The sequence below is a fragment of the Brassica rapa genome, chromosome A08 (assembly GCF_000309985.2).
Source record: "Brassica rapa cultivar Chiifu-401-42 chromosome A08, CAAS_Brap_v3.01, whole genome shotgun sequence".
In the NCBI taxonomy this organism is placed as follows: Eukaryota; Viridiplantae; Streptophyta; class Magnoliopsida; order Brassicales; family Brassicaceae; genus Brassica; species Brassica rapa.
Window position 1 is genome coordinate 5624960 of NC_024802.2, and position 69645 is coordinate 5694604.

Sequence of the window (69645 nt, forward strand, 5' to 3'; positions counted from 1 at the left end):
AGTGAATATATGGAACTTACCAACATAATTTCTGGTTTTATTTCTAAATTTGAAATTTATATATGGAAGTTAAATAAATTGTACCTACATAATATATAAACAATATTTTGAGATACTGTTAAGAACAACAAAAAATATTTTTAAAAGAGAAACTATAATATATTGTACTTACAAACTAATTTTGTAGTAAATATTTTTATTTGAAACATAAAGGATATTTCTTTCTACCACTTTATAAAATGTATTTTGAAAATTAATCAATTTAAATGGTTATTATCACTAAAAATAATTAAAATATTTATATGATTTTAATTTTCGTTCATCAATCAAAAATAAATTTAAGTTAATTAATTTTCGAAAATAAATTTTATCCTGATTTTGAAAAGATTTTCTTAGAATTTTCTTAAACAATATTTATTTGTATTTTAAATAAAAAATAAAGATATTAAAAGATATGATGATTAAGTTATGTAAAATTTGATAAATTTTCTAGAGGATGGTCCAAATAAAAAAATCACACATGAACAAAGTCATGACTTCTGTTTTAATATACTTCCTCTGTTCCTAAAAGATCCATGTTATAGTTTTCTCACACTTATTAAAAAAATATATAAAATTGTATCATCCAATATTTTTTTTTTCTTAATTAACTATTTCCAATAACTTTTAACCAATGAGATTTTATTAAACACAATTGTATATTTTGAAAAGTACAATTTTTTATTAATTAATGTATTGAAAATGTAAAAAATGTATTTTTTTGAAACAATTTTTTTTCTAAAACATGGATCTTTTAGGAACAGATAGAGTATAAGATAGAGGAATGCGGGGTTAGAGATGCCCTTAAACTTAAACCGGATAAAACCAATCTAAAACCATCCATACCCGTAAACCCGAACACCAAGGATAAAACCAATCTAAAACCATCCATACCCGTAAACCCGAACACCAAGCCGGTTATTTTTCTCCTTGGGCTAATTAATATCCGGCCTGCGAAATCATGTCTAAATATATTCTTCGGACCATCTGAGAGGGTTGAACAGAGAGCGAGATTGTGAAGAAGAAGAAGAAGATGAAGCTAACGTGGAACAAGAACCCTAAGAAACGATCTCGTGTAGCTTTACCGAACATCCTCGATGTTCCTTTCGAGAAGGAAGCTCCAGAGACCAAATCTCAGCGCCTAGAAGATGATTTAGAGGTCGGAGAAAATGATGGGAGACTCGATCTCGAAGCGAAGAAGCTCGCAGATTCGTTTAGAGCACAAGGAGACAAGCTCGCTGAGGTATGTTTCGATATGTCTTCTTGATTAACATCACTTGTTTTGTTCTGAAGCAAGAACATGCTGATATCGTTATCTCTATTGTGAATGTTTTTGCTAATGAAGGAAGGAAGATACGAGGAGGCTCTAGGGAAATGGGAAGCTGCTCTTAATATCGTGCCTCAAAATGCTGTCATTCATGAACAAAAAGCTCAAGTCTTTCTTGAGATTGGTGATCCATGGAAAGCACTCATGGCTGCTACACGTAATGCCTCCAAGCCCTTTATATAGACTTACTGTTGGCCAAGAACCCTTGTAACAGACTTAACAGTTTGCTATGATTTTCATTCTTCACAGGATCTACTGAGTTAGATCCATCGTGGGCTGAGGTACTTTAAGACTCTCTAGTCTTATATCATATATTGTTTCTTTATAAGTACGAAAATAACGCAAAAGAAAGCTACTTGTAACTAGTGGTGGATCTGCTATGCTCGTTCTATTGATTCTGTATAAGATTTGATTATATGGATGTTGGAAGCTTTGTTGAAGAAATCAGATCACTTATTTGTATGGTTGAACTCCTTTTGGTTAGGCGTGGACTACTCTTGGAAGAGCACAACTCAATTTTGGAGAGCCTGACAGTGCTATCAGCAGTTTTGAAACCGCATTATCCATCAATGTGAGTTCCACAGAAAAATTGAGATTAAGTTCAAATGTTTTTCACTCTCTTTAAGTCACACATAGAGATCTTGAGGACATGATATTACTCATGCATTGTTACCTATTTCAACAGGCGGAATCCAAAGAGGCAAAAGAGGATTTACAAGCTGCAAAACAACTAATAAAGAAGAGAGAACAGCTTCAGACATCAGGACAGGACACTGACGCTAAACGTTTTGTGGTCGGCGACAAGAAAATAGAGCCAAACTAATGAACCAGGGACTTGTACTTTAGGCATAGAGTAGAACTTGTACAGTGTAATAAGAACAACAAATAGAAGATTGTTCTTCGTCAAGGCAAAGACTTAAAAGCCATTTGTCTGAAGAACTTCTGAATCTTTCCAGTATAAGTACTTTTGAAGGTGGTCCTGAAAAAAAAACACACATTCCTTGGAACCATTTACTTTGGCAGCTTCGTCTTGTAAAAAACTCCCATATCTATCTTTCAGACAGCCTCATCATGATACTTCAAGCTCACAAACGCACACGGATTCTCTCCCACAGCTGCTTCCCTAACCACCGGGTATGTGTACACATGTTCTTTCCTCTGCATATGATCACGTCCTTTGATCTGTCCTTGACTTCCAGCCAGAAGATATTGTAAATAGTTCTTAAAATACGAAGAAAATTAGTTCATTACAAAGTTGAGCAGATTGCAGATTCAGCACATCACAAGACACTTTTGATTAAAGGATTTAATCTGGAAATTACCAAAACGAACACAAATTTGTAGAGACAAATCAATATTAGGAAGTCATGAAAGTTAGGAAGATGGACTAATCTTTTTAGAGACAATGAACTATATATACAGCCAAAAAGAAATAATACACTTTAGAAAACAGTGTCAAGAGAGAAGAGACTTTCTCCGGCGTACGGCCGGCGCGTGAGCGTCCGTGCCGTCGCCGGAAGCACTCCTGCTTCAGCAATTTAGTTTTCCTCCGTCTTGTTTCCGAAGTGCCATCAACGGACGCCTTGTCGGAGCTCTGATACCGTAATTGACCTTCTCGGTGGTCGGATTTTGGAGTGAAGACGCCCTCGTTTGGAGAGCCTCGGGGGAGGCGGATTTCTTGTCGGTTCGGGTTCTGTTTCTCCGGGCGATGGAGGCTTCTCTAGATTCATCGACGCCGGTCGGTTCGCGGGGGGTGGAGGCTATCTCAGATCCACCGTCGCCGCTCTAGCTTCCGGAAAGGGAGGCTTCTTCAGCTCCTTCTTTGCCGGCTTATGAATGACGGAGTGAGGAGGCTCTCAAAGATCCTCGCCGCCGTGTTAAAACCCTAAATTTGGGGTGAGGTTACTGGGTTAGAGGTATTTAAAGTTTGGTGGGTGTCGTGTAGTTCGAGTTTGAGTTTGTGGGTCGTTGAGGAAGAGAATTCTGGCGACGGTGAGGATAGTTAAGCCAAGATAGCGGTGGTTCGCGGCGCGCCTATCTAGGGTTTCTGGTGGTTCAGAGCCGGAGGAGACCTCGTTAGAACGACGATCTCTCCGGCGTGAAGACAGAGCGGCCGTGAAGTGTTATGGTGACGCGGAGGCTCTGCAGTATCGGAGCTCCGGTGAAAAGTGGTTGTCGGTGGCTGGTTTCGGCGGTTGTGCGAAGAGGCGGAGATCGAGTTGAGACGGACGACGCGTGGCGTGCAGACTCTCCAGATGTTTACACGTGTCCGGCCTGTCTCCTTGGTGGACCTCTAGGGCAAACCGTCCGTTTGTGTGTATTTGGGGCTTTGGGCCGTTTATTTCAATTTGGGCCGCGGCCTTTGTTGTAAGTTGCCTCTCGTGCTAGTGAGCTTTTTGTTTGTGGGCTTCGGCCATGGGTTTGGCCCTTTTAATCAATAAAAACAATTTGGGAAAAAAAAAAAAAAGAACTATATATACAGCCATGGTTGTTTCTATTACAATCCTTCACTTAATGGATTGTAAAGTCTCTCCTTATTCTTTCAAAATGTCAGCTCCGTTTAGAAGAATATTTAGTAAAATTTTGTTACACAGATATGCAAATAATCATAAAATCATATAAGTAGAAACTTCATTTAATAAATATTCATATTAAAAGTATACTACATATCTATGTTAATATCATTTTAATTTAATTATATATTATATATGATAGGTAAGATTAATTGTTTTGATTTATCTATCCTAAAATGATTGCGAATAAACAAGAACGGTCGTTTGATTTATATGCAGACGTCAATTTATTACATAATAGTAACTGATTTCTTAATTATTTAATATATAATTATTATTTTATTATTTCATAATATACAGAAAACATAAAATAAGTAATAATATAAAAAATAAAATATTTATTCTGCTCAAGGCGCGGATCTTAACATAAGTATGTATCTTTTAAATAATTTTAAATCTTAAACATTTTCTAAATCTCTGGCCAAAACAAAATAACGAAATGAGAATAAACTAAATAATCAATATTTATATCGAGCAAAAACCAAAATGAAAAAAAATGACACAAAAATGAGAAAAAATATTGAAGATAGATAGGATTGGCACGTGAACGTCAACTTCTCATAACCATAATTAAATTTTAAATTGTTAAATAATGATATAAAACTGAGATGTCTGAGATTCTTCGGCCTAAACGTTAGGTTCTTATGCGATAAATAATTTTTTGACATAAGATATTTTTAAAAATGGGATGAGCTCATCAGTAAACAAATTATGTAATTAACAAAAATAATTGTTTAAGGGCCAAAAATATTTATTCGATCAAGAATATAAATTTTATTTTTCTATACGATATTTCTTAAATAATTTTCATATAAATTCACCTCTGCGCAAGGCTCATCTCTTATCCTAGTCAATACTATTAAAAGGGAAGGAGTCTAAAAAAATTTACCTATAAAAGTTGTTTGAACCCTTTCATTTAACTCATTATTTTTTGGTCTTACCTTAAATTTATACTAACAATATGTTACCATAAATTTCTCTAACAATAATTTAGTCAATTTTTTTATTTATTTAAATCTCACTCCTAAATCCTAATCATTACTATTACTATATTTATCATTTTGATTTTTAATCGTAAAAGCATTGTAACTAATGTTTTATATTATCACTTTTATCATATAATATATGATTTAAAGAAAGATAAATTACAAGACATATATGTGTACATTCTAACTTCCTCTTTCGTTTATAATAAAGTAATCATATCACATATAACCTTTCCCACTAAAATCTCATATCATATACTAAACTTTCAACCATCTATAGTTTGATAATATTTTCATATTTAAAAATGATTTTTCTGAATATTCATGTTACCTTCACAAAAATGAAGAAATTCATTGGTTCTATTAAAGCTAACCTGACTTCACGATATCAGTATTGATTATTCAAGATTTTGAAAATTATTTGTTTAGATATTATACTTTTATATACTTTTCACTTAAAACGAATCAATACTATTAAAAAGGAAAGAATTTTAAGAAAACTAATATAAAAAAGTTGTTGGAGTTATGTATAACTATTTATTATTTTTCTGATAATACATTAATCATTCTAAACATACAATTTTAAATATTTTTAACAGATCTTAATATTATTTCTTATGTTACCTTTACTCAGAAAAATATTTTATCAACCATGTTTTTGTACAATAACGTTAAAAATCTATATCAAAAGGTTGTTGGATCTGATATGGACGTAATGGGTCCACATCTGTTCGGGTATTTAAGATCCTAAAAGAATTTGAAATATATGAAAAATCTTAAAAATATCCGAAACACGAAAAGTATTTGAAACTCCAATCAAATACCAAAAAAAATCAAATACCTAAAAATTTAAAATCTTATTCAAAATCTGACACGATGAACTGAAAAATACCCAAAATTTTATCCAGATACCCAATTTTTTTTTTAATTTGAAAAATTTACCGGAAATCAAAACTCTAATCGTAAACCAAAAACTTAAAAACAATATCCATAATAACATATTCAGAATATCCAAATATACCTAATAAACACATATTTATGATCGGGTCTAGGGTAGGAACCGGACTCAAACAAAGACATGCAGGTCAAAAAAAACCCGATAGGTTATCTTCTCTTGACCTGAACTAAACCTATAATTTTGGATCGGTTCGGTTTGTTTTTTTATCCAGATATAATTCTCATGTCGACAAGAAACTTACGTAAAAGTGTACATATAAAATCTCAAATAAACTAATTTGTAGATTATATAGCTGTTAAAAATTATGTTTTTCGATATAATAAAACTTTATATTATAATATAATCTAATAATCCCGCGTTTTCCAAGCGCAGGTTAAAATCTAGTATATGTTATATAAGAGCATCCACATTGGTGAACCCCCCCTTTGGGGTTCATACCAATTTTTTAATATATTTATGGTGGGACCATGAATTGTGATGAACTCCTTGATATTGTACTTCTGCATTAGTGAACCCGAAGAAGGGGTTCATAGGAATTAAAATAATAATTTTTTTAAAAAAAATTTAGTTTTGATTTTTTTTTAATACATGAATAAAATATAATAATTTATAATTTTTTATAAAATTTTATTCATTACATTGATAATTGATGAACATAGAAAGATTATTCATTACTAAATTTTTGCCATACATTTTCAACTAAATCAGCTTTCAACTTATCATGTTTCCCTGAATCCCGAACTTCATTGCGCATGCCTAGCATATTATGTGAATGCAAACTTTCTCTCCTTTTGACCTTCGAACCTCTGCTTGACTCTCCTGACTCGAACTCAGATGTATCAGTAAGACTGTATCCGTCTCGTTCGTCCTCTACTATCATATTGTGCAATATGACACAAGTTCTCATAATTTTCCCTATCTTTTCCTTGTCCCATAGTAGAGCAGGGTTTTTAACTATTGCAAACCTCGATTGCAATACCCCGAAAGCACGTTCGACATCTTTTCTGGTGGATTCTTGACGTTGAGCAAATAGCTCAGCTTTAGGACCTTGATGAAGTGGGATGGATTGGATAAATGTTGACCAATTCGGATAAATTCCGTCAGTAAGGTAGTACGCCATACGGTAAGTGTGGTTGTTGACCTTGAATTTAACTTTAGGTGCTCGACCTTGCAATATGTCATCAAAAACTGGTGACCGATCAAGAACATTGATATCGTTGAGGGTACCTGGTAATCCGAAAAATGCGTGCCATATCCAAAGATCTTATGATGCCACAGCCTCTAAGACAATTGTTGGTTTTCCTGAACCACGGGTGTATTGGCCTCTCCAAGCCGTTGGACAGTTTTTCCACTGCCAATGCATACAATCAATGCTGCCTATCATCCCGGGAAACCCGCGCTTCTCGCCAATGTCGAGTAATCGTTGAAGATCTTCCGGTGTTGGTGTTCTTAGATACTCATCTCCAAACAATTGTACTATCCCATTAGTGAAATGTTCTAAACATAAAAGTGCAGTACTTTCACCAAGTCGAAGATATTCGTCATACGTATCTCCAGATTGACCATATGCGAGCATACATATAGCTGCAGTACATTTTTGAAGTGGTGATAGGCCGTACCTGCCGTGAGCATTTCTTCTTTGCTGAAAGTATGGAACTTCAGTAGTAAGGCAATCAACAATGCGGAGGAACAAGGGTTTGTTCATTCGAAAACGCCGCCTAAACATCACCGGCGGGTAAGTGGGATTTTCGTGGAAATAGTCGTTCCATAGTTGAATGTGTCCTTGTTCCCGATCTCTTTCAATATAAGCTCTTTTTTTGGGCTTGTTGGTTTGAACATCTACTAGGGAGTCGATGATATTATCAAATTCTTCGTCAAACATATCTTCAAAGGCTTCATCAACGCCATCTGACTCTGAGGATGTCATAACTGGAAAAAACGAATAGATAAAATTTATTTATTTTTGAAAAAAAACTATTAGAAACATAAATCTGCAATATATGTGGAACATTAATTTTTTTTTTTAAATATCTCTTGGAATATCATATTTTCGTTTTTAATTATAACATATAGTGGAAGTTTAATGCTACCCGATCATACTTGTATCCAATGCTACCCGATCATACTTGTCATAATGTATTCTATTTAGTGAAACTTGTCAAACTAAAGACTATAGATAACTTATCACACTTGTGAAACTTGTCAAACTTGTCAAACTTGTGAAACTTGTCAAACTAAAGACTATAGATAACAAAACTAAAACTTTGAGATTTTACTTGGTCACTCGATGTTGTAGTCGGCCAGTGAGTGGTTGGCTGGTTTGACAGAACAAGAGTGAGGCAGCTGGTTTGAGAGAACAAGAGTAAGGCGGATGGTTTGAGAGAACAAGATGGAGGGGTATCGACTGAGAGAACTATGATTTGTAGTTACAGAGAAGAGAACTATGCTTTGGCATTTGAGAGAAGAGAACATAAACACATGTTAGAGAGAAGAGAACATATATGAGAGACATGAAACACTTGTCCTTTTTATAACAAACTTTTACAAGTCCCGTGAAGTGTAGAGACAAACAAAATACTACACTTCATATTACAATCCGTGACACCAAGAACTACTCTAGTGTGTAGTACAAACACTGACCTGCTGCGACCCAAAAGATACATGTAGTACTACAACTACATGAACAACCCGTGACCTGCTGTGAACCAAAATATAGATGAAGTACTACTACTACTACAATACCCGTGACACCTACAAAACCCATCAACGTCAGACTTTATCTCCCATATGCCCGTGACAACACCCTCTTCTGATCCTTTCACCTGCAAAATAACACAGAAGAATATAAGTTCCAGTCAACAAAAGCATTTGTAAAAATATCAAAGCAAGTAAAGAAGCAAACAAACAGTTCAAGAAATTTTCAAGTAAACAACCTAAAGCATCTCAGAAACAAGTTTGTCCTTCAAAGCGACCTCAGCTTCACTTAGAGTAGCTATGTTCTTAGAGAGGAAACGATCAAGTATTTTCTGTTTCGAAATATTCTGTTTCTTCTCTAGAATGCTGTCCAGGCGATCAAATGCAGCTTCATTGCCATGCTTCTTGCGTTTGGCTGCTTTGAAAGCCTTAACGCCAGGAGGCCGAGCCTCATCGGAGTCAGGCACCGTCTCCGCAGCTTCCTTCATTTTCTCCTTTCCACCATCACTTGATATAGAGTTCGATCTCCACTTCTGATCATACCTCAGCTCCCTCCACGCGTGTTCAAGTGCAAACTTCGCCTGGTGGTCGTTAAAGAAGATGTCATGAGCTGACTTCATGACATCGTTCTCGTTCTGCCCACTAGATTGCTCCTTCAATGCTGCCTCATAGCTTCCCACAAATTTACACACTTGTTCATTCACCCTTCCCCACCTCTGCTTACACTGACTCCACTCTCTAGGTGGAAAGCCACCGAGCTGAGCGCTTGCGTTAAAGTAATCCTCTATTCTTCTCTAAAACGACCCTAGTTTCTGCTGGTTACTAACTATGGGATCTTTGCTTGTGTTTAACCAGGCACTGATGAGGACAATGTCTTCTTGAGTCGTCCACTTTCTCCTTTCAGCAGCCGGTTTAGGAACCTCAGACGACCCTACTTCTACGGTTTGACTGGACTGGGAAGATAATAGGTTCACAAAACCGGGAGAACTTAGTGAAAACGTATCCATTTTGGTTTGGGGTTGTGTTTTGTTTTTTGTTTGAAGTTTTAAAAAGGATTTAGTATTTTTTAAAGAACTACTTGCGTTTGAGTTACGGGTGGTTTCCTAAATATCAAACATTCATTACACATAATTAGACAACAACTTGTTCACAGACATTCATTACACATCAAATCAATTTTAAAAAACTCTAACAGGTTTAAGACACAGCAATTTAAGCGCATTCATCACAGCAACCAACCAGAGTAAGCAAACTAGTACTAGATATTTAATGAAGAACTACTACACTCCCTACTCTAGATATTTAATGAACAAGTTAAGTCTCAGTTCAACCAGAGGAAGCAAGTAACCACACGGAAACAGTTCCTACCCGAGTTCCTAGTTAAGTCTCAGTTCCTACTCTACACGGAAACAGTTCCTACTCGAGTTCCTAGTTAAGTTCTACTTCAGTTTAGTTTGAAAGTTTACCTGTTCTGTTTCAGTCGAAACAGACCTTCTCCAGAGCAGCCGCCTGGACTGTGAGGTTATAGACGTCACCGGTGAGCTTATCAAGCAGCAATGTGAGCCTCTTAACCTGTGCCTACATAAGTGATCAAGAAAACTTGTAACTCACTTATAAAAACGTAACTTTAAAAAGATTAAATTCCTAATATATACTGAAAAAAAGTCTTGACAAACCTCAAGACTCTCAATCTGTTTACTGAGTATGGGCACACATTTGATCATCTCATCAGCCTCCTCCACACGCTCACGCAGGCGTACCATCTCCTCCTGGACACCTATAACCCAAGGCTGACGGTAATGCAACCCATCAGCCTTGGTTAAACCACAGAAACATCAGTTAGACAACATATTTAACTATAAAATTTAGACAGCTGAGATTAATGAAGGGAATGCGAATGATGTGGGTTACCTCGTAGTTTATGCAGCTGAAGAAGCGCTTGCCGGGACGAGTGTCGTACTCCTCCTTGACCCGAACCTCGTCGATGATTCTACCACCACACGAACAGCTTGTCGGCATCCCATATGACGAATCGGCAACGTTGTAGAGGTGGTCGATGTACTCCTGCTTCCTCTTAATATCTCTTCTCTCATCTGAGGGATCCATCTGAAACAGAGAAATGAAATTGATTAAGCGAATCGATTGAGTCAAAACTAGTCAAAACCGTAAATCGAACCCAGTACAAGATCAAAACCCACTTATCGAAACCCCCAAATTCGATTTTGAACCCTAACTCGATAAACCCTTTTCGATTTCCAATCCGCGAGAATCGAACCATAAAACGATAAATCGAACCCCTAGACGAGGTAATACAACAATAAATCAAAACCCATCTCGATTTCGAACCCTAAATCGTTAAAAAAAAAAATTGAGATTTCCCCTAAGTCGATTTCGAAAGCCAAAACGACATCAATATAAACGAGATTCCAGTCGAGACCCACCTCTGTTAGTAGAGGAGACAATTACTCGTCGAATCGATGGAGAAAAGTCGAGAAATAGGGACAGAGATCGTCGTCGCACGCGATTTCGCCGGGACGAAGAAACCCTAGAATTTTCGAGACAAATGAGAGAAATGAATCTCTCTCCCCTTTCCACCGTGTGACGTCGACGCCGCGTCTCCAATCACTTGGCGACACGTGGTGTGAACCCGTATCGGACGGGGTCACTCGTAAGGGGCGGGTCGCGAGAATTAACCCATTAAATCTTTATTTTTAATGGTTTGGCCCTATGAAACTGAGCCCATGAACCTGTCTAAAACCTCTAATGGGGCTGCTCTAAGTAACCAATTTTAAAATAAAAACACGTTCACAACTTGTGAAGAAAAGAGATAGTGTTATCTCAAGCCATAATGGTTGAAGATACATGAATGTGGTGTTGATGCTTATAATTTCTATCTAAAACCATAATCCTAAACAAAGGGGGTTTAAGGAAAACCTATTCTTAATTCTATTGCTAATTGGTTAAAAATAACCGAACCGACTCTTAGTGGGTTTAGAATGCCAAATTATTAATTTCAATAGGTTTACATAAATAATAAAACCAAATACACTTAACATAGACCATAATGGTCGTGGCTAATTTTTTTACGTCAATCATAATCAGGATTGCTTGTCCTTCCATTTTTTGGGCTGATAAATGCCTCTTCCGACCAACTCCTTATTGGGCTTGTTCCACTTCAAATCTGATGTGAGCAAGTTGCTCCTCAAGCCAATTTGGTTTATGAAAATTGTCTTGTTGCTCCATTTCCAGCGCTGGATATTCATCTTCAATTTCCAAACCATTTCTCGAACATTCCGGCTAGACCACCCTATTTCTCGATCATGTCTACTTAACCACTTCATTTTCTGTTTATCCAGGTTTGTCCAGCCCATTTCCTGATCAAGACTGTTTCTCAATGGTATTCCATGGTTTTCCAAAGTTAGTCTATGCTTGATTAAGGCTGCATTAAGGTCCATAACCTTTTCTTGGTCTAGTACCTCACGATTCATGCCAATAAGCTCTCCAATAGTCCCATTAGGTCGTGACATGATCCATTGCTTATCTTCTTCCTGCATTGAATTCATGTCTTTAAGTATGAAGCTGATCAGGATTGCATCATTCTCTATCCTTTTAAAAGGATTTGTCTTCAAATCCGAGCCTTGTAAGATAATAGAACCATGATCACTCAAAACCAAACTCCTTGCTCTTTTTATCACGAGTTGGTTCCTGTTTTTTCACACAACACATTTCTTCTCTTGGATTGAATACAAAGTGTCGCAAGTCCTTCATGTGCCTTAGAAGTAGCTCATTGCAAGCAACACTTAAAGCAAGCAGTTTCTCCCTTTTACTTGGATCGGATCAAGTTTCTTCTGAATGAGCTTCTCGTCATTTATTCCATACGCACACCTCAGCCATTACTGTATCAGTATGTATTGATTTATCACCATGATCAAAACATAGTATTGGGTCTCCAAAACCATGCATGAACCTTGTTTAGTGTTCTGGTGTCAAACTAGTCCATTGAGCTGAGAAGGAGAATGCTTCTGATGTCTCTTAAAGCACCTTGACAAATCACTCATTAAAAATTCACCTCTATGGACGTTTGCATTTCTCCATATACTCACTCTCAAGCTTTGGCTTATCTTTGACCACAACATCTTCCTGCTTTGCTTTTCTCAGCTTGTTCTGATCAGTTATAGTCCTGATCAAGAACATGTTGCCTCCTGACCATTTTCTATTTTCATCGCAGCTTACTTGGGACACACCATCCTCTCTCCTTAAAAAGTATTTGACCAAAAATTATGTTCTTCAATAGTGAATGAGCTTTCAAAGTTGAGCTTGAATGCAACTGCTTTCTAGACCAGAATGTTGTTACTTCTTCCAAACACAAACAAACTTCCTCCAGATTCAAAAACAACTTATTGCAGGCCCTTGACAAGTCTGAAAAGCTCTGCTAAACTGATATGAAGGCATACCATAGGTCTGATTAGTAATTCACAATTTAAAGTAAAAAATACTATCACCTTGATCAACCATGGAAAGCACCAATATAGAAGTTGTAGATGACTCTTCAAGCAATTCTTTTCTTTCCTTGATCAGGAACGTGTCCACACATAATTTGTGTTTCTCCTTCAAGTTCAGCTGCAAATGTTGATAAAGAAGACTCGTGTGGTGGGTATGGCGGTTTAGGCTCCATGAAATCTTTAGGGAAGCCTTTTAGTAGATATTTGTATTCCCTGAGTTGCTTTAGCTCCTCCCATGTGACGATTGGATCTTCATCATACCAACGTGCTTCCTCTTCTTCTCTCCACCATATTATAGCCTCACCTCGTAGTTGACTAACAGCAATGGATAGCTTTCCCCATGATGGCAGTTGATTCTGCCAAATACAGTTATCTGTGTTTACAACCAATGAAATGTATTCTTTATGACCATATCCTCCAAAACAATCCTCATGTATGATCATGGAGACAAGTGAGGTATCAACCAAGATCCTACGGTTTTGTTGTTTTTCTTCTTCTCTTCCAAAGATCTTTGAATTCACTTTGGCTTTCAAAGACAAAAATGTGTGTTGATGGATGTGCTGGTGAAACTAGTTTAAGATCTCCAACACAAACTTTCAAGAGGATCTCATACCACTTGATACGGCTCTGGATAGGCTCTTTTGTCCCTGGAACACTTGAAGGAGTGTGGGTGAAAAGATCAAGAGATTGTAGATCTCTTGGATGGCATATGGGATTCGCCTTCCAGTTGATTGCTCAGAGGTTGTTTATGCTACTCCTCAGACACATGGGCATCGTGCTTGATTTTTAGGATGGATCACATAAGGTTTAACTCTTCCTTAGTGTTATATCGAACACATTCGCCACTTGTGAACAAAGGAGACAGTGTCGTCTCAAGATTGGTTTGCACCAAAAAGAAAGTATATTGATAAAAGTGTAGTTGAAGATACATGGATGTGCTGCTGATGCTTATAATTTCTAGGCTAAGAACACTAATCCTAAACCAACGTGGTTTAAAGAAAACATATTCCTTATCATATTTCTAATTGTTTTAAGATAACCAAATAAACTCCTAATGGGTTTAGAAAGCCCAAATCATAATCCTAATGGGTTTACATAAATAATAAAACCAAATACACTTAAAATAGACCATAATAGTTGTGGATAGGTCAATCATAAACCAAGCTGGCTTGTCCTTCCACTTTTTGGACCATTAAATGTTTTTTCAACAAACTCTTTGTTGGGCTCGTTCCACTTTAAATCAGGTCCGGCCAAGTTGTTCCTCAAGCCACTTTGGTTTATGAAAATTCTCTTGTTGCTTCATTTCTAGGTCTGGATCTTCATCTTCCATTTCCAAACCATTTCTCCAACATCATCAGTTTTGTAAAGATATGCAATAATCCATCAAGCTACTTCTCTTTATTCACCAGAATCTATTGGAGTTGTTGAACGAAAAAAATCAAATCTAAAAGAGATAATGAATGAAATGTTCCAGAAATCTGGATTGCCCCAGAGCCATGATGAACCCGTTCGTGTTTTGGGTTTCTCGGCGTTAAGTTTGGGTATTTGATGTAGCCTTTGGTTCTCTGTTGGGGTGTTCATGCTTCTTAAGATTTGTCCAGGCGCTCTAACAAGGAGACTATAACGTTCTGCCCCGTCCACGGCTAATGGACCACCCACGTCTGTTCTCTCGGCCCGTGGCACCATCCCATCTGACGGACGGTGCGTTAATTTATTTTGAAAGATCAAAATCATTGTTACTAACCTTGCAATCAACACCTGACATTTCCCTGTGTTTTGGCCTCACTTGCACGGTATCGCGAATCACTTTCCGTTAGATCACTCATCTGTCCACTACTCCATTCCACGCTCGCTTAACTCTGGAGTTCTAAATGGATGGTTGACAGAAAAGATAAGTCGACTTTGGTGATTTTTGGAATTCTTGTAGACCTTTGCTCTAAGTCTCTCTGGAATGAATGCTTTTTTTGTTGTGCTATTATAGATTTTCTTTTGATGCTTTTGAAGATCCAATGAATGACTTTTGTTCCGACATGGTTGGACTGATGTAATTACCAGCTCTTTGTGGTGTGAACTTTGAGGCTCTTCCACTTTTATGTATCGGTTCTTGTTGGGGTCGAAAACGGTTACGACGAAGTTAATGTCCAAACCTCCGAAAAAATGAGTGTAAGCATCTTTTTACGAAAGTTATATTTCGTAAAAAATGTCTTTACAAAGAACCTTGCAATAAAATCTTGTTCTAATCTCGATCGAACCAAGTACTGATTGTCTCAAGGCAACATACACGTATCCAAACTAGCCACAGACAAGCTCGAGTATGGCAATCGGACCACATACAAGCCAAGCTCGGTCGCTACGTAGCGACCGAGCTCGAGTTAATCTCGGTCGCTACATAGCGACCGAGCTCGAAGCCAAGCTTGGTCGCTACGTAGCAAACGAGCACGTGTGCGTTTCGATCGTTACGTAGCAATCGAGCTCTCTTAAAATGTTGATACGACACGAATCGATGCATTCTCGTCTACTCTTTAATGCTATCTCCCGAAAACCGTATCTAAACCATTTCATGTTTTTCGTCACTCGGAGTCATCAATCAAACTTTATGGTAAAACCGCGGAAAGTTCGTTTTTATCGAAGAAACCGTAATGAACGTTTCGAGTCAAAGACGACCCAAAGAGACCTAAGACGTAACTCGAAGCCTACTTACGATTTCTTAAACCAAAAGCCCATAAGCCGTATGACGGTTTATGCTTCTTTTGTAAGGAAATATAAATGTCAAGTTTCCGCGGATAAATGTGAAGTTTTCGAAGATAATCATGAAGATCGGGAAAAGAGGAATATCTCCATTTTTAAGCTATGACGGCTTAAGGGCAGAAGGGGGAAAGCGTAAACCGACTTAGGAGCGAGTATATAAGGAGTTCTAGGCGAGAGGCAGAAAGGAGAACTTTTACACATCAAACTTAGCACTTAGAGCAATTTTAGGCAATTTTCCGTTTTTGTTATTCGAGCTGCGACTCAATTAGGTTTTTGCCGTCTTAGAGTTTTAGAACTAGTAATCTCGCCGACAACTCTCATAGCCCAGACACTTACCTTGTTGTAAACGCTCAAACGCAGATTCGGAATAAGAACTATCTTGCTCTCTTTTTCGATTTCTTATATTTTATCGCTTTTATTTCGTGTTCTGATTACTTGGCGTGTGGTAATAGCAGATATCCGGGACCTCTGAGAAACTAGGGTTCTCTTACTTTTCTAATTTAAACGGAAATCGACAGTGCAAATTTCAATTCCCACGGTTCTTCGGATATAAGTTTTTCTCAAGTCTTCTGCCATGTTCTTTGAAGTTTTTTCGACCTATCTTTATTCGTTGGTTTGGAGATCATGGCGTTTTTCTTTTTGGTTTGTAATCGTCAAGACTTTTTCCATGCTTACACTTCGGCTTTGGTTTATGTTTTATTTTTCCTTATCATCCTTGTTAGCTAGTTAATGTTTAGACTCCTTTATGTTCTTTTAACTCTGAAAAGATGTTGATCTTTCTAAGTTGCTGACTTCGAAAGAAATTTCTTCTTTAACGGTTTATTTTTGTACGAGGCATTTCATTTGTTTTAATATAACTTTTAGATGAAAAAAGGAGGAAGAAAGTGATAGTAGTACCATACAAGGGATCCAAATATTTGATTGGACAAGATGTTTTCCAGTTGCGAGGAGTAAAAGAACTTAGGGTGCAACTGGAATGTTATTTTGTGGAATAAATTTGTTTAGAATGCATCATTCCATGAGATTCCAAAAAATATTTACCAGTCACAATGAATAACTTTCCAAAACAATTCCACACATCCCATTTTTGGAATGAATCAAAAACAAAAATCCTTTGTAAAATCCATTCCTTTTGTTCCATAATATAAACCTTTGTGAAAGATGGAATGAATGGAATCAACAATTCCATTATTAATTTCAGTTTATATTCCATTTTACTCATCATTCCATTTTTTCTTATTCCACAAATATTCATTCCTTTTATTCATAGCATTCCTATTAAGAATAACCAGTTGCAGCCAACCGAAATAAATGAGCACGTTAAACCAACCGGTTATGTGAATCGGAAATACACTTGATCCCAAATTTTAATCCTTTGGAGCTAAACCCTCCTCAAAATTGTTGCCTTCTTTTCGTCTCCGTCTGTTTAGCCGTTCTCTTTCCTTCTGTTTTTAATAGTCTCCCTTTCTTGTTTCTGAGTTGTTTTTATCGATCTTCTTGTGAAGATAAGAAGCGGGACTGGACCTTCTGTGACACACAGGATGTAATGATGTTTGCTGTAGGTTGTGCCAAAGGAATCGCTAACCAACTTTTCAGAAATCCCAGATGGTAATTCCCGTTTTAAATGATTTCAGAGTCTTGATTTATTATGTCTGAATCAAATTCTTGATCTACTTTTGCCGTAGAAACTGCAAAGTGTTTTGCTTTTCTTGTGTCTTCTTACAGACATGTTATTGGGATTTTTTGCAGGAGGTCTGGACTCTTTGTGCATCACCTCCAGTTCCCTAATTACACCGTCTATACAAAGCAGAGACCTTTTGTAGAAGTACCACATGGATCAGCTTCTTCAAATCAAAACGTATTCGAGTACTGCTGCAGACGTCACATGAGTAACTCGACGGTAGAGCTAAGAACTGAAGATAATGTGGTGAGGTTTTCTTTCAGCAACAACACCAAAAGTGTGCCTATGAGGACAGAGAAGAAATGGAAACGAGCTAAATCGTCAAGAAAGGCTAAAGTGAATGAGTTAAGGTTTTACCGTCTAAAGGCCAAAAAGAAGATGAATTCTCCAAATCCTGAAGTTAGGATTCGATATAAGCTCGAAAAGGTTTTTATATTCGATATAAACTTGTACCTTTTCTCTTCATGTATGTGTTATTTGACTTTGTACAACAACAGGCCAAGAGAAAAGAAGAATGGTTGATTGAGAAACTGAGGAAATACGATGTCCCGAAAACGCCAGCAGAAGCCTATGATCCAGAGACTTTGACAGAGGAAGAGCAGCATTACCTAAAACGTACAGGCGAAAAGAGAAAGAACTTTGTACTTGTGGGAAGACGAGGAGTGTTTGGAGGTGTGGTCCTGAACATGCACCTCCATTGGAAAAAGCACGAGACTGTTAAAGTTATCTGCAAGCCGTGCAACAAACCCGGGCAGATCCATGAGTATGCAGAGGAGCTTGCTAGGCTAAGCAAGGGAATCGTGATCGATGTTAAACCTAACAACGCCATAGTACTCTACCGCGGGAAAAACTATGTCAGACCACAAGTGATGTCTCCTGTTGATACACTCTCTAAAGATAAGGTAGGTAATGACGAATCCAGTTTACTTTTTATGTTTTGTGTGTGTGTTTTCTTTTATTCTTCTGATGAACGTGATCAGGCTTTGGAGAAATATCGGTATGAGCAATCGCTTGAACATACGAGTGACTTCATAGAGAAGCTCGAGAAAGAGCTTGAGGAGTATCACAAGTACGTTGCTCGGTACAAGAAGAAGGATGAGGTAGATTCAAAGAGCAAAGCAGTGTAATTTGGAGATTTTGTTTGGCCTCAAAAACCCGAATCTGAAAAGAGTTGAATATCTTTGCTTTTTCTCAGTCTTTGTTACTTGCATTGAATTTTTTCAAGTGCTAGAGCGGATTCGAATAAAGTAGTTGATTTACTAGAACCATCTTACACTAGCTTCATAGCATGTTTTGGAGTAATTATCTATCATTTCACTAGCCACCATGCACATTAGTTTCTCTTGGCGTTGCCACTGGGACGAACTTTGGATTGGGTGTTGTGACTCCATTGTTATCAGTTGTTGGCAGCGGGCAGTGTTGTAGCCCCCTACATCTATGCAATGTTGATGTAATAATAAAAATCAAATTTAATAAATCTTTTGTAATATATTAAGCAACTTACCCGTGAGGTATAAGCTCCACAAATCATGTCTGAATAAATATAGAAAAAAAAAATCCTATCAATTGTTTCATACATCTCTTAAGCCTCATGTATCTAACATTTTCTTCGTATTTGAGTCTCTTTACCCCCTGCCAAAAAATTGTAGAGATGTCTGCAAGAATAGTCACGTTTTGGGAATCTCGTTCTTCTTTTTTCTTCAGGTAAACAGCGTACCATAAGGTCCATAACTACCATTGATCTCATCATCAACTACACCCACCCTAATTAGAGTTCCTCTGGCTTCATCCTTCTCTTAGGTTCTGTAATATTCAGAGAGAAAACCTAAAGTTGGTCAGAGAGAAAACATACAGTATATTATGGTTGCTTCAGTAGCAAAAGCATACTTTTGTTGGTAATTTTTCGGCGTGTGCAAGCCAAAAACCCTTCCCAGCTTTGTTGTTTGAGGTCTCGTTTATCCTCTTCCGAGAGCTCAAAGTTTGGTTCCCTTCCACACATGAAAGCAGCCCTAATAGAGTTAACCGTTGTCAATGGAAGTGATATATAGTTTGAATCAAACACTCAAGAATCTGATTTTTAAAAAAATGTAAATTTACTTTACCTATCGTATAAACGAGCAGCCTCTTCTTGAGAAGAGAAAGTTCCCAAGTGGATCTGTCGCTTCTCAACTTTAATGGCTGCTTGCCATTTCATGTTCTTGTAATAGACTCCTCTCATCAAACATGGTTCTTGGTTCTTTACTTGCTTTCTTCTATGCCGCTTTCTTCGTTTCAACGGCTGGTCTGTAAATGGGAGATAAAATAAAAAAGGTGAAATAATTGGCCAATTCTTTATTACTCATCTCAGACATTACTGTGAGAAGAAACCAGACCTGAATCACATAAGTCTTGCTCCATTTTAAGAGAGATGGAACCAGAATCATCCGGTGAAATAGCTGAGGAATCAGACATGAAATGCATAATATATTTTGAAGGAGTTCTTTGCCTCTGGGAGCGTGTCCCTTCTTCAATAGGCGTTTTCTGCCAAAACCAAAACAAGTAAGGTCTCTCAATATATGCACTTCACTGAAAGGAGCGTGACCCTTCTTCATTTCTCAATTACCTCCTCCTTAGGCCCGGAACCATAAGCTGCTACGCCATTAGGATTTGGAATCCCAGTGATCATCTCCTCAGCAGTTAGAAAAGGAAGCGGTGTCACATAACCATTTGGTCCTACACCGATCAAAAACAAGTTGGTAAACATTGCACAATGTTAATGTTGGACAATATAGCATTCATTATCAACAACATATTTTTACCACAACAAAGTCCCAGTAGCCTGCGCCTTCTTAAGCTCACCATATTGACTTTTGAATTTTTTTTTTCACTTCTCTGCTATAAATCACATCAAAACACTGATCAAGCTCACAGAAACATAATTCCATAGAAGGAATGCTTAGCATAGAAACTAAACTAAACACTGATCAGCTCAAGAAACTGCTCAAACAAAGACAGATCCAAAGAAGAACACAAAACAAGTAATTAACACAAATGCAAATGCAAAAAAAATTAACAACTAGATCCAAAAGTCAAGACAACGATCACCTATAGGATGCTAGGCTATTGAATCTGTGTTTTGATTGAATTATAATGGCCGAAGACTTTTTATCCAAATGAAGTCAACCCTCAATGAGAAACCAAACCTACCACCACCGCCACCTTTTTCATGGATTCACAAAGCAGCGGAAAAGAAAAAGCATCAAGAAGAGACCAATCTCAGAAGAAAACGCAAGGACCCAATTTTTCAGGATTAGTCTCTTCAGAACCAGTGAACCACAAAACTAAAACATACCCATTGTAAGAAAACTCATAAGAAGCAAATCCATTGCATCAAAATCAAAGCTTGAGGGTAAAAAAAAAAGAAAGAAAAGAAACTGGTTAAAGGGTAAAAAACCCAAGAAGTTTTTCTTCAGGAAAACCGAAACTTTGAGCCAAAAAAAAAGAAGTGAATTCGGGACTAGGACAATTGAATTACCTTTAAACTGAAGGGAAAAGAAGAAGGCGGTAAGTGAGAAGAAGATCTTATATAGTTCTGGATATACTTGTTGAGGAGAAACAAAATAAAAGAAGGAGAAGAGTTTAATGAGTTTTGAGTTGTGGTGGTATTTGAGGCTCATGCATCTACCACCTTTGGCCTTCTTTTTATTTGGTTGGTAAACGCTGAGGGAAGATGAAGGAAAATTAAATATATTTGACAAAACTCTTTTTAATATTAAATGTTTATTATTATGTAGGGACAGATAAATGAAGGAAATAACAAAAGACTAATAGAAGATAAATGCTAAAATAAAAGCCCATGAGGTTGGAAAAAGTTGAATCCAGGGCTGGAACGTGTGATTCTTTCTTCTCATATATTTTTTCGCTTCTCTTCCCACTTTTGTGCGTTCCAACTATGCCCTTTCCCTTCGACCTTTTCTTGGCTATAAATATAGAAAATCAAATTAATCAATAATAAAGGTTTGGACTTTGGTATGAACTTGTAACATAGTCCTTTACGAGCCGAATATATAAAAAACATTTAAAAAGTTATAACACGTAGTTATTAGGTTATGGAATTGCTCGTCTTCTATTGATCACATTAGGTATACATATATACATCGAATACTGAGGAAATTAAGGAAAGGAAATATATAGCAGCAAAGAAAGAGACGTTAGAGCTTAATTATATGCATTCTAATATTGACTTTCCTATATCTTCTACACACCCCACAAAATGGACGGCCAGTTGAGAGTCCGATCTTGGGCATAACTGAGTCAAATGTAGTACGAGGCAGGGGTTTAGTAAGGACATCGGCAAGTTGATCTTGTGATGAGACGTGTGAGACTCTTAGTGTTCCTGCTTGAATGTATTGTCACACAAAGTGATAATCAAGTGCCAAATGCTTTATTTTTGAGTGAAAAACTGGATTTGCCGCCAAGTAGGCTGCACCAATATTATCACAATATATTACCGGCGTTGTAGGAGATTTGATACCGAGCTCATTTAGGAGAGATGTAACCCAGCAAACTTCAGTTGTTGTGGAGGCCAGTGATCTATATTCAGCTTCAGTTGAGGATCTTGAGACTCCACTTTGTTTCTTTGAGGACCAAGCAATGGGATGACTTCCTAGGTAAACAATATAGGCGCCGGTGGATGTGTAATCATCTTTGTTGCCAGCCCAATCGGCATCGGTGAAAGCATGTAACGTTGGCTTGTTGTTGGCCTGGAATGTAATCCCTTTCGTCATAGTGCCAGCGAGGTAGCGTAGTATTTGCTTGACCACAAGCCAGTGTTCGTTGGTCGGTTTATGCATGAACTGCGACATTTTGTTGACCGGAAAGGATATGTCAGGTCGAGTGAGAGAGAGGCACTGGAGACTGCCAACGACGGCACGATACTCTGTTGGATCAGCTAGTGGAGTGCCAGAAAACATAGTAATTAAGTGTTGTATTGGAGCACATTGGAGTCGCGATCGGGTTGCAATTCTCCATCTTTGTCCTATGTAGCAGATCTGCAATGTAACGAGTTTGAGTTAAAAGCATGCCTTTAGGTGTATGCAAAACCTCTATACCTAGAAAGAACGAGAGATCATCAAGGTCTTTAAGAGGAAATCGCTTTGAAAGTGAATCCATAAATTTAGACAAATGTGTTGGGCTATTTCCTGTAACTATTAGATCATCAACATAAACTAGCATGTGAAGAAAAACCCCTTGTTTTCAGTAGATGAACAATGACGCATCGGTTAAAGAGTTGATGAAACCAGCTTGAAGAAGAAATTGTTTGAGCTCATTATACCAAGCTCTCGGAGCTTGTTTGAGTCCATAGATGGCTTTGCGTAATCGGAAAACTGCATTTGGGTGGTCTTTGTTGATGAATCCCGGTGGTTGTGACATATAGACTTCATCTTTCAACATGCCTTGCAAAAAGGCGTTGTTGACATCAAGTTGTCGAATGGGCCAGTTAGCCGAGACTGCAGTGCTTAGAACTGTCTGAATGGTAGCTGGTTTGACTACCAGGCGGAAGGTTTCATGATAGTCGATCCCTGGTTTTTGTGTAAAGCCCTTCGCGACCAGCCGAGCCTTGTATCTCGCAATCGTCCCGTCTGGATTTCTTTTGAGTGTAAAGATCCACTTGCAACCTACAACATAAAACGTGTATCATCATTCAAGTTCTCAAGATCCCAAGTATGATTACCAATTTGAGCATTGTTTTCATCACTCATTGCTTTTTTCCAATGAGGACTCTTGAGAGCTTGTGCCACTGTTGTAGAAGGTGTTTTTGTTGTCTGAGCAACTTCCGTATGAAGATTTAACTTCTGGACAGGTTTCTTGGGCCGAGTGATTTGTCTGACCAGACGAGGAGGACCTGGCTGGGAAGGAGGTTGAGCAGACGGTTGTTGTGTTTCTGTAACATATGGAGTCGGCGCTGTGTTGGCCGTGTCGGGTGCTGATTTGTATTTGTTTCTAGTGGTGATGAGTGATCAGAAGTGTGGGCTTGTGGTTGAGAAACATGACCTGTAGAAGTAGTAATAAGAAGCACAAGCTTGACAGAGGGGTAAGTTGATATCTCAGTTTCTTCAGTTTCATTAGACTCTATATGAGATGGTAAAGAAAATGGAAAAACATGTTCATGAAGGACAACATGTCGAGAAGTATAAATTCTCGATGTCGAGCGATCTAAACAAAAGTATGCGCTTTGTGTAATAGAGTAACCCAAGAACACACATGGTGTGGATTTAGCATCCAGCTTATGAGATGTGTAAGGTTTAATCCATGGGAAACATAAGCACCCAAACACCTTAAGCTTTTGATAGTTTGGAGAATGTCAATAAAGATTTTGAAAAGGAGTTTTGAAATCTAACACTTGTGATGGCATTCTATTTATTAGATAGACAGCCATTGCAAACGCATAGGTCCAATAAGACTGTGGCATCGACGCATGAGACAGGAGGGCAAGGCATGTTTCTACGATATGTCTATGTCGACGTTCTGCGATGCCATTATGTTCTGGCGTATGAGGCGGACTTGTCATATGAGAGATGCCATGTTGAGCTAAAAAGTCTCATAGCCCAATATATTCACTTCCATTGTCGGTGTATAAGGTCCTTAGCTTAGATTGAAATCGATTTTTAACCAAGACTTTGAACCGGGTGAAAACATAAAAAATGTGGGACTTCATTTTTAAAGGATACAAACGTAGTGATCTACAAAAATAACGCAGTATTTGAAACCATCGATTGAAATTATGAGAGAAGTCCACACATCTGAAAATACTACATCTAGGGGTTGTGAAGATCGAAGAGTTGAGTTTTGAAAAAGTAACTTATGCATTTTATTATTAGAGCAAGCAGAGCATGGCTGAGCCATTAAAACATTTGAAGCAATGGGTAATTGAAATTGAGAAACAACTTTTTGAAGAATTGAAAATGCTGGTTGTCCTAAACGGAATGTCAATCCGACAAGGTTGTCTTCACGGCAGATGCAAAAGCTAGTAAGGGTTTTGATGCTGGGGATTGTGGCCAATGGTACGTTCCATCTCTAGGTTTCCCTTCGAGATGGAGTCTCCCTGTTTCCAAGTCCCTCACCTGAAAATATGTTGAGTAAAAGTAACCACAACCACATTAGCAGTGCATAACTGAAAAACTGAAATGAGATTTTTTTTCAAGAGCAGGAACACATAAACTTTTTTTAAAAAGAATGGACGAGTATAAGAGGGAAGAGATAGTGAACCAGAGTGTGAAATGTGGAGTCCAGAGCCATCACCCAGGAGAACACCATCACCACCACTGTAAGGGTTATGCATGGACAGGTTTGCTAGGTCGGATGTCATGTGGTGTGAGGCACCGGAGTCCAATAGCCACGTTGAGGAGTCAGACATCATAACTGGGTTAGTACTCGGGGGCCACTGTTGGAACTGTGGAGCATTGTTCCACGTGTTGTTGCTCCTTTGTTGTTGAGGCATCTGAGCCACTCCTCTTATTATACGAAAAATCAGGACAGTTTCTGGCGCTGTGGCCTTGTGTTCCGCAGGCTTGACAGCGGCCTAAGTACGGCTTGGAGGAGCGCTGCTGGTTGTTGTTCTGATAGTGGCGAGTCTGATTGTTGTTACGCCATTGTTGATTGTTTCTGTTGCGCCAGTTCTGGTTGCTGTTGTGGTTTTGACGAGTATCTGCAGCATGAGCAACAATCGGAGTGACTGGAGCTGTCTCAGTGGATATGATAATAGCTTCCCGGTTTAGTAGGCGTTCATGGAGTTCTGACGAGATGGCCACATCACGGCCATGGATAGCATCAACTTCAGGCTTGTACTCATCACCAAGTCCTGCAAGTATTCTTTCGGTGAGATCCTCATTGGTTTGCCAAGGAGAGCAAGATCATCTGCTTTTGATTTGATCAGCCTGAGATATTCATTGAACTAGTGAAGTCATAAGAGATGGACAAGGGCTACACAAGAGCCAAAAGTATTAAGAGACTGCACCGACACCATCTCTTGTAGCTATCGACGGCGAACGAGGTTAAGAAACTCAGAAAAATAAGAGACTCGTGGACAAACCAGATGCAACAAAGAGACACAGAAACAGCAAGATAAAGGGGAGAGAGTAGGAATGAAAGATGCGTCTGGAGGGCCTGTGGGGGTCGGGAGGCTCCAGCGGTTCAAGCGGAGAGAGAGAACCAAGCAGAGGAAGTTTTAGCGGCGGAGGGTTGGGAGGAGATCTGGACCGCGACGGTGGAGGAGCTATGGCCTTCGAAGTCATGGAGGAGGATAGTAGCAGCTTCAGAGAGGAGAAGGTTGATCGAAGATGCTGAAGCAATGAAGATCCATGGAGGCGTCTCTCCTTCGTTAACTAAATCTAAGTTCGACTCCTATTTTGTTATTTCCATTACGGTCTTGTGTTAAATTCTATCTCTTAGTCTATATAAAATACACACCATCAATGTATATCTCATAATGTTTTTGGTATTTTCATCTTCTTGGGTAACTTAATTTGAGGGACTTATCAAACTCAGAATGTTGATTAATTTCGATTTGAGATTGATAGATTAGAGATGTCTGACATGTATGTATTACCATTCCTTCAGTTTTGTCTATAGGTCGATTGTGGTATCTCCCACGATGTACTATCTACTTATTTCTCTGGCTTATGATAGGGTTTATTGTCTTTTTCGTTTTTCTTATTTCTCAGGAACTTAGGATTCATGCTTTTGGAAATGCTTGAACTGGTATGCTGAATCTTCCTCCCATTTTACTTCTGCCCATGCTCGGGATGTGACGTCTGCCATGGTTCTGCACTGATACTTGATTAACTCTTTGTACATATCAGCATCAAGCAACATGTCTCTCTTGAAGGTAGAATACCTTTTCCTGGTTGAAACATATTGTATAGTTACGCAGGGATTCAGCTTGGTTTCTTGTGCATGCAAATTTTCTCACAAACTGGTCGGTTAGAGCTGCGAAGGAATGTATCGATCCATTGGACAAGTTGATGTACCATTGCAGGACGGACCGGATCAGAGTTGAGCTGATACCATTGCAATGATAGCTTCCAAGAATTGTTTCTGGATAGTTGTAGTAAGCATACACTGGTTGTACTGGGCCACATAATTGTCTAGATCACTGGTTTCATCATTTATTCTTATATTTGGGAAATATAACTTTTTCGACATCTCGAACATGGCGATCTTGTCCGCAGAAGGAGTATCCGCGAACAGAGTATTTAGAAATTAGAGAGAAAGTAAAAAGGTAAATTTGGAATTCTCTTAGTTCAGTAGAGTATGTAGAATAAATGAAAGTATCTCGGATTTTTTTTTCATTAAAAGTATCTAAACAATTGGTCCCGTGTGAATGCACTTAGGTCCAAATATGGAAGGTCTTGGTGTAAGAGTTGAATCATCCTGATACAATGGCTGAGAATAAATTTTGAGATGTCCTTATGGTACCCTAGTTATAGTAAGGTTCGAGATGAGACATGTCGAGAACTATCCGATTTGGAAACTGAATAACTTTCACATCTGAACTGGCCTTGATGAATCCAGTTTTCTTGGTTTCTCTGATGGGTCAAGATTACAAACCAAGTCGGTTCATTGCCTAATTCCTTCTGGTTTGGCTGCAAACCTCCATTTAGTTAGTGTAGATTCAAATGGGGTATGTTGGTAATTACCCAACTTAAGAGCTGAATATCTCCTCCATGTGAAATGATATTTTGCTGATTCCACTTCGAGGCGTGCTCTAAATGAGCAGAGAATCTTTCCCAAGCTGTTTCATGCCCTAACTCTCCGTGGCTGAGCCAACGTGAATTGAACAATGGCACTGGGTCTGAATGGCCTTCACTTGCAAGGTAGCCAGGAATCAGCTGGGTTGTAAACTTGATTCCGGTTTGGTCTGAGATGATATGGACCCAATTCCAATTCGACGTAAGACTGATGATTTGAGTGTCTGGACATGTAGGTCTGTTGGTCATCTCCTTCTGGTAGGTTGCGGCATAGTCTATGAAAGACACATGTCCTTGTTGGGTTTAGCTGGCCATTTGCATCCGTTTTATGGTGCTATGGATTGGCTACTGGTTTGATGTCCTCATCACGGGGTTTGAGTGTGTTTATTTTGGATAGTTTGATACATTTTTTGAAATAAAATTTAATTCAAACTGAATTGTATACCATATCTAGAAGTTCATGCAGTCCAGATATTGATTACCTAGAAGTTCATGCAGTCCAGTTTACAAAACATCGTGTTTTATGTTTACAGTCTACTATATTTTTTACATATAAGATATTGATGGCGCTTGCATACATTTCACTCAACGTACCATAAGCGTCGAGTGGTTCGCCAATCAAAGCTTGGTTCGCCCTCGGCCTTGGCCACCTTCCCCTCATCGAACCACAAGCGTCGAGCTGTACGCCAATCAATGCTAGGCTCACCATTAGGAACATCCTCGGTCTCAGACTCAGAACTCTGAACACTGATGCTAAGTTTGGGTAGGACCTCATGCGTAAGGTTGTATAACCGTGGACTTTGGAATACATGAAGTTCGTGGCGAGCCTCATGCGCTACGTTTTGTCCGCCGTGTTCGTGGATAAACCAGATTATCGCTAAGGCCAGGAATAGAGTCAGCGCAACTGAAAACATAGTCATCCTTGTCCTGTTTTTGTCGCCTCCTTCCACCTAAAAAAATAATAACAATTAGATGGTCTTGCATCTGTTCAATCCAAATCAATTAAACTGATCCACTACAAAAAAAAAAAAAAAAAAAAAAAAAAAAAAAAACCAAACCATTCCCTCATATAGTCATATGGTTAGTATGAATTCATTTTATTCCATCTGAATTAAAAGAAGCTAATTATTTTCCCAAAGATTTATCTTTTTTTTTTTGCTTTTCTTGGTACGTAAAATTATTGAACCGCTTCAACACCAAATCAGTCATCAGTCCCTAGACTGATGAACCAATCATGGTATGTTTTGGTATCAAAAGATGTAAGATCTAAAGATGAAGTAGAAACCTTCGATATGGTGAAGTTCCTCTTGGGACAAAACCGAAGATTTTTATCAGCGTGTTCAAGGCAATGCCGTAGCAAGTTGCAGACTGTTAGTGCTGTGGCTGCGTCCCGGCTATCTGTACTTCGTATTAGTAACCAATAAGATATATAGCCTGTCACAAAAGAAAAAATATAGACTTGTGACCTGGAATGTCGAAAATCTGTTTGTCAGGTGGGATACCAAGAAGTTCTCCAACGAGAACCTGAACTCGGGCCCGTTCCTCCCTTGAAAGTATATCTCCATGAGTGATAACTACTGCTGGCTTGTCATCTGGAAATCATATTATGACTTCTTTGAAATTTTTAAAAAGAACAAAAGAAAAACACCATTCAGTGAGGACTCACCAACCTTTAAACGATAGTAAAGGAGAGTTAAAAGCAGTCGAGACCATATGGGCATAGCTCGATTCACTCTCCATCATTTCAACCGCATTAACAACAAATATAATGGAGTTCACTTTCCTTATCTCACAACCTGTACAACCATCTCGGATCAATCTATCCTTCAAATCCGAGTCATCGGATTTCCTGACCAAAATTACAAACTCATCATGTTAACACAAAAAAAAAAAAAACTGATTAAAGCCAAGAAGAGTATAAAACAAGACAGAAGAAGAAAAGACCAGATCACAGGCTCGCCGTGATGAACACCTTTTTTAATCCACTGCTCAATCATTGTAGTGTTATCGGATGACGAGATTTGGCTCAAGCCACGCGTGTCACAGAGGCAAAATGAAGCAGAACCTCCTCTTGGGATCATATATTCCTGAAGAAAGAACGTGCCTCCATTAGACGGCATACCATCTGCAAAAATTGAGAGCAACAAAACACTGATCATCTTTAAAAAAACAAGAAAATGAATGATCAATTATATGTGTACATGATTCTTGAGCTCTAGCTGGGGCAAACTCCTCGTCTTGGATCACTCTTGTAATTCTATTAACAAGACTACTCTTCCCAGCTCCTTTCGGACCAACTATGAGGATCGACGTCGTCTTTGGAATATGGTAATCGCTCAAATTGACATCCGCAAATGATCCAGGAGTATAGCTGATTGTTTTTGTCAAAAAAATACTAAAATAGTTGAATAATATCTCTCTTTATGGATCGAATATAAGTAGCACAACACAAGAATCAATCATGATCTCGAGTTGAAAACAAATAAAAAACCTCAAGATTTGGCGTCTTGCGAGTTTCAGTTTCCGATTGTTCTTGCCAAGTCTCTCCCGTAACAGATCATGGCTTTGGAGAATCTCTTGGTAAGTTTTTTCTCTCTTTCTCAAATAAGCAGCAAGATTCTCTTCAGAAACCCCTAAATCATCACTGCCACAAAAAAAAAGGGAAATGAATCACTTTCTGATTACGACCATCGTCAGACAATAATATTACCTGAAGCAGCAAGAAGACGATCGTGAAAAATCAGGGTACAAAGAAGATGCCAACTCCTCTACAACAAGTTTAAATCATTTCCGTTAAAACAAAACATACGAAACAGTTCCAGAAAGAAAGATAAAAGAAGAGAACTCTACCATCTTTGAGAGTATCACCACCCATGGCTATGATTAGAAAGAGAGAGGAAAACTGAAACTTTCGGTTCTAGTTTGTTCTTCTTCGCAGAGATTTTGCCCGCACGGAATATTGTTTCGATAAAGATCATTTGAGAATCAATATTCGTTTTATTCTCTTCTTTATTCGGTTCTATCCCACTCTGATTGTTTTGGAGAAAATTGGAAAAATGGGATATTTAGAATTACTGTTAATCATTATATTTTTAAATTAATCTAAATTAAATTTGATTAGAATATATAATATTTGTTAATTGTTTTCCTAATACAGTTTTGTTCAGCAAAAGAAAAGGTCAAATAGAAAAAGGTGGGAGACCAAGCTTGGAGACGCAGAGACTTGACGTTTCGTGGTCACCGACTCTTTTGTCTGAACCGTGTCTCCAATCTGCCATCAATCTCACCTCCATCATCCTTCGTCCATGATGCAGCGGAAGCTTCTAGATTTTGAGAATACTTTTTCAGTCCTTAATCAAATATTTTTTAGAGTTTGGAAAATATTTTTTTCCGTGCTATAAAGCTCGTATATAATTTCTTTCTTACTAAATCATCAAAATTACTGAATACAACTATAAACCTAGAAAAGTTATTTATGTGAAAACATAAAGGATAATTCTCCCAAATAGATTTTCTTAAATTTTGGTCACAAAAATAGACTCAAAAAACTAAAATAACCAAAATAATATTTTTTTATTTTGAAAATTTTAATTTTTTTAATTTAAAATTCTATTTTCAAAACTCTACCTCTTAACTCTAAACCCTAAATCTTAAATTCTAAACCCTGAACCTTAAACCTTAAACCTTAAACCCTAAACCCTAAATCCCACCTCTTAACTCTAAACCCTAATATCTAGATTAATTAACCTTATGGGTATAAGTGTATATCTACTTCTTTTGATAAAACATTTATGTCTATTTTGATCATTTTTTATTTTTAAAGTATATATTTGTAACAAAAACTTTTTTAGGTTTTTCCTAGAAAATTTCTCAAACATAAAAGCCATAAAACCCTAATCATAACTAAATAGAATTTTGATTGCAGCCTTTCCAATACCAATCAAATAGCAGGAGTAGGGTGGATTCTACGTGATTTTAAAGGAGCATATGTCGCTTCAGGTACAAGTATGGTGGACAATATCTATTCTGCGTTCCAAGCAGAGGCAGTAGCGTTTCTGTGTTCCTTACAAATAGCTTGGACAAAAGGTTGGAGACAGGTATTTGAAAGTGATTGTAAAGGTTTAGTGGAAACGAATAATACAAGCAGTGATAGCACAGATTTGGGAAATCTACTATCATATATCAGGTACTGGATGTCAAAGCTCCCACTATGTTCTATTGACTTCATCCATCGTGAGAAGAATCAGGCAGCAGATTGTTTAGCAAAGAAATCTTTCATGTATAATTCTTCTGAATATTTCAATATGCCTCCTGTCTGGCTGATAAACTACTTGTCTTTTTCTTTTACTGTTTAATAAAATTCAGTTGCCAAAAAAACAAAAAACTAAATAGAAAAACTATTAAAATCTTAAAACGATAAAAGTAATTATCCTATTAATAAATAATAATAATAATAATAATATTTGAAATATATCCAAATATTCTCTGCATCAGTTTACCTCCGACTAGCACCACCGGACCAATATCGTCGTCTTGCTCTGTCGAGCTCATGGCCCGTGCTTACAAATCTCGGCCACCGCAACCATCTTCTTCAATAAGCCGTCTTGAAACTCAAAGTAGTCTTCACTTCGCCACGAACCTCCACAAAAGTTGCTCAGTCATGACGAAGTCTCCTTACATCAAGACCAGAGCATCTCACTGGTCGCAAGATCTTCAATCGCCATAGTCACGGAGGAAGCTCGAGCAACGAGCATCTCACTGGTCGCAAAGCATCTCACTGGTCGCAACAAGATCTTCAATGGCCATCGTCACAGAGGAAGCTCGAGCAACAATGGTGGAGTTTCTCCTTTTTGTCCATTAATTTCAATCTTCTAAGCCTCTAAGTCAATTAGCAGGTTTGCCAAAGCTAATAACATACGCGTGAGGGGCACTGTGAGTTGGGACAAAAAGAATCATCATCTTCTGCGTATATCATCATCATTGACAGAAGCGTAACAGAGTCTGAGAGCTATACCCATACCCGATTGGTTATATCCGATACCATAACCAATTTCCCAAAGTACCTGAATATATATATATATATATATATATATATATATATATATATATATTACTAACCTTAAACTTACATCTTCCTTAATTAATGAAAGTAGTCAGGAGATATGGCAAAGCCTCTGGACAATGTATTAATTTTGATAAATCTTCTTTACTCTTTGGTAAGCGGATTAATGCGGCTACTAGACAACAGCTTAAAGATGTGCTTGGAATACAGAATGAAGGAGGAATGGGAACTTACCTTGGTATCCCAGAAGACATAAGTGGATCTAAGTGCAAACTTTTTGCATTTCTGAAAGATAAGTTGATGCATAGAGTGAATGGATGGACAGGCAGATGGCTCTCAAAAGGTGGAAAGGAAGTGTTGATTAAATCCATTTTGCTTGCCCTACCGACGTACGTTATGTCTACTTTTCTGCTCCCATTAGAGATTTGTGAAAATCTTGCCAGTGCCATTGCACAGTTCTGGTGGAGTTCAAATCCACCAAAGAGAGGGATACACTGGGCGAAGTGGGAGAAAGTTTGTTTACCAAGAGAGGAGGGTGGAATTGGTTTCCGTATGATCCATGAGTTCAATCTGGCCCTGTTGGCTAAACAATTATGGAGGCTACTTCAGTTCCCTGATTCCCTAGTTGCACGGGTTTTGAAGGGAAGATACTATAGATTGAGCTCTCCACTAAGAGTGGATACTGCTAACAACCCATCCTATGTGTGGACGAGCATTATTGCAGCCAGGAAATTGTTACTACTAGGGATCAGACAGAAAATTCATTCCGGATATGAAGTTAAGGTGTGGGGAGATCCGTGGATTCCAACGACCCCCGCGAGACCAGCTAACTCCATAGCGCCAGTCATGCACCCTAATATGCGAGTCAGCGATCTTATTGATCAAGTATCGAAGGAATGGAATATTGGTCTATTGGAGAGTTACGTCATCCCTGAGGACATACCTCTCATAAGGAGTTTAGCCATAAGCTCGACTCATCGCCGAGATACTTTCTGCTGGAACTACACAAAGAATGGCCAATATACGGTTAAATCTGGTTATTGGGTGGCACAAAATGTATTAAAACCAGCAGCAGAGAAAGAAGTTATAGAGCCGAGCATCACAAAGCTCCAAGCCTTTGCTTGGAAGGTAGAGGCGCCAAAGAAGATATGTTATCTTATATGGCAATTGTTGACTGGTCATGTGGCAGTAACGAGGAACTTGACAAGACGCAATATGAGGTGTGACAATTACTGTCCAAGATGCGGAGAATTAGAGGAAACTGTGACCCATGCATTTTTTGAATGTCCGCCAGCTCTTCAAGTCTGGTCATTATCATCGACTCCAACAAGCCCTGATATATTTCCGGTATCAAGTGTCTACACAAATATGGATTATCTGTTTTGGAGGAAGAATAGCATCATCGAGCCAGAAAGAGACAGGGATCCTTATCCCTGGATATTATGGTACATTTGGAAGGCTAGAAATGACAAACTCTTCAGATGAATAGATAGAGATCCATTGGAGCTAGTTCGACACGCAGAGAGTGAATGTCATGCATGGTTTGATGCTAATGAAGCGGTGCAACTAGTGTTACAACCAGTGGTTCAAGCTAATATCCCTGGGATAGCCCAAGTCATACGTTTGGGTAATATATGCTTGCTAGATGGATCTTGGACATCTTCTGCTCACTTTAGCGGATGCGGCTGGGTATGGATGGACAGTGTTGGGAATATTCAACTTATGGGAACAAAGAATTTCACTCGACGTGAATCAGCTTTGCATTCGGAAGTAGAAGCACTGCGGTGGGCGATGGAAAATATGCTTCAACATTCAACATGCCAGAACTTTGGGACAGACTGCAAGGAGCTGATTGCAATGTTAAAGGACTCTCAAGATTGGCCAAGCTTTGCGACAGAATTGGAGAGAATAGAGACATTACAGATATGCTTTCCGGACTTCAGCATCATTCATGTTCCACGGGCGCGCAATCAGATTTCAGATTTTTTAGCTAAGACTGCAAGATCCTTCCATAGGGAGTTACTTTTTATTGGTTGTTCTATTCCGGTTTGGTTACCCAGACCACCTCAAGTTTGAGTAATAGAATGGCCTTTTGACGTCAAAAAAAAAAAAAACTTACATCTTCCATTCTCATTCATCTTTCCGTCTTCTCTTTTTTCAACGTATATGTTTAGTACATATTCAAACTCATTTTATGACCGATTACATGTATGAATCACTATACTTTGCGATTTTGATTTATGTTTGATTACAAGTAAGATTTACGATTTTTTTCTCTTTGCTCTTTACACATGCATGAGCTCAAACATTCATGATTATACAAATTTGATTTATGTTTGATTTTTATGTTTTTTTGATTTAGATTTATGAATAGATGGATTCTTTACCATTTTCTATTCAAGATAATACAAATAGAAATTATACGATGAAACAGAACACAAGCTTGTGTTCCTCAACGTAATAACAAATCAAAAAGATCATAAAACTTACAATCTTGTAATTTTAAAAGTATTATTTCTAGTCTCACAGAGTCAAATCACGAATACATAAAATTTGTATTATTATTTGTTATACAATTTGGTTATACCAGAAATAACCCGAATTAAAAACCTGAACCCGATCCGAAGTATAAAATAACGATTCTGTACCTCTCCATCCGAAAGACCCAAAAATCTGAAGCACCCGACCTAAACGCCCATGCCTAGACGTACTATAAAAAACTTAACCAACGTAACAAAAAACACTAAACCAACATGTAAAATTTTTATTTTCAACTAACATGTTCACAGAAATTATTATTTTTTAAACTCTCATCCCACGCAAAATGCGGGTATCTACCTAGTAGTTGGGTATTATATATTATACAAAACAAAAGAAACAACGAGAAAACGAGAATCAAACTATAAGCTTATAGAAACATAGACAGCGCGGCACAAGCAAAATGCTATTCATGGCTCGATAATGATCTTCCCAGTAGCATGACCGTCGATACTTTTAGCCCAAGCATCCTCTGCTTTGCTCAGAGGATGCTTCGAGTCAATCACAGTCTTGACTTTCCCTTCTTTCACTAAGTTGACCATAAATTCCAAATTCTCAGCTTTCGGGATCAACAAAAGCGGAACCAATTGCTTCTTAGACATGGTTATTTTCTTAACCGCGAAAGTCCACATTGCGCTAGGCCCCGGCGTGATGTCTATAACCTTTCCATTTTCAGACAAATTCGGTTCGAATGTCGAAAACGGTATCCCATTTGCGCAATGAATCACAGAGTCATATTTCTTACCAGAGGGACTCTTGAGAGCAGCTCCCTCTGGAGTCTTGTAGTCAAGAACCTCGTCCGCTCCTAATGATTTGACGAAGTCAATGTTCCGAGCCCCACATGTGGCGGTTACATGAGCGTTCCCTAGCTTTGCTAGCTGGACTGCATAGTGGCCGACACCACCAGATGCTGCCGTGACCAGGATGTTCGCCTGCTTGCCTGTACCATCCAGCTTCAATCCTGCCGGATTAGTTAGAGCCTGGAGAGCGGTTAGGCCGGCCACAGGTAAAGCGGCTGCTTCAGCTGGTCCTACCTCTTGAGGCCTTTTGACTGTCAGTTTCTCGCTTGCAACAGCATACTCAGCAAGTCCCCCTCCGGTCTGAAAACAACCAAAATAGTATTATAAGAGTAACTCTACAAACTCTTAACGCAAATGTCTTGTATGTAAGAACCTACAAGATGGCTGAGAACTGACACAACTTTGTCACCAGCCTTGAAGTTCTTGACTCCTGATCCAACCTCTAAGACCTCACCAGCAACATCCGTAGCTGTTCAAGACAAATTATCCAACCCTTTAAAAAGCCATGCAGGGCAAGAGACACGAAGCATATTATTTTTTAAAGCAAATAAAATACCAGGAATGCAGGGGAACTTGCGAGGCAGAAAAGGCCGAATCATTCCTTTTTGAATTTTCCAATCAACAGGGTTTAGACTAGTAGCTTCTAATTTCAGCAAAACCTCGTTCGCCTTAGGCGATGGAACCGGAACTTGAACATGCTGAGAACATATTAGATAAACACATACTATGATACTCATACTAATAATCATCAACAAAACAGGGGAACATGAATCGGGTTGATATAAACAAATGGTTTCTCGGAAAATCAGTCTTTTAGTCATTAGCTCTTATACACGAACTAATTATACATTAATCTGTGTAAAGGTAAAACCACTTATAAAATTGAGATGATTTCGAACAAGAGGTTTAAGTGTTTAACCTTCAAAGCGGCGGCGCCACCGCCGTAAGACTCGTATTGAAGAGCGTGCATGAGTTTTTCGGCCATTGTTAAACGAAGGGGATCTCTAAATCGAACAGTATAGTTTTCTTCTTGGAGAGATAAAGTTGAAGGGAGGATCTGGAACCTTACAACCGCCCGCGTGCAGAAGCGTTTCGTTAGTTTATCTGGACAGAGGCTGCAGTGAAGGGTAAAAGCGGAATTCACAACAACTGATTGTAAATCTGCCACGTTACTTCCGCTTATACACTTTAAGTAACGTGTGTCTAATCGCACGACTCACAAGGAGATGGATCGTGTAAATTGTTTTGGATTGGGCAATTCAAGGCTTTATGTGGGCCGGCCCGCTTCAAGTTAGCCTATCCGTAGTGGCTTAACATTTGTTTTCGAAACGTGTGAATTGATCCACCGCGGGTTCAGTTCACGTCTGTACCATTTGGTCTACCGGGTCTGCAGAAGCATCTTCAAAAGAAATTGGATAATTTCAAATTTAGAGTTTTTATTTGCAGTCTTTATAATTAACTAGGGGCTTAGCCCCGCGCAAGCGCGGGGATCATTAAATTTAATTATTTTTCGTTACCGTATGTTGCAAATGATTTGGTGTAGTTGATGGAGCATTTGTTTAAACTCTGCAGTAGTTGTGTGTATAATTATGGCTATAACTTATAACTGGTGATGTTGTGGATTTTATGAGTTTGTATACTTTGATAGTGTCTTCCCTTCCTAATAATCCTATAATTTATCTATTCTGATTTTGAGATAACAACATGCAATATTATCTTGACCTTTCTGATCCATAGTGACAAAAGAGTCTTGTGGGCAATTAACACTAACATTTTTTATATCAATTCTTATAGCTGCTCTCCTCGTGGGAAATACTATATCGTAATTGGCTGAAAATAAAAACACTAACAGCAAGTCAATATTGTTCAGATGAGTAACTTATGAGAATGTGATTACATTTATTAACAACGAAGGTATTCTCTTCTGAATTGCAACAGTAAGATATTTAAGTAGGCTGTATCCAATACTCCAATATGATGTATGATTTATGAAATTTTTCCAACCATGTCCTTTCATTCTCTTCTTTATACATCTCCACTTCAGTTTAATAGGTCTTCAAGGATGAACATGCGTTGGGTATCTAACCAAGTCAAAGAAATCAAGATTTGTTGCTTTGTAGAACTGGAAATGTCAAAGGCTCTCTCAGCTTCTCAGTCCATACCTTTTAGTTTCTTCATAGAAAGCTTGTTTCCTCTCACTTGTAATTGATATGCTTCAATGTATTCAATGGTAGTTACTGTGTAAAGTAGAATCACAAGTACGTCCTAGTAGTTGAACTGTCGAGTGCACTAAATCACGAGTGTGTTAATATGAGCTCTGATTAACGGTTTCCGCCACCGCTACTACCGCTTCCGTTGCCAGAACCTTGAGCCTCCACCAACCCCAACACCGATTCCTATTCCAATCCCAAAGCCTCCTCCTCCGCCATGTCCTATCCCATGACCTCCACCAGCACCAAATCCACCACCATGTCCAGATCCACCGCCCACACCACCTCCTCCACCACCACCTAGTCCACCGCCTCCCCCAACACCTCCTCCCGCTCTACCACCAACTCCCCCTCCAACTCTAAAACCACCACCATGACCAGATCCACCACCAGCACCACCTCCTCTGCCGCCACCACCTCCACCACCAACTCCTCCAACACCACCGAATCCTCCTCCCGCTCCAAATCCACCACCATGGCCGGATCCTCCTCCATGTCATTAGATACTATTTTCATACATGTCTTCATGAAATGGATCAAAGTAAAGTGGAGTTTTGATTGTGAAGAAGGGGATTCATTAGAACTCTATCAGTAGGGTTTCAAGCGGAGAAGATGAAAAGGTTAAGATCCTCGTCACTTCCGTCTTACTCGGGTCGATACAAATGAGAAAAAAAATAAAGCGTACCACGATGCAATAAAGCCCAGCCCACTGCAAATGAAAGAAATACGTGAAACCAGACGTGACTAAAGCTTGTGTGACGTGTAAAAACAAAATGAACTGATTGGTCGATTATATTTGATGACGTGGACAGCCTAATTGCTCACTATATTGGCCTTTTAGTATTGTGATTACACATCACAATTTTGGTACCATTATTCATTTTTACCATCAATAAAAAAAATATTTTCAAAAATATATTCTTTATTAAGTGGCAAAAGACTTTTATACTCTTGTTCTTCTATATATAATATAAAAATATTTTTTTATGTTTTTTAATTATATTTTTTCAAATTCGAACTTTTCTATAAATTTTTTTTGAACTTGTTTTCTGGATTTTTTTTCAGTTTTTTTTTTGAAAATCGAAAATTTTATATTTGAAACTATTTTTAAAATTATATATATTTTAAGTATTTATTTATATATTTATTAGAATTCTAAATTTCACATTCCAAAAATCCTACCCTACCCCTCAACTCTAAACCTTAAGTCTAGATTAGTTAACTCTAGGGTATAAAAGTGGTTAGTGTAAACATGAAAAATAATACTATGAATGTGGTATTTGTGGCAATTTCCCTTATTCTTAAGTATTTTTTCATTTATCGTAATCCTTAAGACTTTTGTATGTCATAAATATTTCACATTTATTTTTTAAATAAAAATTTAACACATAAAATTAAATAAAAATTTTAAAACTAGAATTACACAACAAGAATATTACAAAAGAAACTTAATAATTTTTTATAAAGATACATAAGAAAATAATTTTTACACAAAATTAAATATTATTACAACACTAATAGTGTAATAAATTTTCTCCGGAACCTCAAAAATATTGTCCAAACAAATTTTGTGTAACCAAAGATGGAGCATTACCGAAATAGTTAGAATAATGTAGTATTTTGGTTGTAGTTTAATATTTAATTATGTATTTATATTTATATTTTTTTTATTTTGGTGTAAGATTTTATTAATTAATATTATATGTGCTAGTTGCTTATAAATTGTTTTTGGATTTATATTAATTATAAAAATATAAGGACCATAGTGTAAATTACAAATAATTTTGAAGTTAAATTTGAATTTTTTTATTTTTCAGAATAACCCCTTTTTGGGAAACTTCAAATATAGAGTTTTGCATACTCTAAAATAGAAAGTCTTTACGGAGATGCTGTAAACAACTTACAGTAAAAAATCTAAAAATTAATACTCGATAAACTAATAAATATCATAAATTAATTAATTTCTCCGGTCCTAAGTTGGACCGACTCAAAATATGACACAAAACAATAAAATAAATTCTATAAATTAATTTCTTGACTTTGTTGGGGTATTCCCACCGAGTAAGCTATCACACTAGCAAACTCTAATATCCCTTCTTGAGAGTTCTTTAACCAATTAACTGGTTTATCTCACTTGACTAATTAACCTTGGCACACTTGTTGTTGTTGTTTGAGTTAGTAAAAGACACACAAGATTTGATTACCCAGTTCTCTTTACCGGTTCATCTAGGGAGAGGACGGTACTCTCAAAGATTTATTAATATCAAGCGTATACAAGAGTTTTCTCCTACACAACAACTTACGTGTTTCTATACTCACCTAGAGACAACACTACAATAAGCTAAAGACTTGTTGGGGGTTATTGATTCTAGTATTTTAATGAATTTGGAAATCCTCCTTGGATTTAATAAATCCATTGATTTTTAAATCAAACAAATAGATTTTAGAATCAATGATACAGAATTCAAAATCAAAATAGGTGGATTATTATAAATCAATGAAATGGATTTGCAATAAATTCAACTTTGTAGTAAAATAAAAAATATAAAAACTAAAACACATGGTTTTCATTTCATATATCATAGGTTATTTTTATAACATAAAATCACTCCACATATTTGTTGCTATTGTGGCTCTCACTTGATTGGCATGTTCACTTTGTTGATCCTGAGTTACGAGAATTTCTTCATCATTGTATTAATAACTTCTTCAAGATCTTTTACATCATCAGAGTTTTTTTCTTTACGAAAATTATTTGTTCTACAGAACTTCCGAAGAAAATCATGTAATCCAACCCACGCAAGTACGATCTCCGTTTGTGTCTTGTAAGAAAAAGGAGGTACAAATTTTAAAAAGTAGAAATCAAGATTTCAATATACCAAAAAATTTCTCGATAACATATCTCAAGGAAGCATGACGATGATTAAACAACTCTTTATCATTCTGAGGAGTAGAATTTTGACCAGCAAACTCTTGTAGATGGTATCAAACACCTCGATATGGAGCTAAAAAGTTTCGGCGATTTGCAAAACCACAATCAACTAGATAAAACTTTCCTGATATTATACAATAAAATAGTTAATTATTTAGAAACATATGTATGATTTAAAATACATTTTATATTTAACCAATCCGATAAATCCGACAATCAGATCCAGTTACAAACCCGCTTTGAACAAAATATCCGAAACCAAACTATTACAAACTATATGCACCTTCTGGAATTGGTAGTGGATTCGTGTTCCTTGTTAAAGCATCATTTAATAACTTTAAATCATGAGTTTAATAACTGGGATGTTCAATTTGTAACTGAAGTTCACGTTGTCGCTTCTTCAAACACATCATCTGACAGAAAATGAAGACCACCAATAAAATAATATGGGCATCTAACTCATCGTCTTCATGCGACAAATATGATTCTTTTTCTTCTGATTCTTGTTGCCCAAGAAATTCTGGATCCATGTTTGATAATATATTCCTTTTGACGAAAGAGCTATCAAACAAGCACGAGAGTTTTATTATTTTCTTTGATGGGTTTCTCTTTTTTATTTTTTAAAATAAGCAACTTAAATCATTACTAGGTAGACCGCCCGTACGCATGTACGGGCATTAACATTAATAATAAATTAATAATTGCATATTTGCAACTATATAATAGTTATGTTACATATATATGGTTAATATGAAAGATTCGATGTTATATATTGATATTTATACTATGTTCATATGAATATCCTAGTTTTCTAAATGACCTAGTTTTCAAGAGAAGCTATGAGATAGAATATCCTCTAATAAATTTTTAAAGATATTATGGTTATAATATATACATAATTTTGTTAACTCAAATCTTACTATATATATTTTTAAATATTAAATGCATGATATTAAGAAAGAAGATATCTCGTCAGTTGATTGCAACTGGTTTTTGATAAAACAAATCTCACTATAAGGATTTAAATAATAGATAATAAGGAAGAATAAAGAATTTTAACGTTAAAACCCCTAAACTAAATTTGTTTTGGGTAAAAACCCTCAAACTAAGTATTTAACGAAAAACTCCCTAAACTAATTTTATTTAATGAATTAAACTATAACATGTCATAATTACTATTACTACCAGTAAATCTTTAGTTTAGGGGTTTCTACACTAAGTAAACATAGTTGAGGAATTTTACCATTAAAAATGAAAACAATTCAAAATATGGTATTAGGAGGATAAATTTTCAAAATACATTTTATAAATCAATGTATAAGCTTCTATAAATGACTTAGAACCTCTTATAATAATTTAAAACGTCTAATTTTTATAAATGTATTTATAATTTTATAAATGATTTATAAAGCATGCATTGAATTATTAGACATTAATAGTTATTATGATACTTTATATACAAATATAATTATTTCTATACGAATATAAAATCATTATATCAATTCAAATAAACACTTTTGTTTGTTATTTTATGTAATTTATAAATATATAAAAAATTGATTGTATTATTACTGTTTCATAGTTTCAACAATTAGTTACCATAAATAATTATTTCTAATATTATGTAGATTATTTAGAAAGTGATAATTGAATCACCCCTTCCTTTTAGATATAATTATAATAAATAAAACTAAAAATCATCGGTCAATCAAATTATAACAATTTGAAGAGTTCATTTATGATCAACACGTAATAAAAAATCAGTTATGTGACTTCTCAATCAGTTCATATAGTAGGATTTATATTTTTATAAATAATTATGAAATATACAAGAAAATCAGTAATTTCTGACCGTCATATCCGTTGGAAAACGGTCGGAAATGGCCTGTTCTGACAGATTTCCGTCGGACTGGGCTGTCAGATCTATATGGTCAGAAATTTAAGCGGTCAGAAACGGTCAGAAATATCTGACCGAAACCCGACGAATTTTTACGGTCGGAAATTTCCGACAAAATTTCCGTCAGAAATGACGGTCAGAAATTTCTGACCATACTTGCGGTCAGAAAGTTTTGACGGAAGATACAGTCAGAATGTTTTGACGGAAGATACGGTCAGTAATATTTGACGGAATATTTCGGTCAGAAAGTTTTGACGGGTACTTCGGTCGGATATTTCTGACAGGTGCATCGGTCAGAAACGATTATTTCGGTTGGGATTATAAAATACTGAAATGGTAGTTCAATTTTGAATTTTAAAAGTTGAATTTTTATAAAAGATTTGCAAAGTTAAAACAAACATACATCGATAAAGTAATTAATTTACTAGTCATAGATTGTACAAACATACCAAAGTGATTAATCACACCAAAACACATACCAAAAACCGTTGGCAAAGTTCCAGCACGTAAAAAAAAAAAACCAAAGTTCCTTACTAGAAACATCGATCGTCGGGGCTTTGGGTTGCAGAGTCCGGCTGGGTTTGAGTTGCAGAGAACTGCTCGGGGTAAAGGTTGGAAATGAAAGCGGTCACGCTACGAAGCTGTTCCTCAATAGCTTGACGTTTTGACCGCTCTTCATCAAGCTCCGTCTTCATCCGCTCCATGTACTGAACAATACTCGAGGAAGAAACAGAGAGCTGAGATGATGAGGTTGAGATAGCTTCAGAGGTACGACCGATACCATACCGACGACCCTTCTTAATAGGAACATTCTACAAAAGAAGAGTAGAAAGATTTTAAAATTTTATAAGAACTATAAATATAACATGTTAATATTCAAGCAGCTGGATTTGAAGTAACCGATCCAACATCTAACTGAAGAAGAAATAAACTGGCTCGGTTTCTGTTTTCCTATATATAAAAGTCACACAACCCTTAACTGAATTCAAACTGACAGTTCTACTGAAGTGAAACCAAACCTATATTAGGAGCTTGAGAACGAATCCTAAAATTGTAAATTCTAGGCTGGAGAAAAAAAAAACAACTGACCACATAAAGTAGACATGCCTCGAGAACCAGTTGGTTGATCTCTTCGCGGGACAGCATGTTAGAAGTTGTAGATCCATCATTCGCAGACAACTGATGAGACTGCTGAAGTTGTGCTTCTTTGTCCTCCTTCAGCTTACTCAGAGTTGCCAACAGCTCTCTCGCAACAGGATCTTGCACCTCACCGGTTTGTTTATTGGTGTGCATATCCCTCATCAATTCTAACCAATCTGGTGGCACACCACCCCTTTCAGCAGTCTTCCAATAAACACACAAATGATATAAGAGTATCAGTTCAATGTATATGATGAAATTAATAAAATTGAGAAAAAAAATACCGCTTACCATTTCTATCTCATGTTCCTCTCGTGTCTTAGCACCACCATTGTGTACTGCTTCACCTTTTCCACCACGCTTGCTTCTTCTATTAACAGAACTGGTAGCTGCAATATGTGCAGTAGCATCGAGCTGCCAATAGGCTTTAAACCCGTCCCACACATCTTGATTCAGACATATGGGTTTATCCTTCTTCAGCCTCCACTTTTTCTTCCACTCAGTCACGTTGCTCGTGTACTGCTTTCTAGCCTGCAAATTAAAGGCTGTCCGCACATCATTGGTGAAAGCAGGGTCCCAGTTCCAATCTTGCTGCAATGAACATGCAAACACAACAAACATATGCATAAGTCGAAATTAATCTGTAACCAAGCGGAAATTTACATTACAAAAAGACATTACCGCAAATGAACGGAGCCACATCTTCTGAATTTCTAATGGAACATGTGCATATGTCGGATAAGGCAACTCAAGGAGACTGTGAAAGCATTTCAAAATCGACTTGCAAATTGCATTGCGATTTCTTCGCCTAAACCTATAACAATGAATACATAAGCACATAGCAAAATAGAAATGATTAGATTAAGAGTTAAAAATTTACCAGCTAGTATTTGGTTCTCCATTTGGGCTCAGCTTAGCAAGCAACTCTCGTCCTGGTGCCACCAACAACTCGTTCAGTAACCTATCCTCGATGATTGATGCTGGCTGTGGCTGAGGGACACTTGTTCCTTGTGCAGCCGGGGAACCCAGACCAGCAGATGAGGAAGATGGAAAAGAACCGGCGAGAAAATCCGCATAAGACCTCGAGTTAAAAAAAAATTAACACTTAGAACAAGAAATGAAATGTTTTTGACAGAGAGTTAACGACATAACCGATCAAAATCTATGTACTTTTAGAGTTTTAATTCCCACAACCTATAAGAAGCTATCAACATCATAAATAATTTAAAAATATATTAATAAACATGTTTGGATTTTGTAATATTTAAAATAGTTATTATATAATTATATTCGAATACAATTCATCAAGTAGAGTATAAAACTATTATAATTATCTTATATAAAAATTCGTTCATTATATTTTATAGTTTATAAATATTAAAAGTAATAAATATAACATTATTAATCTTTCTATAATTTTGAGAATTAGTTGCCATAAATTGTTATTTTAATATTCTTTAGATTATATGGCAAATGATGTTAAATGTTTTTAGAGTTACCTTAAATTTTTGGATCTAATTTAAATAAATAAAAATTAAAAACAATCAACCAATCAAATTATAACAATTTTTTTGAAACTTCACCTATGAGCGACACGTCACCAAACCTCGCTAAAGTGACTTCTCTTTTAATATATAGGGGGATTTTTGTAAATTATACATTTTCGGTTAGTAAAGTTTTCTTCAGTTGCACAATTTTCATTTTATATTTATGTAACTTTACATTAAAAAGTGCTTGTATAGATAAGTAAATATGTAAATTTTGATGTGCTAAACGTTTACTTTTTAATTGTATGTACATTTTACATAAATATAAAAATGACATGCTGTGCAATCGAAGAAAACTGTATTGCGTGCAAATCTCAAACCTTTACATATTTACATATACTTTACATTCAATAAAAAAAATAAAAAAATGTAAAAAGGAAAACACTATTCTAAATTTTTTTTGTCTATTTTGTATGCAAGGGAAGGACAATGAGGAACTGAGGCAAGTAATTATGAATGGATGGAAATCCCTAGATCTTTCGCCCGATGTAAGTATTATGGAATATATTGCGAGTTTTCGTAAAGCCTTGAGTCAATGGAGTAGGGAACATAATTTGAACTCAGAGAAATTAGTGGAGGAACTTAAAGAGAAGGTTGAAGGGCTGTATTCAAATGATGATGCGACGACTGAGAAAATAACACGACCCTTGAAGGAACTCTCTGATGCTCTTAAAGCAGAAGAGATGTTTTGGAAGAAAAAGAGTCGAGTTTTTTTGGTTAAAAAAAGGCGATAGAAACAAAAATACTTTCATGCCTTGACAAAGCAGAGAAGAGCTAGGAATAAAATTATACAGCTTAGAGATGCAAATGGAAATGTTGTTCAGGATGAGGAAGGATTGGTAGCCATTGCTACTAGTTACTTCAGGCAGATCTTTAAATCCTATAACCCAGAAGACATAGCGGATGCGTTATCAGAGGTATCCACAACGATTTATGAGCCAATAAATACTGGTCTCATAGCTCCTGTCATTGAGTGGGAAGTCAAATTAGCACTTTTTGCGATGCATCCAGAAAAGGCTCATGGACCAGATGGAATGACAGCTCTCTTTTATCAGAAATTCTGGGATATATTGAAGGATGATTTAACTCATCTGTGAATCAATTTATTTTTGATGGATTGATGGCGACTGGTTTGAATGACACAAACATCTTCCTCATCCCAAAGACGAGTAATCCCAATGAGATGTCCCAGTTCAGACCCATCAGCTTATGTAACGCCAGTTACAAGATTATCTCCAAGGTCTTATGCCAGAGACTGAAAAAAGTTCTACCAGATAGAATTTCATAAACCCAGTCGACCTTTGTTGCTGGAAGATAAATTTCGGACAATATTATGATTGCCAAGAGATGTTCCAGGTCCTAAGAACTAAGCCAAGCGGAAGAAACAAAAGGATGTCCATTAAGACGGACATGAGTAAAGCATACGACAGAATGGAGTGGTCGTTCATTGAGGCAGTTATGCGGAAGATGGGGTTCTCTGAGATATGGATTACCTGAATTATGAGGTGTGTTACTTCGGTGAAATACAAGGTACTTATGAATGGACAACCGAGAGGTAATATAGTCCCAGAGAGAGGTCTACGTCAAGGAGAACCTTTGTCTCTGTTCATCTTTATTCTATGCACATAAGCGCTCGTTAGCCTTCTTAATCATGCAGATGACCAATGGAAGATAACGGGGATGCGCGTTACACGCGCATGTCCTTCTGTATCCCACCTTCTCTTTGCTGATGATAGCCTTTTTTCTGTAAGGCGGAGCCCCGTGAGTGTGAAGAAATGATGAAAGTAGTTAGGAAATATGGACAAGCATGAGGACAATGCATTAATTTTGAGAAATCCTCCTTGCTCTTTGGTAAGAGGATTAACGCAAATGTTAGACAGCAAGTTAAAGATGCTCTAGGGATCCAAAATAAAGGAGGAATGGGAACATATCTAGGAATTCCAGAAGATATTAGCGGATCCAAGTGCAAACTTTTTGCATTTCTGAAAGATAAATTAATGCATAGAGTGAATGGATGGTCGAGCAGATGGCTATCAAAAGGTGGAAAGGGGTTCTGATTAAATCTATCTTGTTAGCATTTCCGACATATGTTATGTCTAATTTCCTGCTCCTACTGGAGATATGCGAAAACCTTGCTAGTGCTATCGCACAATTTTGGTGGAGCTCAAACCCCCCAAAAGAAGGACTCATTGGGCAAAATGGGAAAATGTCTGCAGACCACGGGAGGGAGGCGGGATTGGATTCTGTATGATACATGAGTTTAACCTTTTTCTACTGACAAAACAATTATGGAGGTTAGTGCAATACCCTGATTTAGTGGTGGCTAGAGTATTAAAGGGAAGATACTACAAAATGTGTTCGCCTTTACTAATAGTCTCTGTAAACAACCCATCATATGTATGGGCCAGTATCTCAGCAGCACAAAAATTACTATTGTTGGAGATCAGACATAAAGTACATTCAGAATATGAGGTTAAGGTGTGGGAGGATCCTTGGATTCCGACAACACCAGCTAGACCCGCACGGCCCTTGGCCCCAACACTGCATCTGAAATCTCATCAACCAGGATTTGAAAGAATGGGATGTAGGGCTACTGGAGAACTATGTTGACCCTGCTGATATACCTTACATAAGGTGTCAGGCCATAAGCACCACTCATCGCCGGGATACTTTCTGCTGGAATTTTACTAAAAATGGACAGTATACAGTCAGATCAGGATATTGGGTAGCTCGCAACTTACTAGAGGCTGATGAAGAGAAGGAGGTTCTGGAACCTAGTATAGCAAATCTTCAAGCCTTTGCTTGGAAGATAAAAGCTCCACAAAAGATTTGTCATCTTATATGGCAACTGTTAACTGGTTATGTGGCAGTGACGAGGAATATGGTACAGCGTAACATGAGATGTGATAACTATTATCTACGATGTGGAGAGCTAGAAGAATCTGTAACTCATGCAATTTTTGAATGTCCACCAGCTTTACAAGCTTGGTCTCTCTCAGCGACACCAACGAGTCAAGATGTATTCCCTCTTCCGAGCATCTATGCGAATATGGATTTTCTCTTCTGGAGAAAGAATAACATTGTTGATCCATGATTAGACAGGGACCCATATCCCTGGATAATTTGGTACCTTTGGAAGGCTAGAAATGATAAACTATTTAGGAGAATAGATAGAGATCCTTTGGAGCTAGTTCGCTATGCGGTGAGTGAGTTTCAAGCCTGGTTTAATTCAAATGAGATAACAACAGCCCCACAAGACCTTAATAATGAAGAACCTCAAGTCTTACGCTTGAGGAATATCTGCATGATAGATGGATCATGGACATCTACTTCAAAGTTTTAGTCGATATGGATGAGTCTGGCTAGATTGCTTGGGGAACGTTCAACTAATGGGGACACTGTAATACCCCTTCAAAAAAAAAGGGTTCGGAATAGTATCGGCGGGAAGTGGAGTCATCGAAATTTGACTACAGTTTAATGATATGGTGCAATGTCATTAAATGTAAGTCAATAGCTTAATTGGATAATTAAGCCACTTTTCAAAGAATAGTGACCAATGAGTGTGGAGTTTTGGTCACCAAATTTGAGTTAGTTAATCATGCTTAAAAGAAAAGAAGAGACAAAGAAATATTTTATATTTCTTATGGTTTTGAGGCATTTAACGTGTTTTAAAGGAAGGAGGAGTTAGTCATATACAGCTTTTCTTTGTCATCACATGTGGACATCTTGCGCAGGAGGCAAATGAAAGTGATGACTACGTGGAAGAATAATATAACAAGGAGATGACAAATTAAACTTGGGAATGAGGTGTTAGAAGAAGACAAATTGAAGAGAGTATAGGTTCACGTGGAAAAAGAAGAGAAGGACAAGGTCAAGGTGACGTGGCCATCAAAGAGAGAAGGTGGTGCAGCTGTCACAACTCTATTCAGATCTAGTTTTACTATAAAAGGAAGGTGGACCTTTGCCATTTTCACACAACATCAACGTGACCAAGAAAGAGAAGGAAGCAAAGAAGAGGAGAGAAGAGAAATAAAATAAAAGAAGATGAAGATTTGGAGGGAATAAAAAGGGTTGGTCAGCTTCCGGAATCAGAAAATTAAGCCACATCGGTTAATCACTGTGAGTCACGGTTAATTGCTTGTTAACGAATTTTTAATGCAGGTTCCTGACATCGGAGACGGCTTCCAAGCTAGGAGAGCCGGACCGGTCTAGGTGTCAGTTTGTGGATCCGAGGCTTGCGACGATGTCTGGGCTAAGTAGATAGCAAGACTAGTCTAAGCACCCGGATTATTGTGACTGTGTGATTATTATATGTTGTTATAGTATGTACCTCGTGTTGGTAGTGTTGTGTGAGAACCTCGTGGTGGTTATAGTAATAGTGTGCAGGTCATTGCTTCCTCAAATGGTACCACTAAGCCGGTCGTGGTCCGGAAAGTGGTGGGCTCGGTTGACCTTGGCTTGATCACCAAGGCCGAGTGTCACACGTGGATGTGACAGCCCCCGGCGAGTCCGATAGAGGACCGGGGCACGGCGATTCCGATTGAGGAATGTGACCGGGCAATTCCCGAGCGTCTACGCCTGTGTGGTGTAATAGTGAAGGGATTGCCGGTGTCCCTTACGTGGAGGAAGAATGATTTTGTTGGGCCCTAGGAGTGTATATATATGGTCGACTGATGCGACACTCATAAAGAGAGTTTTGATTTATTATGGTTTAATGGTTTATTGCGTAAATCGGTCATGCTTTATTGATTGTTGAACTATCCGTCTTGCTTGTGTTTGGGGTTGGGTTTAGAATGACGGGTAGTTGTATATGCTAGATAGGGAACCCTGGCTCACTGAGTGAAACTAGTTCACTCACTCCTCACATCCTTTTGCAGGTGACCAGTAGAAAAGACCGTAGCACTCGCAGAACTGTAGGAGCTAGTGTAGATTGGACATCTTTTGCTAAAGAATCGTTTTCAAGATATATGAATGTATGTTTTACTTTCGACTGCGTCCATGGACCCTATGTATAATATTTCGGGCTTGTGAACTTCATGTTATATATATATGAAATAAAGTATATTTTATATTCGTGTCAGGTTGAATCTGATATTAGGTTAGTCCAACCTAACACAACTCTATGATTCGGTACGGGTTGCAAAGCCTCAGGCCGAAGATTAGAGGAAACGAGTTTTGAATGGATATTCTAGGTTACAAAAGTATGTTTTGTGACTTGGGAAGTCTATTCTCAACCCGTCGTGACACTTCTGGACTTGGCAGAGGAAGGTCGTTCGGGCATGTTCTTGTTTGATTGTTGCCCGGCTGACTGACCGATGTCTAAAATTGTTCGGGGGTATTACAGAGGTGGTATCAGAGCATGGTTTAGATCATGCGGTCAATCAGAGGTGGTATCAGAGCATGGTTTAGATCATGCGGTCAATCACACATTTTTTGTGTTTTATCGAGTCAAATGTGTCGCAAAAGATGTATTAGGAAACCAGCAGAGTTCCGCCCTAATTATTATTCTAAATAGGAAATTCCCTGTTTGTGGATTGCAGATCGCAAGAAGGAGAAGGAGTGAAGGGGGACAGGAATTGATGCTGGGTACAGGAAGAATTTCTAGAAGAAGAGGGCTGGGATATGAATCCGACGTAAGAGTGCAAACACTAGCACACACCAACCAGGAATTCAGCGAAGATAACATAGTGGGAAACAACAATCTGTTTGGGCACGACCAGTCGAGGCCACAAGAAGAACACTTTCCACCAAACCGTAGTGTAAGGGAAAGATCAGAAACAGATGATAGTGAGTCAAGTGTCCAAGGACCAAGATCAATAAGGCGGAACAACCCAATTGAACAAGAAGTTCATGATCAACCACAACAAGGAATATGAATGGAGCACACTCTGAAGATGCTTCATGACGTGATAGCAAGGTCACTGCAACAACCTCAGGTGCGCAACCTCAGCCACTCGTACCACCACAACCTACAGTGGCTACACCGATGTTACCATTGATAACTGCCATGAAGAACATGAAGACACCACATTTTGAAGGAGGGACAGACCCATTTGAAGCTGACCAGTGGCTTCGAACTATGGAGAAAAACTTTGAGTCCCTGACGTGTTCTGAAGAGTCTAAGAAAAAGATGGCGGTGTATTACTTAGAAAAAGACGGGGCAGAATGGTGGGAAACTAGGGATCGCCAAGTAGGACATCTGGTCACCACTTGGGCGGCATTCAAAAAGGAATTAGAACGCAAGTATTTCACCCCGGAGTCCAAGCGAAGGCTTCAATATTTGTTTGCTAACCTAGCACAAGGAGACAAGACAGTTAGAGAATATGAATCGGAGTTCATGCGACTGCGAAAACACGTGCTGCGAGGACAAGATGATGAAGAAACCATGATATCCAACTTTATGTTTGGTTTAAAACCAGAGTTGGAAAATAGAATGGCAGTCGGGAACTACGAGAGTCTCACCGAGCTAGTTGAAAAGGCTGTGAATGTGGAGATCAGATTAGAAGCTGAGAAGGCGGCAAGTAAAAAGTCCAAGCAGCATCAAGAAGGAAAGTATGGTGGAAATCAAAGATCATTCAAGGGTAAAGATAAGGAAAGGGAATCATGAGGGCCAAGTCAACGATCTCTGTTCACAGGAAAATGCTTTAACTGTGGCAAGATAGGCCATAAGTCAAGTCAATGCTTCGGAAAGAAACATGGATCCTTTCAGTCAAACTCTTATAATTCTACATGCTACACGTGTGGAAAGAAAGGACACATATCTACCCAGTGCAGTGTCAATCGTCCTATCCCGGCTACGCCAATCACTGTTCATCCTCCCCCGGCTCCACCTGCAATCGCACCAGCGCCAAAAAGGCAAGCTATAGGAGGTAGATTTTACGCTTTAGAACTAGAGGATACTAAACCTCCAGGCCCATTTAAGGGTCCCATCACAGGTATATGGGTTCTTTAACCTTACTAGATTGATTTTGTGTTGTGTGATTGCTTGTGATGGATTGATTAATTTCTATTGGATTTTTTATGTTGTTGATATATATTAATGTTGTGGCAGGAACTTTACATGTTGCGGGACGTCCCACACATGTATTGTTCGACTCGGGGGCAACACATAGCTTTGTGGCCCCTGAGGTAGCTACCGAGTTTGTGGGTTCATTTGTGATTGACAGGATGGATGTGGCTGTGATGACTCCCGGAGACCAAACCCTACAAGCAAAAGAATGCCTCAGAAGAGTTCCGTTAGTCATTTGCGAGAAAATGTTCTTGGCAGATTTGTTGGTGGTACCCTTAAAAGGATATGAAGTTATCTTGGACATGGATTGGTTATCAGACTACCGGGCTCAATGAGATTGTGGAAAAGGTCGTATTTTGTTCAAGGAGAACGGGCAACGTCAAATAGTGTTCTACGGGATCAGTCCAAGCAAGTCAGTGTCTTTAGTAGCTGCCTTGAGAGTGGAAGATTTGCTTAAGGATGGAGAAGCGTATCTGGTAACAGTAACTGCTAGTGACGGACCCACTAACAATAAGTTGAAATTACGGATATTGCGGTAGTACAAGAGTTTGAGGATGTGTTTGCAGTGTTGAAAGAGTTACCTCCACCTCGGAGTAACCCTTTCACAATTAACTTGGAACTTGAAGCGAAGCCGATAGCAAAGGCTCCCTACCGCATGGAACCTGCGGAGTTGGCAGAGTTGAAGAAACAACTTGAAGATTTAATGGAGAAAGGTTTCATAAGACCTAGCTCTTCACCATGGGGAGCTCCGGTCTTATTTGTCAAGAAGAAAGATGGTAGCATGCGGCTTTGCATTGATTATCGAGGAATCAACAATATCACCATCAAAGATAAGTATCCCCTTCCGAGGATAGACGAGTTGTTGGATCAGCTAAGGGGAGCAAGTTGGTTTTCAAAGATCGACTCGGGCTATCATCAGATTCCAATTTCAGAAGGTGATGCCATGATGACTGCATTTAGAACTCGTTATGGATAATACGAGTTCGTAGTAATGCCTTTTGGCCTTACTAATGCACCGACGGCTTTCATGAGATTGATGAACGAAGTCTTTCACGATTATCTCGATAAGTTCGTAATAATCTTCATCGATGACATTTTAATATATTCCAAGACAGAGGCAGAGCACAAAGCACACTTGAAGCTAGTGTTGGAACGGTTAAGAGACCAGAAGTTGTATGCCAAGTTCAGCAAGTGTTCTTTCTGGAAAAGAGAGATCGGGTTCTTGGGGCACCGAGTGTCTGGAAAAGGAGTTTCTGTAGATTCAGAAAAGGTGAAAGTCATCGAGGAATGGGAAAGGAAATCAACAGTAACCGAGGTAAGAAGTTTCCTCGGTTTAGCCGGGTATTATCAAAAGTTCGTCAAGGATTTTTCTTCGTTCGCTAAGCCCCTGACAAATTTGACTGGAAAAGGAATTCCGTTCATCTGGGGAAAAGAAACAGAGGAAGCATTTGAGAGACTGAATAAAGCTTTGACCACAACACCGGTATTGGCATTACCTGAACAAGGTAAACCGTACACTGTGTACGCAGATGCTTCTAGGGTTGGGTTGGGTTGTGTGTTGATGCAGGAAGGCAAAGTAATTGCTTATGCATCAATGCAACTCAGGAAACATGAAGAGAACTACCCAACACACGATTTAGAAATGGCGGCAGTGGTGTTTGCGTTAAGGATTTGGAGATCTTATTTATATGGAGAAGTCGTGGAAGTATTCACAGATCATAAGAGTCTCAAGTACTTGTTCACACAGCCTGATCTGAACCTCCGACAAAGGCGATGGATGGAGTTTGTGGCGGATTACGACCTGAAGATTCAATATCATCCAGGCAAAGTTAACGTAGTCGCAAATGCACTAAGTCGTAGAAAGTTGGCGTCCAATGTTGGAAAGGAAGTGGAAGCGTTATCGAATGAACTTAAGTTGATGACATTATGGGCAATTGAAGGGGAGCCAAGTGAGCCATTAGGCATGCATGCAGTAAACCAGGCGGGTTTACTCGCACGAATAAGACAGGAGCAACAACGTGATGAAAAGTTAAAAAGAATTATTGAGGAAGTCAAGATTCAAGAAGGTCCAAACCCAAGTGGCTATCATGTGACGGCAGATGATACACTATTACTTAATGGGAGGATATCAGTACCACATGGAGAAGGGCTACGAGATGAGATTTTGAAGTCGGCGCATCACTCGTTACTCAGTATCCATCCCGGGAGTACGAAAATGTATCGAGATATCCGAAGGTATTATCATTGGCCAGGAATGAAGAAGTCAGTGGCGCGATGGGTGGCTCAATGTCAAACTTGTCAACAAGTCAAAGTCGAGCATCAGATTCTAGGAGGATTGTTACAAAGCTTACCAGTGCCTCAGTGAAAATGGGATTCCATATCCATGGATTTCATCACTGGGTTACCTCCGGCTCGAGGAAGATCAAATAATGCAATATGGGTGATTGTCGACAGATTGACGAAGGTGGCACACTTGTTACCTATGAAGGAAACGAATAATGTAGAAGTATTGGCAGAGATGTGTGTGGACCAAATTGTGAGGTTGCATGGTGTGCCAACAAATATAGTCTCCTATCGAGATCCTAGATTCACCTCAAATTTTTGGAAGGCGTTGCAAGAAGGAGTGGGAACTAAGTTATTTATAAGCACTGCGTATCATCCTGAGACGGACGGCCAAACCGAAAGAAGCATTCGCACCATAGAAGATATGATGCGGATGTGTATATTAGATTGGGCGGGAAGCTGGGAAGAGCATTTACCATTAATCGAATTCTCCTACAACAACAGCTTTCATTCTAGCATAGGTATGGCACCATATGAGGCGCTTTATGGGAGGCCATGCAAAACACCTTTATGCTGGACCGAAGTTGGAGAAAGAAGAGAATTTGGACCCGAAATTGTAGAAGAGACGATGAAAAAGTTGGAGATCATTCAAGCCAATATGAAGAAAGCGCAGGACAGACAAAAGAAGTATGCCGACCAATCAAGGCGAGAAGTGGTGTTTAGTATTGGTGATTGGGTTTATCTGAAAGTGTCAGCTCAGAAAGGAAAATATCGATTCGGGAAAGTCGGAAAACTTGCGGTAAGATTCATCGGACCTTACCAGATTGAAGATAGAATCGGAGATGTTGCTTTCCGTCTCAACCTGCCTGAAGAGATGCGGATACATCTGGTATTTCATGTATCAATGCTGCGGAAACATTTTCATGATCCTAACGCTATTGAGATAGAGCAAATCGAAAACCTGCAAACAAACCTCACTTATCCAGAGGGACCAATCCGAATAGGTGAACGTCGAATACGAAAATTAAAGAACCGAGAGATTCCTCAAGTCCAAGTCTTCTGGGGTAAGCGGAACCGTGTAATTGTGACTTGGGAAGTCTATTCTCAACCCGTCGTGACACTTCTGGACTTGGCAGAGGAAGGTCGTTCGGGCATGTTCTTGTTTGATTGTTGCCCGGCTGACTGACCGATGTCTAAAATTGTTCGGGGGTGTTACAGACACGAAGTCACATTCGAAGAGAGTCTGCATTACATTCAGAGATGGAAGCACTGAGATGGGCGATGGAGAGTATGCTCCAGCATTCAACTTGTCAAAGATTTGGAACGGACTGCAAGGATTTGAGTGTAATGATCAACGAGCCTCATGCTTGGCCGAGCTTTGCGACAGAACTGGAGAGGATATGGATCCTGAAGATATGCTTCCTGGATTTCAAGATTACTTATATTCCACGAGCACAAAATCAGATTTCAGATTTCCTACCTAAGACTCCGAGGTCTTTCCATAGAGTACTTTATTTTATTGGTTGTTCTATTCCGGTCTGGTTACCCAGACCAAGTCAAGTTTGAACAATAGTATAGCCTTTCGAGGAAAAAAAAACAGAACAAGAACAAAGGATACCAACACCAATTTCATTCTAAAAACGATGTAATCAAATGCAAAAAAAAAAACAACATATAATAATTCCAACATCAGTAAATAATAAATAAATAAAAACCACATCTATCTATATATATATATATATTATACTAAAAGAGAGATATAAGCTCCTCATAGAGTGTCCACGTAGGCACAAAAAATCGTCCAATCAGAGATAAGTTATTTTACACGTCGTTTACTCAATTCTGGGCTTCTTCTATGGCGTTAAACTGCTTAACTCTGGCTCATAAAAGAGCCAACTTCAGTAACCCTAACTTCTGAAACAATGGCAGCTTCTATCGCCTTCCCCTCAGACACTTTTCGTCTCCTCCGTTACCGCGATCCCATTTCTTATCAATCAATAGTTTTGTTAACTTCACTCTTTATGACATACAAGCTCCTCCATTGATGATAGGTGAAATCTACCAACGTTGATCGTGTTGCTCGATTTTTAACGATGATTCCGCAGCTTAGCTGAATCGGAAGTCCGTTTTCGTTTAATATATTTATGAGAAGCAATAAACACATCAAGAGGGGAAGTTTAATTAGTGTGGACCTGCTTATGATTGATGAACAGGTATGAACGACTATATACAGCAATCAATTCTCTTTCTCAGGTTCAATCCCTCTCACTAATAAAATTGAATACCATCTACAGTTATTCAAGAATTCATCTCATCAAATCGGGTTTGCACGATACCAAGGGAATCTCAACTGTGGAACAATCTATCGGCTGATGAATTTCTTCACAACAAAAGCAAATACATCTACAGGGTTGCTGACCACAACCTTACCATCTGTTTCGCTCATAGTTCTGTCCTCTCGGAGCTTTAAGCCAACCCAGTTGTGATTCAGAGAGACAGGTTCAGGTTCCGCTCATTCCAAGAGTTTGTTGCTAATTGTGATCTTTGAGGTGATTTGTATGGTAAGCTGACTTGATTGTCCTTACATACAGCTAACTTTTGATTTCATGGAAATATTTATCTTAGAAGTAAGTAGTAACCCACCTCAACTTGACTAATTTCTCTAACTGTGTTGCAGACGGTGGCAGCTCTCAACGAACACGCGGTCTTGGATGGAGTAGATGGTGGCAGCTCTCGTAGAGTTTTAGTTCACCTACATCCTAAAGAGTGAGCAGATACGATTACATATTACCACCAGCCTTAGCATGTATATGTCTGTAACTGTCCCACAATTATAATTAGCAATCTCAGGGGACCTCTTATTAACGTCTACCTCTTGGACCAGGCTGCTAAGGAGTTCTATATCAAGTTCAATGAATGTCTCGCCTCTCCTTCTGTTCTGTTAGTAGCCACAGTGAACACTAAACATAAAATGGAGGTACGAAGTTTCCATGTTTTGGTCAAGAACATCTTTATTTATCATGCTCGATTTTATTGCAATTTATACAGTAAAGACTTTTGTTCTGTGTTATAAAATATATATTCACATAAAGCTGTGATTTTGGGGTGTATGTTCCAGCAGAGACAGATGCAAGACTTGAAAAGCAAAAGCACAGAGGAACTGAAGGCTTTCATAGAGATCTCTTGCACAACTTCTCCCAATCATTTAGTTTCTGTGAGGAAAGTTTATTGTTTACTCCTTGATTCATCCCTTCCAGAATACACTGGTTCATCTATTCATTTTCCTCCAGCGAAAGTTTTTGTTTTTTGGTATCATACATTTTAACTTACAAAATTGCTTCTTTTTTTTGTTTTTTAGTAGACTCAGAAGAAGCACAACTGCACAAGTATGATGGTATCTTTGGTTTCACAAAATAGACCATAAAAAGAAAGGGAGATGAAGATAGAAAGAAGACATATAGAAGAGTCAAAGAAAGGACCTTTGATAAAAGGTAAAAGCGCTTCCTTTGTTTCACAAATTAAAGGGTCAGACTGTTGCAGCATTTTTATACCGTTAAATACCCACTGCTTATCATTACAGTGTATGCAGTCTATAGTGCATGGAGTTATGCCGGATGATATTGCTCGGTTACTGAATCGTGCTCGCTACTACTCAGCTGTGCGCTTTCATGGCTTATATCCGCCGAGAATATAAGAAAAGGTAATACTTTTTTTCTTTTTTTTGAAGTGCAATGTCTCTCTACCTTTATTAGTTGCTAAATACTCATAAGCAAGAAATTTTTTTATTGAGTTTCTGAGATTTGTTAGGTGATACTGGTCCTTCCCAAAAAAGTATGGAGAATGAGATGGTAGTTGAAGCTTTTAAGAAACTTCAGAATCCATATGAGGTTGGGATTATGGTTCATCATTTGTATCAGTGCATCAAATTCCTCCATCTCTGATCTCCCTAGCTGTTTCCATTGGGTGTAAGTCTTGATATTTGTTTGTCTTTTGTTCCATTCACAAGAGAATAGGTGAGTTTGAGAGTTGATTATTTTGATAATTGCACTCAGAAGGATTTAAACAAGCCAGTGATTATTGCAGAGAATGAGTTGGAGACAAAAGAGGAAGACTAGGAACTGATGTACTCCTTATGTGAGACACCTACCAACGTAAGTGTTAATTGACTTAGTTCGCTTTCTTATCAACGTGCTGGTGGTATTTATCATCTAATTATATCATACTTAGTGGCAGCCAACACCAACATGGAGGTGTTGTTAGAGGTAGTTGAGGCAGAGGCCAAGTTGGTGGTGGCAAAGACAATAAAGGTGGCCTAGCTAAAGATTGTCAAAAGTGGAATTTAAAAATGGAATAAAAATCCCTAACATGGTATTAGGAAGAACGTGTAGATAACAATAACTGAAGGTTTTCTACATTTGTGGATCATCAGGTGAGCACGCTTCTGTGTCTAGGAGCAGCCAGAGCTAGATCCATTGTTGCTCAGACTTGTGCATTAATATTTTTTCATAATTCAGTGGCTACAGGAGGTGGCTGGAGGAACAACAGAGGTTGTTTAATTAATTGTTGCGACTCAAGAGCACCTGACCGATAGCGAGCTTAGGATATTTGTTGATGTGCGTGGAGAGGAATACAGTTCAAGGCAACTTCAGAGCAATAATGTTTACCCGCATTAGATAATTGTTTCTCTCCATATTCTTTTTTTTTGGTAGAGATTTATGTATGAAAAATAGAGAAAGTAAAATGATTCAGAAGAAAATCTACAGTTCCATTTAGAGAAAGGTCTAAGATGATAACTGGTTTGGTGAATATCGAGTCTTCAGCTAAGCTCTACTAAATTTTTTTTTTCACAACTTACAACGATAGTTATTCTGATATTTAATTCGGGATGGATTACAAATCTTTCATTTAGCTTTCAATAGCTAATCACACATTTAATTTTCAGAGCTCTGTGCTAATGTTGATGTGTGTGTGTTGATCATTTGTACAGGACCAAACTACTTTGAGATTGATTTGGATATGCACAAGTTCAATTTATACAGAAAAATCGAGAATGTTTCAGGGATAGGATCAAGAATGAGATCCTACTTCTTGGTTTAACTATTCAATTTATACAGAAAAAAAAAAACGAGAATGTTTCAGGGATAGGATCAAGAATGAGATCCTACTTCTTGGTTTAACTATTCAGAAACTTGAATAATCTCTCACAATTTTGGTTTTTATGTCTTTTGTTTGTAGAGTGTAGTTGAAGTAAAAAAATTGTTCTTTCTAACACAATGTCTATCACCAAAAGAACTTTATAGCAAATGGTGTGCTGTGTTTTAAAAAATGAGGTGATGTGTTAGGGTGAACAAGAGTCATTTCACGAAGTACCGATATGTTATAATTATAACTAACAAACAATGATGGAGATTCCAGATCTTATTCACTACAAAGATCACATTAAGAAAAAATAATTCATCTAATCACCGGAGTAGCAAAGAGACAAAAGCAAAACATAGAACATGTTAACGTATTGTATTAAAGAGGCAAAAGGAGAAAAACCAATGTTCTTTTTGTAAACCAATGTAACCAGAATTGCTCCGAAAATACATTTGCTCTATAAATTTCGTTAAGCAGTGACAATGAAAGATGAGAGAAAGCAAGCAAATTTTAGGTGAATAATTGTTTCTATATATTTTTGAAACTATTTATGAAAAATTTATATTGTCAAAAATAACAAACAAAAATAAAATAGGTCTGTTTGTTTATAGCCTAATTAATGGCTATAAGCGAATTAAATACAAAGAAAATTTGGTTGCAAATAAACACAGAAATGCAAACGCTGAACATGGATTGATCATAAATAAGATTATGAACATACTCCTAAAGAAGATAATCGAATTAATAATCATTGGTAACGAACCAAAATAAATGTGAAAATAAATGATAGAAAACTTTCTTTTCATAAAACAATTTATAGAATCTGTTTTAAAATTATTAATAATAGTTTTAGAATTTAAAAACACTTCAAATTTAGCATTTAACAAAATGTTGATGTAAGCTTTTGAGGTTTTTTGGCAGACTTTTTGAGGATTGTTCTATAATGGGTAGCAGTCATTAAAACATCATTGCAAGCGGCATCAACTCATATTAATTCTAAATACCATATAAAATTTCTAATACTGCTACTTAAAACTTCATTGTTAATAAATTGATCAAGCTCACTGATTTCAAGCAAAAATATAAATCTTTCAACATCTACTATGTTAGAATAGTGATATAATATGTTCTCAGATTTTACACGTGTAATACATGGTTCATTTCTATCGTAACCAGATGAACTTTATCTATGATTAATAATTTGTTTTCATGATAATCCAATATATAAAATAAAAAATATTTGGATCATAACTTAGATTTAACTATTTTTTATTCATTTTACATTTGTTGATCTTTCTATATGTATTTTTAGATAGTAAAAATGATAAATTGTCAGTTTTACTCGTTTCTAATTCAATATATGATTTATTATTACAGCAAAAGATGCAATATATGTGCGTTATTATATTAATACATTTATATTTTTCTTACCCCGGGCGTAGCCCGGACAAAATCTCTAGTATAAGTAATAGCTCAAATCAATATAATATCACGTTATGCTTAATCCATCTGCAATGTTCATCAACGGACATGCTGTTGAATACGTCTGTCATTCCTAATTGATGAATCAATTTAACGGCATCGTAACGTACATGTTCCTCCAAATCAGAAACTTCTTTGATTGCTTCTCATAAATTATTTTTCTTGTTCTCTGCTTCTCTTTGTTCAGCCTATTGTTTTTGTCTTATTTCTCTTCCTTCTATCAAATTGAAGAGTTTGCGAGTGATTGTTGTCAAAGCATTCATCTCGTTAGCGTCTTCTACACTTTCTTTTTGAGTGAAAAGATCATCAACTTTGCTAAGAGGACTAGCCTTTTGTCTCTTTCTTAAAGGAAGCTTTTCCACAGTACCATTTGCAGGGTTGCAAAAGAAAAGATGATAGAGATTCATAGTTTTGTTGGATATCAAAAGAAAACTCTTCACCACGATTTGTTTGTTCCTTTTATATTTCTGCAACTCCAACTGTTGGTTGTGCATCAGTAGTATCACCTAATCCAATAGCATCCGTCGCTATATTCTTGTAATATAACTTTGAGATCATCATATTCTTCGAAGGTTTCATCACTAAATTTTTTGAAATTCGGATGTGCCTACGATATAAAAAAAATTAACATAACAAAAAAAGTAGTAATATAGTCTTATGAATTTTTTTTTACCTTTAGATATTCAGTCCATACTTCTTTCAGAGCCGTAAACCATTTTGTGGTTGAATCCCAGCCAAAACCAGATCTAAAGCAAAGAAGTTCAGCCATGTTTAGATACTATGTTTTCAAGATCTTCATTATGTTTGGATAGTGTTGATAAATTTTGCTGCATCCATGCAATCGATTGAGGGTAGGTAGACGAAGCAACAACATAAAAGTAGCTTTAATTTATCAAAGTTTTATTTTCTTCAGGACTCTATTGAATATATATGATTTTTTCCTCGTTTTTGTGATGGTTCATGTGTTTTTTGATGTGAGTCTCCCATTGATGCTTTTGGTTTTATGTGTTTGTGTTTTATAAACTTTTTGTGTGTATAATAAAGATTATATAGAAATCATGGCATACATATTCTAGAAAAGGGAAAATCAGTATTTCTAAAGACTTTTTCCTTCGTATTCCCTGCATATTTCTACATTGTCGAGAACATGTAAAACTAAACTGAAGACTTTCTCCTTCGTATTCTTTACAATATATGAGTAAGTGATCTTGCACTTAAATCGCTGACAAATAATTTTTGGAAATTTTGAAAGATCTAACATCTACTTCTTATTCAAAACACTTCATAAAAAACTCTAAAACTCTCGAACTCAAGCCAACAATCAATGTTAAATTTCACAAATATTACCTCTCTTCAATATTATAAGAAACTATTATATACTATTATTTGCGAATTGATTTTTCGCATTTGAGTCCTCACGTTAAAAGATAGAGTGATTAATATCGTTCATACCTTTAATGAATAAAATATATAAATTAGCAACAAAATAAAAACGAATTTAAATTGTTTTGATTCAATAAGTGATTAAAATTAATAATAATAAGAAAACCTAATATATTTTTTTAAAAATAAAAGATAATTCATATATATATTGTGTTGTTATCTGAAAATACCTTGTAATAAGAAAGTTAAATTTAAAAAAAAAAAAACAGAAAACACATAACTAAACATTAATCAAGTAAAATTATTAATTTGATATAACTGAAAAGAGAACACTTAGTTTATACTATTATCAAAGCGATATTTCTGCTCTCACGTTAAAAGTTTCTGTTTAAAGTCTTCATTACATTTAATAAATAATTAGATTATATTAGTTAATATATAATTACTCACAAGTTAAAAAAATTTCATTAATTTGATAATCATCATTATCTACAAAATTTATATATTATGTGATACAAAAATATTTTACATCAATTTTTTTTAATATAAAATTTTGTATATAGTTTTATGTATATATGAATATTTTCAAGTTCGTTTTACATAATACAATATATTTTATTAAGATAAAAATAACTTTACTGAATACAACAATGAATATTTAATTAATTATTAAATATATCAAAAGCATGAAAATGATTTATTTTAATGGTTTTTGAATTGATGACATATTTATTTATGACAGAACCTAGGTTCACCCACTAGGTAAACCTTTAAATTCACTCCATCTTTTAGGACCAATCAAATTGACACATAGATTTTTAATTAGAAATCATTAAATTAAATAAAAAATAGCTACAAAAAATAAAAATGCTAATTTTAACGATGCTAACGCTTCCAGCTAAACCCTAAACCCTAAATCTTAAATTCTAAACCCTATACCTAGACCCAAACTCTATACCCTAAACCCTATGTGTCACTTTGATTAGTCCTAAAGGGTGGGGTGAACCTAAGTTTTCTTCTATTCTCATTTATTTACTAATTTTGTAAAATTATTAAGCCCACAAGCAAAACACCTAGTGTTAAAGTTATGTATAAACCGCAAGAAAAAGAAATTTACACAATGAGCAATTGCGATTTGGGTAGAGAAAATTGACAAACACATTTTTTTAATATTTATGTCAAATTAAATAAGTTAACATAAATATTAAAATTAATATTAAAATTAAAATTTATTAAATATATATATTAGTCTGTACACCTAGTTCTAAGTATTGTATAAATTGGATTTTTATCATGATGGGAACTTGGAAGGTATACAAACATCTAAAAATTGTTAAAACAATTTGACATCATCTAAAAATTGTTATATTTAGTGGCGAAAAAGCAGTTTAAGATCTTTCGTCTTAGGTGAAACATAAATGTCAACTACTTGATCTGATAATGTTCGGTTCCATTGGTTATTCTATTCAGTAGGGGTGGGTGTTCGGGTATCCATTCTGGTTCAGTTCGGATCTATTCGGGTTTTGGATTTTTGGGATCAAAAATTTCAGTCCCATTCGGATATTTCTAAGTTTCCGTTCGGGTTCGGTTCGGAGATTTTAAATTTCTCAAAATCTATAAACAAATATTATATTACGTACAAATTTGAATAACATATGTCCAAATATCTAAACTTAACATATAATTTGATTTGGTTTGAATATTTGGATAGATAATAAATAGATATTTCAAATAATTTTGGTGTTTTGAGTATTTTTTAGCTATTTTAGACATTTAATTTTGACTTTTAGTATATATTTTCAAGTATTTTGGATAATTTAAAAATATCTTATATATTTTGGATGTTTTTAATAGACATTAAATCTAAAATATATTTATATAAGTGGGTATAGAAATCAATTTTAGATACATCCGGGTACCCGGAATACTTCAGTTTGAATCGGGTTCGGTTCCGGTTCTTTAGATACCAAAATTTTAAATCCGTTCGGATATTTAATCAATTTTGGTTCGGTTTCAGTACTACTTTTTCGGATCGGGTTCGGTTCTTCGGATTCAGATTTTTTTTGTCCAGCCCTACTACTCAGGTCTTGTTATCCAGACCACCTCAAATTTGAATAATAGAATAGTTGTTCATTGTCAAAAAAAATACAATGAAAAGAAAATCAAGTGAAAAAAAAGATCGCCGAATAAAAAAAAAGAGATATAAAAAATAAATCGAACTTCAAACTGGGAAAAATCGAAAATCCAAAATCACAAAAAGAAAGAAAGAGAAGTAACAATAGAAAAAAAATTATATTTGAATTAGGAATGAATCTTCTTCGGACTGCGGAAATAGAAAATGTCTTGTGGGCTGAATCTCATACCAAAAATTCTATAAACCGGGCATCCCCACATATTGTGAAGAACCATACTGCATATGATGTAAATAAGTGTTATATTGATGGGGCATGGAGGGAACAAGATTCTTGCACATGGCAAGGATGGGTTTATAAAAAAGGTGGATCAACTCATACTATGATGGGTGCAATGTCTATTCGCAAGAGTCTATCACCTTTACATGCTGAATGTGAAGCTTTAATATGGGCGATATGAAGATCCTACAAATCTCAGAAGTAGTGTTTGCAACTGACTGCTCTCAACTGGTGAATATGGTGTCTACACCAACAGAATGGCCGACGTTCACTACACACATAGAGGAGTTTCTGCGATTTAAGGAATTTTTTCATCCCCTTACTATTCAACATATTCCGAGGGCACAAAACAAAATGGCGGATAAGCTGGCACGAGGTGCTAGGAATCAGCCTTATGCTATTGTTTATGTTGACTCAATTTTCTCGAGGTGGCTCTTGGATCATGAATCAACTTAGTTTCGTTTTAGCCTTTTGTTGTAAAAAATAAAATAAGATAGAAATGATATAATTCGTAATTAATTGAATCTGTCAGTAATGTTTTACACCAATTTCAAATTTACAAAATAAAATAAATTGAAATAAATGAAGAGTATATGAGCACTTTTTTAGTAAGTGAGAGTATATCACCAATTGAACAAAATTGCAAAAAATTAATGTTCTGCAATTAAAATAAAATTTCAAGAATTGCTTTATTTTTAATAAAGACTTTTTGGTTCTTGTAATTTTTTTAAGTGAAAATTTTATTGGTTAACATATAGGGCTATAAATTAAATTTGGGTGTCTAGAACGTCTTGAGCTACATGTTTACAATCAATCAACCTTAATAACTATAAAGTTTTTATCATCAAAGTTATCATCACTTTATTTTCCTAAAAAAAAATTCTTATTTTTTATTATTTATTCTAAGTATTGTATAAATTGGATTTTATTTTTATGGAAACTTGGAAGGTATACAAACATCTAAAAATCGTCAAAAACAAACTTTTCGACATCATCTAAAAATCGTCATATTTAATGGCGAAATAACAGGCTCTAAGAGCACCTCCAACAAAGGGTTGTTGGAAGGTTCTAACACAAAGTTTTAAAATTAAAATTAATTCAAAAATACAAAAAGTAGGAAAAATGTCAGAAAAAAATCATAAACTCTTAGAGCATCTCCAAAAGAAACTCTATAACTCCAAATATAGAGTTTTTTATTCTCCAAAAAGAAACCTCAAAACTTCAAATTGTTTTGAAGAGTGAAACTCCAAATATAGAGTTTCACTTTTCAAAACTTCAAATTTGAAGTTTCATCTTTTTATTTGCATTTTGGTCCTTACAATTATACGTCATATTTATAATTCTTAAATATTTTTTTTGTTTATTGTTTTAATCCTTAAAATTTTTATATCTCATAAATATTTCAAATTTTTTTTATAAATTTAAGTTTTACACATGAAATTAAATAAAAAAATTTGAAACAAGATTTATAATATTTTAAAACTAGAATTAAACAGCAAGAATATTACAAAAGAAACATGATAAAAACTTATTAAAAAGACACATGAAGACATAATTATTACTCAAATTTAAATATTATAACAACACTAATAGTCAGGTAAATTTGCTCTGGAACCTCCCAAATATCCAAAATATTATCCAAACAAATTTTGTGTAACCGAAGATGATTGTTGTTGTTGCTCTTGACGCATTTTTCGTATGATTTTTTCTTGTTCAGATCGAATGTATTCACGAATATTAACATCATCGATAGAAGCTAAGTTTTTTTAGCAATATTTTATTTTCCTATTTTACTTCTTTAAAAGCTAACTTTTTGCTTCATTTTGCAGTCGTAATTCAATCATCTCATGACCTTTTTCCCTGCTTGTTGTACTTTCGTTTAAAAGATCAAGGATTTTTTCGTTTGATGATATCAAACTATCAACAACCATATTATGAGGATATTCGATTTCAAAAAATTTTGGCTCGTAATCTACAAATAAAAAATAAAGAGAATTATTTCTTACTTCGAAATGCACTAGTTGATCATACATGGGAGCATTATGGAAATAATTTTATGGAATAATGTAGTATTTGCTTGCAGTTTAATATTTAATTATGTACTTTTATTTATAATTTTATATTTTAGTGTAAGATTTTTTTAATTAATATTTATGTAATTTTTATATATATGTACTAGTTATTTATAGAAGTTTTATGAATTTACATCAACTATGACAAATATAAAGACCATAGTATAAAATAAAAATAATTTTGAAGTTAGGTTTGAAATTTTACTTTTGGAGAAAAACACATTGAAATTTCAAATATAGAGTTTTGGAAACTTTAAAATAGAGTTCCCTTTTGGAGATGCTGTTATGATATAAGAACCTATAAAAAACTCACAGACCATGTGTCACTTTTATATTAGTTCAAATTTAAAAAGATAAATAAAAATTAGTTACTTTAGTTAGTTGCAATGAAAATATTAATAATTTGTCTTTTAGATACTTAATAAGTTTCTAATGGTTGTGGATGCTCTAAGATCCTTCGTCTTAGGTGAAACATAACTGTCAACTACTTAATCTGAGAGTGTTCGGTTCCATGCCTTCTAGAATCAGACAACACAAAAAAGCGTTTTACAAAATCAAAATTCAGTGAAGATATATAAACAAACAAATATCTTTTATTAGCTGAAACCACGTGTGTATCGGTAGATTTAGATGCAGGCTATAATTATCACTCATTAATCTCTCTATTTATTCCTTACCAATACTTGACGGTTACTACAACACAACGCATCATCATGGCGTCTTATCTCCGAGTCTCTCTTTCCTTCATATTCTCGGCTTTGCTAATCTCACCGGCTGTCTCGCAGTCATGTTCGTCACAGACATTTTCCGGCGACAAATCATACCCTCACTGTCTCGCCCTCCCCAACCTCAAAGCCTTCCTCCATTACTCCTATGACGCTGCCAACACAACTCTCGCCGTTGTTTTCTCTGCTCCGCCGTCAAAGCCGGGCGGTTGGATCGCGTGGGCGATTAACCCTAAAGCCACCGGCATGGCTGGATCTCAAGCACTCGTCGCCTCAAAAGACTCAAAAACAGGTGTTGCCTCCGTGACGACGCTTAACATCATCTCATACAGCTCGCTTGTCCCGGGAAAGCTATCGTTCGAGGTATGGGACGTAAAGGCGGAGGAGGAGGCGGCCGGAACTTTAAGAATCTTCGCGAAGGTAAAGGTTCCGGCGGATTTAGCGGCGAATGGGAAGGTTAACCAGGTTTGGCAGGTTGGACCTGGAGTGTCACCAAACGGGAGGATACAGCCACACGATTTCAACACTCCGAATCTTAACGCTGTTGGATCGCTCGATCTGAGCGGTGCCACTACAGGGGTATCTGCCTCCGGCGGCGGCGGTGCTGGAAACTCAAGGATTCATAAGAGAAACGTGAGTTTGATTCTACTTTTGAAACCATTTGTTCTTTGAAGAATTAACAATTTGAATATGAATCTGATAGATCCATGGGATATTGAATGCGGTGAGTTGGGGAATTTTGTTTCCGATTGGAGCAATGATAGCAAGATACATGAGAATATTTGAATCGGCAGATCCTGCTTGGTTTTACCTCCACGTGTCATGTCAGTTCTCTGCTTATGTCATCGGTGTTGCCGGATGGGCCACCGGACTCAAGCTCGGCTCCGAGTCTAAGGGAATTCAGTTCAACAGTCATCGCAACATCGGCATTGCTCTCTTCGCTATAGCAACGCTTCAGGTAAACCAATGCTAATCCTCATTAGATTCATTTGTGTGGAAACACTGCGCCTGGGCCAATAGAAAAAGATGTGTTTGTTCTCTTGTTCAACTATGTTTGTCTTGTTTAAAGATGTTTGCGATGCTGTTGCGGCCGCGCAAGGACCACAAGTTGAGATTCTTTTGGAATATTTACCACCATGGAGTTGGATACTCTATCCTTATCCTTGGAATCATCAATGTTTTCAAAGGTCTTAGCATCTTGAACCCAGAGCATACTTACAAGACTGCTTATATCGCTGTGATTGCTACTTTGGGAGGCATTACTTTGCTCTTGGAAGCTGTTACTTGGGTCATTGTCCTCAAGAGAAAATCTGCTAATTCGAACAACCCTCCCAAGCCCTGAGTAATTCAAATGATCGCTATTTTTATCTCTTAAGTTACAAATGCGTTGCTTTATCTCCCACTTTTGATTCATCTCTAGACGTGGCTTGTGTTTGATGATGTTGACTTCTGGTGTTTATGTATAGTAGGAGAAAAAACCTCATGTATTAGTGTTTCTTCTTTGTAGCTTTGTCTTTTGTTTCCTTGTTTATGTGACTGGCGCAGAAGTATTATTTTGTAGGATTATTTTTTATCTTTCATGTTTAGTAAAATCCCTACTAATAATAAGTTCAAAATTAATTAAGACAAATTCAAAAACTCTAAAGTCTACGTGCTTGCCTTCCGGCTTTGCTTGTGGGGCACAACACCTGTCATAAGGTTCTTATTTTCGGTATTTTTCTAAGCAAGTGTTTTAACTATATAGCGTCCACCTACTACCGAATCACTTTTAGTTACAAC

General features: G+C 37.0%; 10 protein-coding genes and 1 long non-coding RNA gene across 14 annotated transcripts; 4 read left to right on the forward strand and 7 right to left on the reverse strand.

Moving 5' to 3' along the window:
- The first annotated feature begins 942 nt into the window (after positions 1 to 942).
- On the forward strand, positions 943 to 2380 carry LOC103833344 (tetratricopeptide repeat protein 33). Its single transcript, XM_009109432.3, has 5 exons — positions 943 to 1282; positions 1385 to 1523; positions 1616 to 1647; positions 1851 to 1937; positions 2052 to 2380. Exons 1-5 carry the CDS (start codon positions 1073 to 1075, stop codon positions 2187 to 2189), a joined length of 606 nt encoding a protein of 201 aa, XP_009107680.1. The 5' UTR covers positions 943 to 1072; the 3' UTR covers positions 2190 to 2380.
- Positions 2381 to 6439: 4059 nt separating this feature from the next.
- LOC117127174 lies at positions 6440 to 7960 on the reverse strand. Its single transcript, XM_033276613.1, has one exon. It carries the CDS (start codon positions 7808 to 7810, stop codon positions 7148 to 7150), a length of 663 nt encoding a protein of 220 aa, XP_033132504.1. The 5' UTR covers positions 7811 to 7960; the 3' UTR covers positions 6440 to 7147.
- LOC117127490 lies at positions 6548 to 7003 on the reverse strand. The gene has a single exon (XM_033278025.1). It carries the CDS (start codon positions 7001 to 7003, stop codon positions 6548 to 6550), a length of 456 nt encoding a protein of 151 aa, XP_033133916.1.
- Positions 7961 to 17172: 9212 nt separating the features above from the next.
- LOC103833341 (uncharacterized CRM domain-containing protein At3g25440, chloroplastic) lies at positions 17173 to 18817 on the forward strand. The gene is made up of 4 exons (XM_009109424.3): positions 17173 to 17435; positions 17577 to 17934; positions 18006 to 18410; positions 18489 to 18817. The coding sequence occupies exons 1-4, from the start codon at positions 17374 to 17376 to the stop codon at positions 18633 to 18635; spliced, it is 972 nt and encodes a 323-aa protein (XP_009107672.1). The 5' UTR covers positions 17173 to 17373; the 3' UTR covers positions 18636 to 18817.
- Positions 18818 to 18962: 145 nt separating this feature from the next.
- On the reverse strand, positions 18963 to 22129 carry LOC103833343 (ethylene-responsive transcription factor-like protein At4g13040). Of its 4 annotated transcripts, XM_009109429.3 has the most exons (8): positions 21023 to 22129; positions 20593 to 20706; positions 20307 to 20379; positions 20111 to 20220; positions 19881 to 20028; positions 19611 to 19791; positions 19396 to 19517; positions 18963 to 19311 (listed from the first exon to the last, which is right to left on the reverse strand). In XM_009109429.3, the coding sequence occupies exons 3-8, from the start codon at positions 20347 to 20349 to the stop codon at positions 19277 to 19279; spliced, it is 639 nt and encodes a 212-aa protein (XP_009107677.1). In that variant the 5' UTR covers positions 20350 to 20379; positions 20593 to 20706; positions 21023 to 22129; the 3' UTR covers positions 18963 to 19276. The 4 variants fall into 4 exon arrangements, with proteins under 4 accessions (XP_009107677.1, XP_018509178.1, XP_009107676.1 ...); XM_018653662.2 differs by lacking the exon at positions 20593 to 20706 and having other exon boundaries at positions 20307 to 20388; positions 21025 to 22127; XM_009109428.3 differs by lacking the exon at positions 20593 to 20706 and having other exon boundaries at positions 20307 to 20382; positions 21023 to 22121.
- Positions 22130 to 24005: 1876 nt separating this feature from the next.
- Positions 24006 to 27230, reverse strand: LOC103833339. Its single transcript, XR_626170.3, has 2 exons — positions 24757 to 27230; positions 24006 to 24611 (listed from the first exon to the last, which is right to left on the reverse strand). It is a non-coding gene; the product is annotated as an uncharacterized LOC103833339 (long non-coding RNA).
- Positions 27231 to 27642: 412 nt separating this feature from the next.
- LOC103833338 lies at positions 27643 to 30314 on the reverse strand. Its single transcript, XM_009109423.2, has 9 exons — positions 30087 to 30314; positions 29947 to 30004; positions 29728 to 29880; positions 29438 to 29607; positions 29181 to 29361; positions 28907 to 29085; positions 28703 to 28828; positions 28522 to 28634; positions 27643 to 28186 (listed from the first exon to the last, which is right to left on the reverse strand). The coding sequence occupies exons 1-9, from the start codon at positions 30109 to 30111 to the stop codon at positions 27818 to 27820; spliced, it is 1374 nt and encodes a 457-aa protein (XP_009107671.1). The 5' UTR covers positions 30112 to 30314; the 3' UTR covers positions 27643 to 27817.
- A 4728-nt stretch (positions 30315 to 35042) lies between these two features.
- Positions 35043 to 36815, reverse strand: LOC103859168 (chloroplast envelope quinone oxidoreductase homolog). Its single transcript, XM_009136661.3, has 4 exons — positions 36556 to 36815; positions 36193 to 36334; positions 36014 to 36105; positions 35043 to 35936 (listed from the first exon to the last, which is right to left on the reverse strand). Exons 1-4 carry the CDS (start codon positions 36619 to 36621, stop codon positions 35247 to 35249), a joined length of 990 nt encoding a protein of 329 aa, XP_009134909.1. The 5' UTR covers positions 36622 to 36815; the 3' UTR covers positions 35043 to 35246.
- A 1164-nt stretch (positions 36816 to 37979) lies between these two features.
- Positions 37980 to 38727, reverse strand: LOC103833383 (glycine-rich cell wall structural protein 1-like). The gene is made up of 2 exons (XM_009109468.1): positions 38718 to 38727; positions 37980 to 38332 (listed from the first exon to the last, which is right to left on the reverse strand). Exons 1-2 carry the CDS (start codon positions 38725 to 38727, stop codon positions 37980 to 37982), a joined length of 363 nt encoding a protein of 120 aa, XP_009107716.1.
- Positions 38728 to 51348: 12621 nt separating this feature from the next.
- On the forward strand, positions 51349 to 53347 carry LOC117127491. The gene is made up of 5 exons (XM_033278026.1): positions 51349 to 51943; positions 51998 to 52297; positions 52414 to 52640; positions 52737 to 52863; positions 52911 to 53347. The coding sequence occupies exons 1-5, from the start codon at positions 51349 to 51351 to the stop codon at positions 53345 to 53347; spliced, it is 1686 nt and encodes a 561-aa protein (XP_033133917.1).
- A 14372-nt stretch (positions 53348 to 67719) lies between these two features.
- Positions 67720 to 69452, forward strand: LOC103833334 (cytochrome b561 and DOMON domain-containing protein At4g12980; the record flags this gene model as incomplete). The annotated part of the gene is made up of 3 exons (XM_009109422.3): positions 67720 to 68499; positions 68570 to 68824; positions 68936 to 69452. Coding segments are annotated over 3 exons (1308 nt in total), but the record flags the coding sequence as incomplete, so codon positions are not given.
- Positions 69453 to 69645: the final 193 nt, after the last annotated feature.

Bases quoted from the DNA above. Each gene is read 5' to 3' on its own strand.
- LOC117127491 (XM_033278026.1), top strand. From the start codon at position 51,349: ATGTTACCATTGATAACTGCCATGAAGAACATGAAGACACCACATTTT. The intron at 52,298-52,413 runs GTATATGGGTTC...ATGTTGTGGCAG, and splicing joins ATTTAAGGGTCCCATCACAG to GAACTTTACATGTTGCGGGA. The intron at 52,864-52,910 runs GTGACGGACCCA...ATATTGCGGTAG, and splicing joins TCTGGTAACAGTAACTGCTA to TACAAGAGTTTGAGGATGTG.
- LOC103833344 (XM_009109432.3), top strand. From the start codon at position 1,073: ATGAAGCTAACGTGGAACAAGAACCCTAAGAAACGATCTCGTGTAGCT. The intron at 1,524-1,615 runs GTAATGCCTCCA...CATTCTTCACAG, and splicing joins AGCACTCATGGCTGCTACAC to GATCTACTGAGTTAGATCCA. The intron at 1,938-2,051 runs GTGAGTTCCACA...CTATTTCAACAG, and splicing joins AAACCGCATTATCCATCAAT to GCGGAATCCAAAGAGGCAAA.
- LOC117127174 (XM_033276613.1), bottom strand. From the start codon at position 7,810: ATGACATCCTCAGAGTCAGATGGCGTTGATGAAGCCTTTGAAGATATG.
- LOC117127490 (XM_033278025.1), bottom strand. From the start codon at position 7,003: ATGGCGTACTACCTTACTGACGGAATTTATCCGAATTGGTCAACATTT.
- LOC103833341 (XM_009109424.3), top strand. From the start codon at position 17,374: ATGATGTTTGCTGTAGGTTGTGCCAAAGGAATCGCTAACCAACTTTTC. The intron at 17,935-18,005 runs GTTTTTATATTC...GTACAACAACAG, and splicing joins TTCGATATAAGCTCGAAAAG to GCCAAGAGAAAAGAAGAATG. The intron at 18,411-18,488 runs GTAGGTAATGAC...GAACGTGATCAG, and splicing joins ATACACTCTCTAAAGATAAG to GCTTTGGAGAAATATCGGTA.
- LOC103833338 (XM_009109423.2), bottom strand. From the start codon at position 30,111: ATGGGTGGTGATACTCTCAAAGATG. The intron at 30,005-30,086 runs GTAGAGTTCTCT...AACTTGTTGTAG, and splicing joins TGGTGATACTCTCAAAGATG to AGGAGTTGGCATCTTCTTTG. The intron at 29,362-29,437 runs GTACACATATAA...CAATTTTTGCAG, and splicing joins AGCTAGAGCTCAAGAATCAT to ATGGTATGCCGTCTAATGGA.
- LOC103859168 (XM_009136661.3), bottom strand. From the start codon at position 36,621: ATGGCCGAAAAACTCATGCACGCTCTTCAATACGAGTCTTACGGCGGT. The intron at 36,335-36,555 runs GTTAAACACTTA...ATATGTTCTCAG, and splicing joins GTGGCGCCGCCGCTTTGAAG to CATGTTCAAGTTCCGGTTCC. The intron at 35,937-36,013 runs GTAGGTTCTTAC...GGTTGTTTTCAG, and splicing joins TGTCAGTTCTCAGCCATCTT to ACCGGAGGGGGACTTGCTGA.
- LOC103833343 (XM_009109429.3), bottom strand. From the start codon at position 20,349: ATGGTGAGCTTAAGAAGGCGCAGGCTACTGGGACTTTGTTGTG. The intron at 19,792-19,880 runs GTCTGGTTTCTT...TCCCATTTACAG, and splicing joins GCAAGACTTATGTGATTCAG to ACCAGCCGTTGAAACGAAGA. The intron at 19,518-19,610 runs GTAAAGTAAATT...TAACTCTATTAG, and splicing joins GCTGCTCGTTTATACGATAG to GGCTGCTTTCATGTGTGGAA.